Genomic DNA, 72,089 nt, shown 5'->3' with positions numbered 1-72,089 from the left:
GGAAATTACAGAATCACACTCGATAATATAAGCATATACCTTCGACTCTCGCCGAAGCTATTTCATATTCGTTAACAACAGCATCACGGGCTTCATCAAGAAAGTCATACTCATCTGACAACTTCTTATAATCCGCTTGAAGGGTTGAAAGGCGTACTGACTCGCATCTAATTCTACCTGTTTCATTGAATCCAAGTGACGAAGATGGTTGACCTCATTGTTTAAACCTCCAGACCCTTGTTGAGCCGATACATATTTACTTCAAGATTTCTCTCAGACTCAGCTTGGCGTACCACATCAGCCCTAGACGCAGCTAAAGCTTTGCTAAGAGCACCAGCCTCAGCCCTAGCGTCATCTCTCTCCCTAGCAAGACGCTGAATGTAATCTTAACATCAGAAGACTGAGAAGAACGAGCTTGACGCAATTCTTCTTCCAAGAGATTGATTTTAGCTTCTAAAGATGAGACCTGTTCTCGGGATTCACGAAGATTATCACGCGTCCACAACAACGTTCCATTAAACAAACGACGATCATTGTTATATTTGTTCTGCATATCAATCATTTGGACTCGTCTGCCCCGCCACTCCTCTGCCAGAGCATTATGTTCATCGGCACGAGCATTCCACTTATCAGCCTCGCTCTTTATCTTCTCTACCAACTCTGCGATGCGAGATTTCTGACGTTGCCGCTCTTTCCGAAGCCATACTAACTCAGGAACTCCACCCACTGAAGATAGGGTGGGGAGGGAGACTCAGACAGAACACTAATTACAGTAAAGGACAACAGCAAGGAAGAGAAAACAGATAATCAAACCTGTAACAGCCGAAGAATTCTTCTTGGCCTCTCCAACTCACTACGAGCCATAGCAAGTCCAAGCGAAGCTTCTCCTCCTCCTTGCCTTGTTGCTCCTTAGCCTTGAGGAGACTCTTCAACTCACCTATCTCCCTATCCCTATCAAGATACAGTCTCAGCCGCGTAAGCTCCTCTTCCCGAAGACGAAGCTTAGCCTCCAACTTAAGGGATTTGGCCTTAAAAAACTGGTACAACATGTGGTTGCAATGCTCACTCCTCATCATCTGCGAATCAGAAATTAGAACACCCACTCTAAAATTGCTAAAATTGATACAAGGCGAAATGATAAGAGAACTCACTTCTAACATCCGTGTTGGGGAAATCCATACTGATACCCATCAGCCAAGCCATCATATCAGCAACAGTCGAGGGAGCGTCGACACTAGAGCAGCCTCCAAGGCCCGAAGATTCTTATCCCACGCTTCTGCAACCTGGTCCTCGGGAGACAATTGCATCATCTTACGGGTATAGGCATCAGATTTCTTCTCACCCTCCACCACAGGAGCTGGATTGGGTACGAACATCAAATTCTTCTTTTTAAACCAAGCTAAGATGGCATCATCACCCTCAAGGATCAATGACTGAGGAAAATCATCTCCAGAAGACCCAACCGAGGCCTTACCCATGTCCGTGAATTAGCACCCGAAGAGTTCGAGGCTACTCCCACGCATCCAAATCTGGAAGGTCTCTAGCACCGCTCCCCTCTGGAACATCACTAGCATCACGACTCCCTTGCCTTTCCATCCGCCTTGCTAGAGTTACCAAGCACATCCCAATCATCGTTTGGGGAAAGCAGGTTGAACTCAGAAGCCAGGCCCAGGGCAGCGTTTATATCAAAACTATCCCCGCAGAATAAATCCGACCAAAGGAAAACTCCTGAGACATAGCGGAATTTCACCACCAACACCCTGATCACCAAGGCATGTTATCATCACCAGCATCACTGCAACCCGCGGATTAGCTTCGGCACCAGCATCATGACAACCTGCGGGATTAATTTCACCACCAATACCGCTGCCACCAGCGGTAGTATTCCCTTCAACAAATTCTTCATCATCATGACCTGGAGGGGATGTATCAGTACGCTCTTCCTATCAGACATATCTTCATCCTCTCCAAGCTCAGTCACAGGACTGTTAACTTCTTCATGAACCTCCGCCTCCTCGATTGTTGCGGTGGTGGACTGCTTGGGATTTATCCTCCTCTTCTTCGTCGCCTAAAAAGACAAGGCACATAGAATAAAAATCCCTGACTTTGAAAAGAATTAAAACTGCCTCAACTAAAGAAGACAAGGCATATGGAAATCTTACCTTGACAACCGCAGCATTCTTCGTCTGAAGATCAGCATCGGAACTCTCTTCGTCATCTCCATCAACAACATCGAGGGCATATTGGAAATTCATGCCCTCAAAATTCAAATGCCAAGGACGGAAATTCCCATAACGAGCAGGAGGAGCCTCACGTATCTGGCTATCTGCGGTAGGACGCCATCCTTGCGGACCTGGAACCCACCCCCAAGCCCAGGGACCAACAACCTCAATAACAGTCGCGTGCCATTCATAGTCATGATCACGCTTGATCCGCTCACGAGTAGGAAACACCAGTTTGTTAGTAGAATTCTCTGTACCCGGGACGTACTTCACCTTAGCACCACTTACTTCACTCAGAAGGCGGATCTCACCACGAGGAGCGGCAATATTACGAAGACTCACACTCCACGGTTTACGATTCCTACTGTTAACATAGTCACCAAAGACTTGTTAAAATTCTCAGGCGTATACCACTCCCTTTCCTCAGGATTGGGAACATAAAGGTCATCATTGTCTCTCCTTTGCTCCGAAGATAACACTCCCTCAGTGCACGAAGATAATTCCCATGAAGTTGGGAAATAGAGCGACAGTGTGTTCTTCGAAGAGCCCTCTCGACCAGCCAGCACATCATAATAAAAAGAATCCCCAGACTTGTACAAAGGCAACATAAGACCCGCTTCAAAGGCCCCCACCGTGGTCAGCAGATGAAATTCATCAAACTTATACGTCGATATCATCTCATAAGTAATATCATCATCAGCAGCGTAAAAACGAACATCGAATAGCTGAAGACCATGCTTTTCCTTAAAACCTCCAGATCAATATGTTTGAAGGTCACTTTCTTCTCCCCAACAGCGACGCTACGTATTTCCTGAGAAATATCTTCCTCCTCCACGGGATCAGGCGCAGAACCTTCGAAGGGTTTCTATCGGAAGCTTTCTCTTAGGATGAACCTTAGATGCATCAGTCTTCGAAACCACTTCTTTCGAAGACCTCCCCTTGGGTTGAGACACTGGAGGGGGAGGTAGAGGATGTTGCTGAGACGCGGAAGGAGGCGCCACTGACCGAAGAGGGGACATCCCGCGTTCTCTTGGATCATCACGCGGATTAACTAAGGGACGAGAAATAGCATACCGGGAACCAGGAGCCTCTTTTGGCCGGTCCCCCTTCTGCGTATTCCCTCTCTGCGACTCACCCTCTTAGAAGATGTCCTCTGACCAGAAGACGAAACCCTATGAACCGGGCATCACCTTGGGAAGACTTAGACGAACCTCCACCAGGCGGAGAAACATCAGGATCTCTACGCGGAGGAGATCTACGCGGACTCGGCGGTGGAGTTTGATAAGAAACCCGCGGACGGTCAGCCATGTCTGCGTAGTACACAAACAAGTTTCAGATTTCCGCGGAGACAAAACGAAAATCAAAAAACCCAATTTCATCCAGTTCTTCATAATCATGAACCAGATGGAAAATAAGAACAAACCCTAAATAAAAGGGGAAATAACAAATAGGGGCAAGCATACGAAGGAAGAAATCATTACTGTTTGTAATAACGAACAGGGGCAATCATACACACATCTATATATATGTTCTTCATCACAAACACATATAGCAACACAGCAAAAACGAATATATTTTTCATCAAAGATAATCAAACAGTAAAACCTTACCTATAAACAAAAAATCAAGCAGAAAGCCTCGACGAACAGCAGCAGCAGCAGAAAGCCTCGACGAACAACAACGGCAGTAGAAAGCTTCGAGGAACAACAACAGCAGCAGCAGAAAGCTTTGAGGAACAACAAACAGCAGCAGCAGAAAGCTTTGAGGAACAACAGTAGCAGCAGCAACAATTAATAACAAGGATACAAAAGAAGAAAACAAAAAATAAAAGCTCTGAGAAAAGAGAAGGAATGAAATTTATGATTAGAGAATTTTCACATTACTTCTCATATATATATGCAAAGAGAAATAAAACCGCCCCACTACCCAAGAAGAAGTTATTGCAAATAGTGGGGAATGTGTCCTAAAATATAGGAAAATAATAAAGAGAAGATGAAGAGAGTAACACGTTTTTTCTTCCCACTTCGACTAACCGCCCAGTAGGAGGAAAAGGGGCAAATTGTAGGTACACATTTCATCTTCCGCCACGTGTCCACAAAGACACACGTGGAGGACATGCGACCAAGAGCATCAAGATATGATATCACACGTGGACAGCCAAGAGTCACTTTATCCTATTCCCAGAAATATCTAAGATCTACGGCTGAGGATAGTCCGACTGACGCAGACAAGACAGGGGCAGAGGACAGCTGTCTACCGCGGACAGACATCTCAACTACCCGCATTAAATACCCTCAAACAGCATATGTGTGAGTCAGCCTGTGTAGGAAGCGCAGATAGCACTGCGTATTCAAACGGAACACGCAGATAAAGCCGAGAACACGAAGACTTCTGCGTAAGCGGCACAAGACACAAGAGGATAAGGTTATAACGGGCTTAAGAAGTGGACTCCACGTAACCTCCCTATAAATATCCCTCTCTCCCAAGTGAAGAGGGGGATCCGAAAACATTGAGAGGAGAGTAGGAGAGAGACAGATAGATAGAGAAAGTGTAAGTGAAGTTCCTCTTGCTACGCAGGCTTATGTTGATCTCAAAGTCATTCGACTATTTCTGTAACCATCATACATCTAATGAAAAACCCAAACTCGCAGACAGAGATCTGAGTGATGAATCATATAAGTTAATCGTTTCATCTATATTCATGCATTTATACTTTACATGTTCGATTCGATATTTATGGTACATCATGTTCGTATGTTTTATACTTCATCCATTATTTATCTTATTATGCGAGCTAAGAACAATGATTTTAGTTGATGAGACGAGGAAGAGTATTAGGACTCTGAGTCAAGGATTCGACATAACTAATTCATCCCCCTCAGGCGCAGCTTATTTACTATATTTTCATGAGTCTGCGCGCATTATTTGTGAACACTCAGATGACAATGATCTTTGTGTTCACAAATACGAAAAGAGACATGGATCTCTACCTGAAATGGTTCATCGGAGGCTTTACGTTTACTGGAAGGAAGCGGTTTCAACCTGGGGGTGATTCTGCAAAATTTCGGAAGAAAGCTTGCCACGTAATACTGTTGCAACTGCCTACACGAATTGGTGAAGATGAAGAAGCTCATTGGGCCAGAATTCTTCATATTTAGGGGTTACCATTGGTCTTCTACTGAAGAGCAAGAATGGAAGTATTTTTTGTTTCGTGTGAGCATTCGTATCCAATACAGGTTTTAAGAATCTATAGAGGGTTTTGGTGGACGACGAGAAGGGATCCCATGATCGAAACCCATCTGTCAAGCATCCTTATCAATATTATAATATTCCACGTTGAAGGATCCAGTTAAGAGAAAGATGGACTTACCTACCTTGTCCGCGATCGACAACTGTGGTGAAAGTGGTCTTGTTGATTGGAACAAGACAGGAAGGAGAAAATCTCCCTTTTATACCTGATAGTCCAAGTCCTTGGAGGAAAAGGACTTTCCTCTTTGTTTGCACGCACGGACCTGAAGATACCCGATCAAGCTTAATGCCCTAGCCGATCGTGCCTCATTCCTTACATGTGACCAACCGGCGTAAATGTGCTAGAAGGGTAATTTCCACTTGCCTCTGGATCAGCGCTTCATTGGTCATGGCCCAAGCCGAGTGCTCTCTCCCCAATAACATCTGTGTATTTTATATGAATTTTATTTTCGTCTGTCGCCATCTACTGCTTAACCCGCAACAATGTCACTTTTACGTGTTAAGCATAAAAATTAATGTTGTTGTTTTTTTAGCTTAGGGCGAAAACCGTAAAATTAGTATTAATGCTCCGGTATTCAAGTTATGTGCTTTAATGTATCTTCATTCCGTTAGGAATTTAAGAGATATATCAGAAACCTGGGGAAAGTCTTTGTCTCTCTTCTTATATACATGTAGTTATGTTTATGAGCTTCGCCCGGCTGAACTCAAAATATATGTATATGTATAACAGTATTCATTGCATAATGCAGTACCCACATATGTAAAATTATCAAAACATTATTGGTGCATGTTGCAATAATCCCAAGCGTTTTAATATTTTATCATGGAAACTCAAGCTCCTAGATGAATTGCTTACTAGTATAGAGCCAATTGAATATTTATTTAATGTTATGTTCTTAGCTGAACTCTTAATACTAACTTGACATTCATGTTCATTTTTAGGTGAGTAACATGGATTCATGTCTAAATTAAGATATGCATGAAAGGCACCACAAGTCGTGCCAGAAAGAACTTCAAAAAATTAATTTTTGTGTTAACGTACAAAACTCACCTAAATTGATTAATTTTGTGTCAATTCACAAAATTCAATTTCGAAACCTAATTTTGTGTCAACTCACAAAAAATTAGATTTTTTTGCCCTAAAATGGAGCATGCATGATATCTTGATCCCTATTGGTCGAGACTAAACCTAGGAAAGTTAGGAATTGGCCCATCATTGAGTCGGTAGGAGTAAAATCCTAACAGAAGTTGGAAAAAATAAATAAAGAGGAAATCGTGACTGATTAGGTCGGTCACGGAAGAAGCACGACCGTGCCACTTGGTTGGTCGGTTTGCCCAAGTTCGCGCCTCCCATGGCCGACCGACCTTGCTCCATGTTGGCCTCCTTGCGCCCCTCTTTCCTATCGGCCAATCACATCTCTTTTAGCTTACAAGCTCCGCTTTAAATTGTTAGCCAAAGTAGGCTGGCCGAGCTCCTTATTTTCTTAAGGAATAAATATTGGCCGCCTAAGTCAGTCGCAAACTGATCACGATCACACAACTTGGCTGACTCGATTAACTAACCTAAACCCTTACATGCTCAGTAAATAAGGTGTTGTTGTGATGACCGATCACCCACCTGTTATCTCGACCAATAAGATTGCTCTTATCCTACCTACTCTGGTCCAAACCATCGGCCAAAGAAAGCTAGTCTAGCTGCTTCTTTATATAAATAATTTAATCTTGGGCATCCAAGTCGGTCGTTGAATGATCACGACCACATAACTTGGTCGGTCGATTTAACAAGCTTGGTCCTTCCTGGCATAACCGAGGAAGATCCATGGTGACTACCTGTCTCCCTTCCACTACTTCATTCAATCAGAGCACTTCTAGCCTACATGCTCCGATCTAAATCTTCGACCAAAGTAGGATATTCAAGATACTTATAAGAGTCTTAATTATGTTAACGTCGACCCATAACTGCCACAATTCATCTCAGCCGTCCAATTTGGATATTTGTTTTGGTTGGCCTAGATCCAATCTTAGGTGACCAATGAGGTACCGCGATTACCATCTTCCATCCTTCTTCTTAATGGACCAATCACGTCTTTCGTAGCCTACGTGTGCATCCACCAATGGACGGCCAAAGAAGGGTGGTCATGCCATTTTATTAAACTATGAAATATGCGAGTTATTCAGACCGGTTGTACACAACGATGATTTTCATGCATCGAATATTTTGATCTGCTTGCTTGAAAACGATGCTTCACATGCATCACTAACAAACGATATTTTTAGGGCATCGATTACATAATTTAATTATTTAACCTAAAGCACCATATGCTATTTTTTGAGCACTACTCCCGGCAAGTCCCATTCTTACAACTTTACTTGCCACTTATGACCACCTACTGCCTAGGTTGCGCGTGATTGGTCGAAACATTTATCTACATGTAGGTTTTGCACACAAGACCCACAATAAATTTTAGTTGCCGGAATGGTCACGTATTCATTCTTCCACTCTTCATGACCACTTCTTACATGTCATGATGATGGTGGGCACACTCATCAAATACCACGCTTCGCATTATTAGTCGTGATACGACTCGCTCCATATCATGTGGACTTTACCATACAGGTAGGCATAGTTTTGCAAGTAGGATTCAACCTTATAGGCATGCCTTAGTCATGCAAATCACGACTAAGAGACACTCTCTACCAAAAATACTCAAGACATCAAACATGTCATAATTGGAGGATGTTCATCAGGGTATTGGTCTGGCGGTTTACAACATACGCGTGCAACACACCTATTACGAGAAAGTGTCAGGAAAGGCGGACAATTGAAAAAGGTAGAGGAGTAGTGGATGTAAAACCGGTTAGTCTTCCCTTTACAATAGGGACATGGTTCTCATCACTTTCAGACGATCTCCACTTCTTCACTACTTAACTACCTCAACTTCCTACGAGTTCAGGGTGTTCATTATGACTTACTATAAAATAGATTTTCCATCTATTAAATCGAACTAACATAAGTATCCAGAGAATACAGAGAACATACCGCTTACATCTACGAGCAAGTTCCATTTTCTGATAGATGGTCATAAACAACCACAAATTAAGAATTCATCATTCTGATCTCAACGCCTTCTCTGCTTTCCTCCCTAAGATCAACCCTTCTCCTTCATTTTGTGACCGAAGCAAGATTGGGACGGCCATTTATTGGTTTAGGCCTGAATCGTACATATTGATCTCTCGAATCTAAAGTACTCATGTGCAGTATATTTTTTTAGGGTCTAGACTCGTTTCTCATCAACCTACCCAATTTTACTCTTTTCTCCAGAATAATTTTTTACCCTACTACAATTCTATAACCATGGTCTCGCAAAGGTTATCATCAAAGGTTACAGATGGTGCCTAAGGCATGGTTGTACGTACAAACCTACCTTTAACTGCTTCGGGAATATGCAATATTACACGTATTTTCACTTATTCGTTTTATACCCACTATTGGTCAACCATTCTTTGCGTACCAGTTGGTAACTGGATATAAGCCTGACATTTTGTTTTCTTATGCATTTTTGGTTGCACTATATGATGGGTCATTAAAATGATTAAGTAACTACGTAGGACAAGAATTTCCAGTAAATATCCGCAGTTTTAAACCTTTTGACATGCGATCTCTCAGCCGCTGATTTGCGGATAGTCACTCTAATGGGATAATCTTCCATTGTTAAGGGGATACAGGAAAAATTATTTTCTGAGGGAACGATAGGGAATGTCGTGGTGTGATCCCATTTTGTCTCATATAAACTCCTATACTCCAAAAATGGAAATGTGAAGTGAAAAAGGATTATCGATTTTCGGAATGTACACTGATATCGCTAAACTGACGAGATCATATATACCAACTGCAAATGTGCATGTATGATTAAAATTCCTTAGTAAATGATATGCACCATAAACTAAGGTATTACAACTATACCTGGTGAAAGTGTGGTTGGGGCCATGGATCCATAAAGGAAGATGGATAGACCACTAGGTTCGATCAATGCTCACTTTGAAAGGAAATAGGTGAGTTAGGCACAACCTAGTTATATCCTTTGAAATTATCTCATAACATTGTATCTAAATATGTCCATGAATCAAACGGGATGACACTCTGAAGTTTTAAATGATTCTAGAGAACAATGAAATCCTGAAGGATTATGAGAATGCACATGAGTCAATGGAAGGATCATGCATGCACAATGATAATATAATCCATAAATAGTTGCTCCAGAAGTAGAGCACAATGAGATCGAACCATGCTTTATTTTGATTAATTTCAAATAAAGAGCTTATTTGGCCTACGCAATCCAGGTAGAACTTGATTCTTTGGAAAATATACAGGTGTTTGGTGTGTTAGTGATAATTAACTAAGTCGAAAACACTGGGGGTACCAAAATACGCCACCAACTTTTTCGTAGGCAATCTGTATGGACAAACTCAACACAGCTTCAAGAGTTAAATCTCAATCAAGGAAAGTGTCTGGAGTTATCTCTCTCCCTCTCTCTCTCTCTCTTGCAATTAGAATGTTTACAGAATTGAATCCGTGAACCTAATCAAACAGAGAGTTCTTGGATGGTACCAAAGACCAATATCCAAGCATCAATCAATTCAAACAAACTAGGTCGGTCGTATCTAATACGATCAACGCACAACTTGTGATATTTCAATTATAAAGATAAACAATATAATGCGGGAAAATAAATAACACAGACACACCAGAAATTTGGTTAACGAGGAAACCATAAATGCAGAAAAAACTCGGGACCTAGTCCAGATTGAACACCATATTATCATAAGCCGCTACAGACACTATACTACTACTAATTAACTTCAGTATGGAATATTGTTGAGCCCGAACTCAGTCTCCCACTGATTCAGGTGCAGTCGCGCTCCTTACGCCTCTTGAATCCCATCAGGAATCCGCGCAATTGATTCCCTTAGATGGCGTCACACCAACTAAGAGTTGCTTCAACTCAATTGAAAACTTTAAACCAAATCTGCCTCCCACATATTAAGCTTATTTAAGTGATTCCTTATTTACGATCGAAACGGATGATCAAATCAGACGTAGGATCAAGGTGATGAAAATCGATAGCAATTTGACAGAAGTCTAGCTATCCTCAAAATCCGTACTTATGCAACCTGAAGTGCAGCCTAGATCATTATTCACCTCACAAGTATAAAACTTGTGTAATCACAAAGTTGAGACTAGAAGAACTTTGTGATTTCTATCTATCTTGTTCAAGTGATAAATCTACAATCGAACAAGATCAGGATACTCGAGTTATCAAGATAAAAGATAACTGGACCTGGACCTGGATTCACAAATCCCAATGAAGACTTTGATATCCCCTAAACCCTAAAAGGGTTTATGGAGAGGATGACTCTAGTTACAACTATGACACACCAAAAAGTAGTATCGGGACTCAAAGATCCCAGTTTCCAAGAGTTCCCATTATATAGATATTCAAAGCATATGTTGCTTTAGGTTTAAGCTAAGATAACTTTGGAACCAAGCACACAATATTCATCGTTAGATGAAAGCTTTGAATCTGATTCACATAAACAAGATATACACTCTGGTTGTTAGGTAAACCGTAACCGAACCGTGTACAAAGACTATGTTCAACATGGTTACCCGAAACTAGCCGGTTTGAACCTAAAAGCTTAACACTCATTTTTATGAACACAAAGACATTAATCTTAAGTTACAAATCATGTGATCAAATGAGTATAGTGGTTTTAGAGAATTGATCAAATGCAAATTATCTCGTAGAAATAATTTAACCGCAATTGAATCATAATCGACATAGTTTGTAAATGCACAAAGTACAAATACTTGAGTCGTTCGTGAATCGCCTGAGTCATGGTACGCGGACTGGTTTGCAAACTTATGAGCAAAACCAATTCCGGAGTTGACAGAACTTTTTCAGTTCACGTACCGGTTTGCAAACTTTGGTGCAACACTAAGTTCCGGAGTTGACAGAACTTTTTCAGTTCACATACCGGTTTGCAAACCTTAAGACTTTACCGGTTCCGGAGTCCAAGAATCTTTTCATTTTGTGTACCGGTTTGGGTATTAAATTGGTTCAAGAACATAGAACTGTATTGGTTCACATACCGGTTTGGTAATTAAAACCTCGATTTCCTTACCACAGTTCCAAAATGGTTTGTATACGAGTATATATACCCATCTGGATCACGAAACAAACAGATTATCCCATGATGTACATACGAATATGTGTATCACACAAATATGTAAGTCGATATATAGCTACTCCGATACGTTTACGAATACATGTAGGATGGCTTTAGATGTATAATAGTTATCTCAATTTGTGAGACTGATACCATTATCTTGTATTCTAAATATAATAGTTCTATATTTCTCTAAATCAATTTGAAACATTCCCGAATAACATCAATGATACATATCACTATTCCATGTTATTTTCGAATGATAAACTTGAATCATGATTTTGGTTCCGAACAATAAATTGTTCTCCACCGAAACTCATCAAGTATGGACAAATGCTCATTAAGGTTAGTCATTATATTTCCAAAAATCGTAAACTAAATTAGTTCTCGACTCGAAATTCTTGTCTATGCAAGCTAGATTAATTAGTTATGCGAAAAACGTCTCAAAGATAAAATAGTGAATTAAACTTGAGAAATAGGTGGTTCAGTCTTCACCTACCTTTTGTTAATGAATTTTTCCAAAAGCTTCGGTTGATCTTCGCCTTCAAACGGTAGAACGCAAATGATGACTGGTTCGTTTCTCAACTACATATATCCTAGACCGAGACTTTACTAATTGTAGACTAGAAATCAAGATATATTTTTGACAACTAAAAAACAAGCTTGAGATAACAACACTTGTGAGTTTGAACATCATAATGTTCTGTTAGTTAGTTTGCTTGGTAGTTTCAAGAGAACTTGAAACGCAGTAGATGTGGCTATATCTCTGGAAATTTAGACTCAAAGATATTTTCAAAACTGCATGATAACCTGTTGATTCCCAAGTCAAATGTCTTTAAACCATGGATTGTGTTTGCAGTTACACTGAAACACTCACTTATTGATTGAAAAAATCAGGCGGATATGGTATACCCGTCTAAGTTTTAACTGGGAAAGGATAAACAAGTAAGGTTTTGTTCCTTAGAAAAAAGTTTGTGATTCAGAATTGTAGCTATCTATGTCATGGTATGGACATGATGAGTACTCTTGATGGAATAAGATATCTTACAAGCTACTTGAAATCCTGGGAATCTTGGGAAAGTTCAATCTTATAAATGTTCTGAACTAGAAGACCGATCTTGTGGTATATTATTCCACCAGTTTGCATATGTCCATTGTCGGGAAATTTAACAAGGACATGCATCCTGCTATCACTCCCATGATTAGTAGAGTTTCAATGTACATGAATGACCATTTCGTCTAAAGGAATATGACGAAGATGTGTTGGGAGATGAAATTCCTCTATCTTAGTGCAATAGACGCATTATTGTACTTAGATATTGTACGCTCGACAAAATACAACATCCTCATTTGAACTTATTAGCTAGATATGGCTCAGCGCCAACGTAGTGTCATTGAAATGATATATGGAATATAACCATATACCTAAAGGAAACTTTTAAAATATGTTAGTTTATCCCTACAAATACGTGAAAAGGTTTGCTAAAGAAACCGCAACCCGAACAGTTGTTGATTATGAGAGAAAAATAAGCTACATTCCATGGAAGTAATCATAGGGAGATGTGGTAGAATTATTTACTAAACATTACATAAATTCACTTTCGCAAAACACATGACTAAAGGAAACATGGGGATATGACGACATTAGGGGGAGGATCCAAGGACATGATGTCGACATAACTTACTTCGAAATGTAAAGGTTTGTTTTACTCTTTTTCCCTTCGATCGAGATAAATTTTTCTTATAGGGTTTTTGTTACTCGACAAGGTTTTTGGCGAGACAACGTTAAACAACACCAGGTATATGTTGAACGATAAAGACCGCACGCATTGATATTACTGAAAATATCTAAATCAAAGAAGTGATATGCGAAAACCTGTTAAGCGTTATAATACAATCAACAACAACAACAATGTCTTCAAGACATTTCAAGTCAGCTAAGTAAAGTCCGATGAAAATGTGGTAGACTTATTAACTAAGTCCAAATGTGAAAAGTACAAGACGAAGGAAATTGTCCGAACTCTGTTGATTGCGCATGACTAAAGAAATTTCCGAGTCCCATGAATGCATAAGACTAAAGAAATCGTCTGGCATCAGGGGGGGATCTAAAGGTGTGTTGAACTCTTTTTTCCTCGCCGAGATTACTTTTTCCCATAGGATTTTGTTACTCGGAAATGTTTTTAATGAGACAACAACAAACACCTGGAATCTGATTTTCCAAGGTTATTTTTTTTCCCACGAGGTTTTTCTGAGTTGTGAAGCAACAAGAGAAGTGAAATTCAACGAAGTAACTATACGTGGACTTATCGCGTTGTACACTTTTCCCTTAGTCAAGGTTTTGTGATCCCACTGGGTTTTTCCTTGTCAAGGTTTTGATGAGGCAACATATACGAGTCCAACTCTATTCTAAGTTCACTTAATATTGTAGTACTCTTTTCCCCTAGCTCAAGTTTTTCCCCTCTGGGTTTTCTTGACAAGGTTTTAACGAGGAAATTAACTTAGACTCAGTGGTCTTTGAAAAGATTATGGTTTTCTTGAAAAGGTTTCAACACACTAGTTAGTTCGTTTCAAACTCTGACTATTACCAAGTACACCTTGTTGAAATAATCTTTTAATCGTTATTGTTTGGGTAAGATTAGACAAGATTTGTATGCATAGGTTGATATATCGATAAGATTATGGTGTACTTTGTACCCTCGTCATTTCAGTGTTACCCATTGTTCTCGAAGAATCTTCGGCGATGAAGTGCAACTTTACAACAAGATATGCAACATGTAGGAGATTGTTATTTTGTGTTGTAGGATGCCTCCAATATAGAATAATTGGTGCAGGCTAGGTTGTTTTAGATGTAAGCAATGAAATTCTTTCAACCTAAACAATTCTTAATAACATGAAGTTAAGTTCTTTCCTTTAATACATAAAGTTTGTTTCTTTGTTTAGAACTTAACTGGCGGTGAGGTTTTTTCCATATATTGTGATATTGAAACATTTTAGTGTCAAGTAATTTCCATAAGCAAGTTACTTCCCATTGATTAAATTATGAGTCAAACCTCCAGTCATGTTTTACCCTTTAGCCTGGAAAGGAAGAAATGGGAATATGCAATTATGTATTTCATGGTTTTCTGACCAGTGAAGCCAAAAAAAAATGAGCACTTGTTGCCCATTCTTGCATAATACAACAAATTGAAGAGTGGTTATTTCGTATTGTAACTTTTTTACTATAAAAATCTAGGAATATTATACATGTACATATATATCTTATTAATCAAAATATTTACAAAAGAGTGTTGCTTACGTATTAATCTACCACTTATTCTTTAAAATATCTGACAAAAATATTTACCATTTCTAATCCTTTATCATTGCAAATTATATCGTATTTATTAATATTTCAATATGAAAGTATACATGTTTTTGCCTTGTCATTTACTTAATCTTTGATTATATTTGTCCAGATCCTTCTTTTTCTTTATTTTTGTTAATGAATAATCTGTCAAAGACATTTATCTAATTCGACTCATCGAAAAATGTTGAATATTATACTTGAAGCAAATGGTTGAGAAGTAAACAAACTACTAAACACACTACCTAAAATAACAACCGAATTTTAGCAACCTGAAACTTTCTTACATAAAACTTCACTCTTATGCTCAGATACTGAACCACACGATGTGTAGGTACTGTTTAATAGATTTTCATCATAGTGAACTCTAACCGCTGCAATAAATAATCAGCAGCATAACGTGTGTATATATATATATATTGTCTGTCATCCACCCTACCTATCAGGAAAAATATTATCTTCTAGGCTTAAAAGATATACGAATTAAAACCAACATATCGAGTATGGCATGCAGTCCCAGACGTTCTTAGTAGTGGTGAACATGGAATGCAGTAAAAGAACCAAAAACATACAATCACGAGGTGAAAAAATATATTCTTCACACATGAGCATTCAAATTACTAATGATCAATGTAAATGAACAATAAATCAATATTTAATATGTTAAACATTAATTTTTCTTGTCAAAAAGTCTATATAAGTAAAAATAGTTGTTACGGTTTTTAGTATTTTAATGATATAATATAATACAGTACTTTTGATTCTCCTTGAAACAAAATTTTCAACAATATAATACATTTCAAGATTAACGTTATTAAAGAGGGAATATGTACTCCTATATTAAAAGTTTTAAATTCTTCTTTACAAATTAAAATTCTTGTAGTTAGTAGTTACCTACATTTTAAAATATCTAAATCGACCTTCAATTTAAAATTTGCGAAATCCCAAAACTATATATGTATTTATGGATGTTGGCATTTTCAAATGTATGAAAAATGTTATATTATACTATAAATTTTGGTTTATACATGCGAAATTTATGGTATATATATATTTTTAATTGCATATAAATATTTACGAATGAGTAGCTTTTTTCATATGGAATATATTTGTTAGTAATATTTTATAAACACCAGTTTAAAATGCTAATTATTTTCTCTAAAGACTAAAAAACGAAAAATTTGAGACATTTTTTAATTAGATATGGAATAATACATAAGTGTATAGCATAAGTCTTATATGTTATATGTTGTTTTGGTTCCTTCGGCGTCTAAGAACAGAAGATACAGGTGGTGGAACATATTCTCCTTGAGATACTGGAGAAAGTGGAATGGTAATCATGTCCTCCCAGTCATCCATGACAGATTTCTCGGTGAATCAAGTATTCTGATCCTCATCAGATAATCGACCAAATTCATCGATCAAAGGGAGCCGTTTGAACAAAAGTGAACTTTGATGGGTAATCCATAATTGGTCGACCATCGTTGATTCTTTGGTTACCTCTATGGTTTCTCCGGATTGCCTCATCTGAACTACATTGACTTGGACACCACACCCTGCTTCTCTGATGGAAGCATAAACAACGGCTTCTTCTACAATTCCAACGGTATTTTGGATAGTCATTTCAGCTCTATATGCCCTCTTCATAACTATTTCTGCATGAAGTCAGCCAGATCCTCCTGTGAATTACAGGTCTTCACCCTTGAAATCCCTGAATTTAGTTCCCTAAAAATATCGAAACAGTGATTCTAACATTTAATAACTCAAATACAGCTCACTGAACACATCAAAACAGCGATTGCACAAAATGTCTGCAAGAGAAACATAAAAATAAAGTACTTACATTAAAATATAGTTTTTCAATTGTAGGTTGGTTGTTTACGAACCTACCAACTACAAACGAAAAAAAATTCTTACTTGAAGGACCACCCTTCAAGATTGTTAAAAGCTCATCAAGAGTAAGAGTATCAGTTTCATCTGCTGTTGAATTCCAGAGATATGTATTATACCTTTCAAAGTGATCTAAATCTTCATAGTACGCCAAGTTAAAATTTCCAAATTCTATAATTTTGTTGATATCAAATTTATTTCTCAGTCGACCACTCATTGATGCACCTTTCATTGATATAATTCCATCTGAAACAACCACAACATAATCATCTCCCTTGGAAGCAAGATTAACAGTGCCATGTTCAGCAATCGGCATTGGATCTGGGACCTTAGATACCTATTTCAGAAAACTTTAGTTTTAATTTTTGAGAAAAAGAGATAGAGTGCAAAAACAGTGAAGGATTACTATAGGTACACATAGACATAAATATTTTCTTTTATTTTACTCAATAAGAAATTCCAACCCTAAGTTCTCCATACATATGTTTTTTTTAGGCGTATCGTTGTAACACAGCTTGAAAAGGAATAATTGGCTATTAACTTTATTTAGATGAGGAAAAGTCAACTTGCATCTGCATGGTGATCGAACAAAACTTCCACATCATCAATCTGGCCAACAAGAGCAGCATATGATGGGGGTGTGCCAGATTTAGTCGCAACTTTAATTTTAATATCTTTTGAAAGTAACGATGTATGTATCTTTCTATCTCCTGCAGATAAAGTAGCAAATGAAATAATCATCTAATTGTATTTTCAAAATCCAAATGCAAGAAAAAATTTATAGAAGAGACATGCCACGTCTTAATGCTATTTTCAGATAAAGAAGTAGCAACATGGAAGAAGTACATTGTTATAGTTAGACCAGCACCAAGGTGAAGTATTTTACTAGATCTCAAGCTTCACTATTAGAGATTCCCAACACATTCGCATTCGAGTATACATCTTACTATTTTAAAGTAAATATACATGGCGTAAGTGTTTGCTTCTATGTGGCAAGAGGTACCGTATGCCTTAATCTTCCAATACTCCTGAAAACTCCAAACAACATAAAAAAATTTATACGAACTTATGGAGCTCAAAAAGTTTATGAGAAAGTTCATCTAAGCCTTAACCAGTCATGCATGCAGAATAAAGTTTCACGACAAAGTATTATTTGCAAGGAAATCTAAATTCCAACGATCTGGATAAGATAATGCACATCTATCAGAAAAGATCACAAACAAAAGTTTACATGCAGTAACTTCTAAAGGAAATGCACAATTCTAACATAAAATTTTGTTTAATAGGGAAAATTAAGAAAGGAATTTCTTCCTATCGGGAAAAAATCATTCTGATATTTTACTTGTGTGCCAATCATAAACCAGTCACTAGGGGTTATCTAAAAGAATGATTTGCTTGGGGTTGGTCGTAAGTTGGACAATTCAAATATCACATGTTCTTGAAAATAAAACTGATGGAACTCTTGGAATCAAATATGCAACAAGGGAACGTTTTAGTGGATACACTCATACACATAGGTGGCATAATATTAGAATGCTATATAAACTAAGGTTACAAACACTAATAAGTTAAATTAAATTAAATTACTAAGATATGGGTAGCAGGGAAAGTTTGATATGTTAAGTTAATAAGCTAGAGAAGGGATTTCCTTGCTTGCTAATCTTCATATATTTTCAGAAACATAATTAAAAGAAAGAGTAAAAAATCATAAATGAGCTTACTCTTAAAATGATCTAAATCCCCTGCGTATGCGCAATTTAGAAGATCAAAATAAGATGATCTTGGGCCTGTAAAAAGAGTCGAAATCAAACTAAAAAAAAGTACATGGACAACTCAAGGGTTTTGAAGAAGAAGAGTACATAGTACATACATGGAGCAATCTTATCAATATCATCTTTATCCAGACAAACATCCATATGTTCTCGTGGGGCTGCAAAATCAGAAAACGAGAATGTAGAATCCAAAAGAAGATGCAAAATCAGAAGTAGGTAACCAACTAGGGTTTTACAGAGAAAGAAAACGAACCTTGATTGCTCTCCATTTTAGGGTTTCAGGAGTAGAGATTGATGTACAAGTGAAGAGTGGAACTTAAAAAGAGTGAAGAGAGATTTTAACTTCTTTTTTTTAATAAAAAGAGAGATTTTAATTATAATGTGTTGGTAAAAGTGGAGGCCTGGTCTTAGCTTGGAAACAGGAAATGGATCTTAATGTTATCTCTTCCGATTCTAGGGGCATCTATGTTACCACCAATGACATAATACACTCCAAACCTTGTCATATACACTTCATATATGGTGAACCAAACCAGACCCTTAGGATGCTTTTTGGGCTAGTCAGGGTAACCTTCCCTCTATCTGTAGTGGAGAGCCAGATTTCTTTGTATGAGACTTTAATGCTTTGTTAGGTCATGATGACAAAATGGGCGGCTTAGACCTTGATGATAATGATTTCCTAAATCTTAAAACTTTTTGTGAAAATTTTGATTTGCATGATCCTGGTTTTTCTGGTACTAGATTTACTTGGTCTAACATGCAGAGTGATACTGATTTGATCTTCGAAAGACTTGATAGATTCCTAATAAATCAAGATACTGAATTTGTATTCCCTAAGATTTGTGTTAATAATCTCCCTAGAGATTCCTCAGACCACTACCCCATGTATGTAGGCTTCAATTTTGAAGGAGATTGTATGCCTAGACCTTTTCACTTCATGGCCATGTGGATAACATATGCTACATGTACAAACATTATAGCAAACTCCTGGTCCATTCATGTGGAAGGTTGTCCTTCCTTCAAACTTAAGGCTAAAACTTAGATTCAGTGGTCTCTGAAGATCGCACTACATGTAAAGCACAAAACGTGAAACACTAAATGTGAAGAACTGCAACAAGGTTTTGTCCCTCTGAGTTTTACTAGCAAAGTTCTAATGGAGCAATTGACTGAGACACAATAGTCATCACTGAGAGAACTACATTTAAAGACCTACATTTGAAGCACTGTATGTGAAGCACTGCATACGAAGTTCTGTTGGACCGCACGGGGGGGGGGGGGGGGGGGGGTGTTGTAGGGCCTACGGCCCATGGATGTGCGTCCCAACTAGATACCTAGGGTTTTCTCTTTACATGTATATTAAAGATATGATTTCCATGTAACCTGATTATTCAATTGAATAGAAATCCATCTCCTTCTCTACCTCTTTGTTTTCTTCTCTACGATTCCACTACAACAATTCAGAAATATTGGCGTCGGGTAACCGCCACCAAAAATAATCGTTGACGGCAAAAATTATGCCACCAAGAAGAGTCTCTGCCGCGTAGCTAACCCTCCGCTATTAAGCGGTTTTCTGTCACTAACCCTCCTCTATTAAGCGGTTTTCTTCCGTATCCAAGAATCCCACTAGGGTATCAACCAGGCCTTCGGACTGGTCTCAACCTCTCGTACGCCTTCGGCGTGTTGGTGTATTAATTTTAGACGTGTTTTGACCAACTCCGGATTGGTGCAAGCATTGGGGATATTCTTATGCTGGGAGTTTGTTTTTTCACGAAATATTAACGTAACAAACTAATAAAATCATCCAATCTAAAGAAATATTAAAAATTACATGTTCCATACAATCTAGAAAATTAAAAGAAGCATCAAATTCTACAATAATACTTCAGGATACATTATATTTGTTGTTACCGGATCTAAAGACACATTTGATTCATTTGCAACAATAAAGTAATTCTCCTTACAGCAGTACACCGGGACAATGCGACATATAGATGATCATGGCTAAATATTGGAGTACGTAAATCAATTCCGACATACTTTACCGATTGTCCCTGTGATTTGTTAATAGTCATCGCATATACAACGCGTATGGGAAATTGACGTCTTTCCATTTGTATGTTTAGCTCTGGAGATGAAGGTTGTGTTGCTTATGGGAAATTGACGTCTTTCCATTTGTATGTTTAGCTCTGAAGCTGAAGGTTGAAAAGTTATTCTGAGGATGAATACTACTTCACCAGCTTTTTCTTTGGTTGTGATTTTAGCTTCAATCGCGTGTCGTCCGCACCTCGTCACCACCAGTCTTATACCATTACAAAGGCCTTCTTTCGGTGCCAGATTTCTCGGCAACATAATGGGACATCCAACTTTAAGGTTTATATTAAATGGATGTGATCCTGGTGGACTCAAATTGTTGAGAAATTCAGTTGTAAAATATGAATCCCTTCCATGATCATCCCGAATCATTTTGTCGGCAGCAAAATACGTGTAAGTCTCCCCATGTAATCTTTATAATGCGTCCATATTAATGTTATGGACGTCTTCATTACGTGGAGATAAAATGATCCTCTCAGTTAAGTATTCGGGTGACATTGGTTTATCCATTCCCAACAGCGGATACACTGAAGATATTAGCCCATGCATGTTTTGACATCGACCCATTGTCGATGGAAGATTAACAACCTCTTCTGGGTTCGTTCCAATCTACACGTCAATTAATCAGATTTAAAATAGCTATGTCTACGATAAATATAGTTTTATTCAATGAAATTTCATTGCCTCAAGCAAGTAGTCAGCAAACTCCAAATTTCCGGTTCCTGCCTCAATCGCATATTTTGTTTAATGCCAAGACAATAATGTAATCCAAAGCATGAACCTCTTATAGATGCTCCAACAGTTTGTTCTCGACTTGCATTCGAGACCACCGGTAGAGTCTGTCTAAAGTCTCCACCCAAGACGACTGTTACACCTCCAAAGTGTCTGTCATCACTGCGAATATCTCGTAGTAGGCGATCAACCGCTTCCACACAAAATCTATGTTGCATTGAAACTTCATCCCATATGATAAATCTGACTTCTTTAAGCAACTGGACATAATCCGAGTCTTTACTAATACTAATACTGTTATCATCTTTGACTTCAAATGGAATCTTAAAACTGGAATGTGCTGTTCGACCTCCATCAAGAAGTAATGAAGCGATATACCAGATAAAGCAACAATTAAGACTATTTTTCCATCTCTACGAAAGCTTCTTGCTATTGTGTTGTACAAAAAAGTTTTTCCAGTCCCTTGTTTGGCCGCGCTGAATCCTTCTGGCTTCCGTCATGCAAATCATTTTGTCTCCTGGATGATCTTGTAGATAATGTGCAACAACTTTACTTTGGTAAACATAGAGTTTTGATGTGCTAATTTTCATTAATACAACATCAAACATAAAACTCTAGCTTAAACAGAGATGACCCCGTAAAACTTAAATTGTTGAGCTGATTCAGAGCGGTAAAATTGGGATGAAGTAGTATAGGATTAAAAAAAAAGAAGGAAATCTATATGTAGCTTAGCTGATTCAGACAACACAAACTGGGATGAATTAAAGTTTGTATTTTCTATGTTATCAATGTAGTCGCCAGAAGATTACCAAGGAATTACAAATATTCTATGGTTATTTGAGCGAAGTATTTCTCTATGGTTATGAAGAGAAGCATAGGTTTCAAAGAAATTTCCATTAGACTTCAAATGGATCCTATTTAGTAGTTCCTTTTGGAACGTGAACATTAACAACGATCTCTTATAGGAATTGTTTTCAAAAGTCCGTCTTTATCCAAGAGAGTTTACTCAATAGAAACTCCACTAATGTTCCATAAAAGAAAAATAAAATAAAATAAGATAAGGACATAATTTGAGAAAAAAGAATACAGTGGTGTCTTAGTTGCAGGGAACTTCATGATTTCGCTGTGCTTTTGGCTTGAATTATGCAACCTTCGATGCATTCATTGTACTTCGAGAGATTAAAATCTAAGTAGATCGATATTTGTTAAAAGTTTATAATTTGATTTTTTTTTTTGCCGAACTCCTTACTTATAAGCTCACTTGTAATATACGATGGATGTTTTGATTTGGTGTACGATGAATTATGTTTGCAAAGAAAAATGAAGACAAAAACATTAGATGCCCGTCGCCTAATATGGCAGTAGGATGTCACATTCTAAGAACATACAATTGATTCTGTTAAAACTATTAAGAGTTAGACCGAGAAAAAAAAAATAGAGTTCACAATATTCATAGTAAAACAAAGTATTCACCTATCCCTCCCAACTCCAAAAACACCACATTTTGGAGTCCACAAAAGCTTTAGGAATACAATCAACTGAACGTATGAACACAGAAAAACGTTTTACTTAAATTACATACAGGCCACAACACCCAAAAACTAACTATGATTATGGATTTTGTAGAAAATCTCTAATAACTTCGTTGCACTTGTAGGCGAACACACCATATACATGTCTTTTCAGACCATTTTTACGTCTACAAACCAATTCCACTTGCACCTGCACGAAGAAGATCAAATTACCAGTAATTGGAAATGAAAGAAAAACAACAAAACGAAAATGAAGTAAGAAATTTTTAGTTCACCCTCGATCAATTCCATTCACCATTATCTTTGCATATCTCGTAACCATCACCATCGACCATTGTTTTTTGCGTCTCCCTTAAGCAACAACAACAGTAGAAGACATGTGAAAAAGAAGATGATACATATTCATAGGATAGGCATATACAACGAAGATACATAATATAGGAAAGAAAATATTCTTGATGCTGAAGTCTAGCATTTAATTTCATAGTCCGGACTTCGGTTTCATATTTAATTTCATTTCCACGAACAAACAATGATAAAGAAGGATCATTGATGTATGGTTGGACTAACCTACGTGTCTCTCATTTCCCGGAATTGTCAGAAAGGTCTCAAATCTCTATTCCATTCAAAGATCCATGGCTGGTCGCATCTGCCGCATTATACTTTCAAATGTGTCTGAGACAAATTTGATCTGGCGTCGTCCCCTTCATATAATTCTCCCAAGTCTCTAGGTGGTTCACGTAGTAACGGTTGACGAACTGGATTCTGAAGACAGCATGTCCCAAATTTCAGGATTCTTAGAGACGTACTTGTTTATATTCTTCCGGTGAAACTGACCAATTGCAGTTCCTACTAACGTGGGATAACTGATCCTAACACGGTTATTTTGAGTTGGTTTGGGAGCAAAATCAAACTTAAAATGGAAACTAAATCCACACAGGATGGTGGATAAGTCTATACCTATGGAACGGACGGAGTAGACCTTCCCTTTGTTCGACCACGAAATCAAGACCACTCTTTGTGTTTTCATGACTCCATCCCGGCCACTCTTTGTCTCCCCAAAAAAGACAACTGTGTCATAGTTGATTGATTAATTGATTTGCAAAGTCATGTTTTTTTTCTTGGAAAAAGAGGTTTCCTTCATAACTTTATATTAGATAGTTATGTAATCTCCGCAAAGGGAGTTTCGATAAACAGTTACAGATTCATTCCAAGTTTGAATGTTTAGAGCATCCACAGTGGGCGAGTATAACCAAATTTATGGGATGAGATCCTAACATAGTGGGACGGAGTAAAGATCAAATTTGGACCAAAGATCAAATTCCAGACCAAATATGGTCGCGACCAAATCCCAAATTCTGATATAGTCGGGCGTAAACTTAAAGTACGTTTGATGCTGGGCGTAACATAAATTTACGCTTGTTAACGGGCGTAAACCAAATTTACGTATGTTGGTGGGGCGGAATTTAAATTTACGTTTGTTGCGGGCGTAACATAAATTTACGCCTGATGAGACGGACAGAAGAATTCCGCACGTTGCCAGGCGGACACCAAATTTCCGCCTGTCTGGGGCGGACACCAGATTTCCGCCTGTCTGGGGCGGACACGAAATTTCCGCCTGTCTGGGGCGGACACCAAAATTCCGCCCCTCCCAAACAGACTTTTTTTTTACGCCTGAGAAAAATTATGAAACATGAAATGAAATTTTCGAACGTTAGAATGATAAATTTTTCGAACGTTGGCGTTGGATTGCGTAGCAGATTTTTGACCGTTGGTAAGATATTTATATCTTTCGAACGTTTGAAATTGAATGTTAATAACGGGTTTATTTTATACCTATATATACCAGATGAATTCCTTTCACATTTTCATATCATTCATTTGTATTCGGCAAGAAAAAAATAGTATCAGGAAGAAAAAATAGTTTTCCATATTTCAAATCATTTTGAAAATTTTCATCGAATCGTTTTTAATATCAACACCACGAATAGCAAGAGGTCCAAATTTTACGACAATCGAAGATGTCACGATGTGTAAAATTCATTTATCAATATCTCAAGATCCCGGCGTTGGAGCCGATCAATCAGAGATTGCGTTGTGGACTCGTATCAAGGATGATATTGAAGCTCATTTACCGGATAAACCAGAGCGGTCTTGGAGTTCCTGGCAAAAACGATTTCAGGGAATAAGTAAAGAAGTGGCGTTGTTTTCGGCAAAACAGGCGGAAGTGGAAGGTGAATATCATACGGGATGGGGTCCGGAAATGACCGTGAGTATTCTCTCTGTTTTGAAACAATTATTTTCTAATATTGAGATGCCCATGAACCTAATTGTTTTTAAAAACATTAACAGCTCGAAGAAGTAAACAAACGGTTTAAGGAATGCAATCATGGAAGAAAATTTAGGCACGAAGAGTGCTACCCAATTGTCATAGAAAATATAAAATATAATCGTCGATCGACTTTTGTTTTTGATACGACGCACGATTTGGATAGTAGCGTGAATACCGAGGAAGATGGCACTCAAGTCGAGTCCGGTAACGACACAGATAAAGGAGACATAGAGAATACATACCTTCGTCAGATGGGAAAAAAAGCAGCTAAACGATTGAAGAAAACCGGGCGAGAGAAATCCAACAGCCAAGAGGAATTGATGGGAATAATTATTACACAGCAAGAAAATTTCAATTCTCATTACCGGGAACAATCAAGATTCAAGATGGAACAAAAAAAGGCCGAGTTTGCACAAAAACAAGCTGAGCATGCGGCTAAAATAGCCAAGGAGGTCGCAGACGATGAATTTCGCATCATGATGATGGATCTTTCCAAATTGGATCATGTACAAAAGGAGTACTTCGAACTTCGAAAGGCTTTAATAGTACGGGACAAAAGGAGCCAATTATAATCGTCAAAACGGGATAGTTCGAACCTTAAGTATTAAGTCTAATAATAAGTGATAATAGTTTTAGTAGTTTATTTACGTTTTAATATGTATTAATTTTGTCATTAGTCGTATTATTATGTAATATTTGGGATTTAATTTTATCTTCATTTAATTTAATCAACTTTAACTTATTTTGTAACATCTTACTTTAATTTACCAAGTGATGAGTATATGAAATAGAGTTAATACATTTCTTCGAAATTATTCGTTAAAATAAAATCACATAATTTTTTCATATGGGAAACAACATTTAATTTCAATATTTTTCCTCGTCTCCAACCTTTTAATTCCCATATTCTGCCCATATATGTTCGATTAAGTCATCGCGCAAGCGAATATGCCTATCTTTGCTGCGCATATGACGTCGGCGTTGCTCAGCTCTAATTTGGGAAAACTCCTCACTGTTGCCTCTTAATATATTAACCGGTGTCGGGTTGCTACGATGATCATAAACATGTGGCCATTCACCGGGTAGACGCTCATCCTCGACTATCATATTATGTAAGATAATACACGTTTTCATGATATAGGCAAGCACATCTGGATTCCACATTCTAGCAGGTTGTTTGATGATTCCAAACTGTTGTTGAAGTACACCAAATCCCCGCTCTACGTCTTTTCTTGCACCCTCTTGCATCGCTGAAAATATCTCTTTTTTCCTACCAAGCGGATGTTTAAACGCCATAATAATAGTAGCAATTTCTGGATATATTCCATCACCTAGATAATACGGCATGTCATAAGAATGACCGTTTACCACATAGTTCACCGGTGGTGCTTTTCCCGTGACCAGACTTCGAAAAACATATGAACGGTTCATCACATTAATATCGTTGTTAGAGCCTGGCATACCAAAAAATGCATGCCAAAACCATAGATCATACGACACCACCGCCTCCAACACGATACTTTCGCTCCCTTTATACGCGGTGTAAGCCCCTGATTCGGCAGACGGACATTTATCCCATTTCCAATGCATGCAATCTAGGCTACCTATCATCCCTGGAAATCCTCTATCTTTGTTTTGGTTGAGCAACAACTCAACATCACCAGCCGTAGGTTCACGCAAATATTCTTTCCCATACACATTGACAATCGACTTGCAGAACCTCCGAGTTGCTTCCAACACCGTGGTTTCGCCTATGCGTAAGTACTCGTCTATTGCATCTGCCGCACATCCATAAGCTAACATTCGCACCGCTGCAGTTACTTTTTGATGAGGGTTTAATCCTAAAACTCCACACGCATCGGGCCTTTGCACAAAATATCTGTCTTCGGCTGTAACACCTTCCACTATTCTGTTAAACAATTGTCGACGCATCCTGAATCTTCTGCGAAAAACATTAGGTGGTTGGTTTGGATACGGAGAAAAATAGTCGTTCCACAGAAGTTCAGCACCAGTCTCACGATCTCTTGGTATTTTGATACGAGTTTGAGGCCATTTAGAATTGGTAACAAGGACTCCCATACTAACGGCCATGTTATTTTGCATAATTGCTATTGAATCATCATCCGAGGAATAAAACTACTATTAGAAGAAGAAGAAGAAGATGAAACAGAAGAACAATAGTGAGCGGTATTCTCATATGCTTCCATATTCTATGCGAATCAGAATAAGTGTGTGATTGTAAAAAGAGGTGTGTTGGTATTTATAGAGTGAGTGACGGAGATCACATGCTTCCATTTTGTAACATCTTACTTTAATAAATAAAATAACATAAAGTATTTGACAAATTTTGTAAACTGTTTGTCAGTGAGGTGTTTGTCGTATTGAAATGACTAGTCGGTGAAATTTGATAAAGTATTGAACTGACTACTCGCTGAAATTTGATTGCCTATTGAAATGACTACTCGCTGAAATTTGATTGCCTATTGAAATGACTACTCGTTGAAATGACTACTCGCTGAAATTTGATTGCCTATTGAAATGACTACTCGCTGAAATTTGATTGCCTATTGAAATGACTACTCACGGACTACACATAACAAAGATAAATAACATAATAAATGTCTAGTATGACTACACATAACAAAGATAAATAACATAATAAATTCAAAGCTAAACCATATAAATAGTCATCACCGGCTAAACATTTCCCGTATCCGGAGGTGCCGATCGCGGTGGGATAAAAGCCGTTCTCGGAATGGGCCTGACCGAGGACGTTGAAGATGATCCTTGACTCATAGAACTCCACACTTGTGGGGGCAATGTGGGGGAAAAGGCGCCGAATCCAATGGAAGGTTGGATGGTGTGTGGCGTTCGGAAAAGAGACAGTTGATACTCCAATTCCGTGATCTTATTATTCTGGTTTCCTATAAGTTCATCTTTCGCTAATAGACACTCCATCCTATCTTTCGTTTCTCGTAATGTAAAATCTCGAAATTGTTTAGTAAAATCAGCATATTCTTGGAATAATGCATAACTATCGCCCTGTCATGAAAAAATGAGATAGATGAGATTTTTTTTTTTTTTTGAAATAAGCAATGTAAAGTTGAACGAACACTTACGGGCGATAATTGTTGTTGCGGTGGAATAAGAACATGTTCATCTGGTTTTCCAAGTTCGGTAGAATAGAAGTCACCGCTGTACCCAAATGTTTGGACCTCCCAATCAGGATGTGTCACATATTTTCTGAAATTAGTAACCTTTTTCCAATACTCTAAATATACTTCATACTGCACAACTTGCACCACCTCGGTTGCATCAACAAAACCGTCCGCTAGCAGGAGTTTTGCTTGGTCATCACCCAAATGCCCAATAATTACATGTAGTCTCATGGGAACAGCAAACGAGGGATGGTTTTGCCTCCAACATCTTTCTCCTAAATAAACATTATGCTGTATAACCAAAAAGGAATATAATTGTAGTGAGTACGTTATTAATTAGATAAATAACGAAAAATAAAAAACTATGTTATTGACGATTAATATTAATGATATAATATAAAAAATCATGTCTAACTCACAACGCCATTCCAAGAAAATATCCATCTCGAGTCCGACAGCTTCCTAGCAGACTTTCCCATCTCAGAACTGAGGACGTCGGTGTATGATTCCCATGGGTGCCATGTCACTTGGTCAATCGTCAGCTGATTCAGTAAAATCCTACAACGAATAATATCATTCTGACACCTCCTTCCATTCCATCTGGAAATTACAGGCCATTTCTGTTCATTACCGTTCATTGAGATGTCTGGTCGACATATGCCTAGGTATTCATACCCCCAAAACTAGTCCATAAAATTAATGAATCAAATTAATATATCCAAGGAAATAAACTTAAATGAAAATATACTTTACGTTGAAAATTAAAATAAAATCGATTACCAAAATACCTCTAATATTTGGAAGGGCCCGCTTAGTGCCTTCTGTTGTTTCCTACAAGCTTGTCGGAGACCTGCATACAATCTCGAAAAGGCACTACCGCCCCAGTCAAGGTCTTGTATTTTATCAATTTCTTCGAAAGCAGCTAACCATCCAGCATCAATATAGTTCTTTGCATTAGGAAAGAAAAATTGACCCAAAACATACATAAAAAAGGCAATTGCTATTCTATGGGCGAGGAGAGAATCTTCATTAGCCGCCACCAACTTATCTTCTTTGAAGTATGAGCTTAAATATGTAATTGTAATTGAGTTTGATATCCACGACGCGCCTCTTGTTCCCTGTGTGATATCCGGAAAAATCTTCTCACGGACATAGTCAAATTGGTATAGGCTCGAATCATACGGAACTACATAACCATCACCGATACTCAGTCCAGTTAACATGACCCAATCTAATGGCGTGAACCCCATCTCACCAAATGGAAAATGGAACGTGTTGGTTGTATCCCAAAACCTCTCAACAATATAATCAACAACGGCATGTTGGGTAACGTTACACTCTATGTTCAACAATTTTTCCCACCCCGCTTTTTCAATCAAATATTTAACTCTAGGACAATGTATTGAAATAAATTTATAATAATGAATTACCGATGCCAGACATCCACGATGTTTAAACTTAAATGTTGGTGCGTCTGAAAATGTAATGTCTTCAGTAGCGTGCGGCTTATCATCTTCCACTATAGGAAACCTCCCTAACCCGGGGACGTCGACCTCCTCAATTTGACCGGTAGAGATTAAGTTGTAATCAGCTTCGGTAGATTTTTGTCTCTTGTTGGTCTTTTGGCGACCACTAAACCTCGATATAAACTTGTTCATTCTACGCACAAACATGTAAATACAATTTCATAATTAAAAGACCAATCCACGAACCATAATAGACATAAATTTAACCGAACAAAATTTCAACATCATAAAATTCCATAAACATAAATTTAACCAAAAAAATAATTATCCAATTAACTATAAAAATTTATAATTAACAAAAAATTCAATTAAAATACGAAACTAAATTAACAAAAAGATAAATTAAATTAAATCACGTAACTAAATTAACAAAAATAATTATCCAATTAACTATATTTATAACTATTTATAATTAACAAAAAAATAAATTAAATTACGAAATTAAATTAACAAAAAAAATATTAAATTAAATCACGTAACTAAATTAACAAAAAATAATTATCCAATTATTAATATTTATAACTATTAAATAAAACAAAAAATTAAATTAAATTACGATTAACCCAATTTTAATAAGATTTGATTAACCCAATATGAATATCCAATTAGTAATAAAGTCTGATTCAATTTTCAACGTAAAAACCCTAAATAAATTCGAACAAAAAATACATACCTGCGCATATTATTACACAAATTGAAATAAATTCGAACAAAAAATACAATACATGATATTATTATTACACAAATTGAATAAAGAAAGTAGAAAATACATACCTTATAATGGAGTTTTTAGGGTTTTTGTGGAGTTTTTAGGGTATCTGTACGGTTGGTAGATGGGAATGGAGAAGAAGTATGAACTGAAGAGGAGCCGTGAAGCAAACAAGAATATGAACTGTGTAAGAATATGAACTGTGGAAGAAAATGAACTGAGAAGAAGAAGCCTCGTGTAGAAGAGATGGGTTGTGGTTGGGAAGGAGAGGCGGTATTGGTGGAAGGTGCGGTTCATTAAGATTACGCCCGATTTGATCGGACGGACAGGAGAGTACGCCATAACCCTAAACCCTAATGAAACGGAAATTTTGGTTACGCCCGTCTCAGGCGTAATAATTTTTTACGCCTAACAAATTCATCACGCGGACAGAAGAAGTCCGTCCGTACAACTCATCACGCGGACACAAAAATTCCGCCCGTCTGATCTCACACGTGTTGTGTGACCGTGTTTAACTCGGACGGAATTTAGATTTACGTTTCTTCGAGCGGTCATTTGGAATCCGTCTGATCAACGGGCGGAATTTAAGATTCCGCCCCTTGCCAAACGTAATTTTTATTTACGCTTGATAACAAACGTGATTTATATTTACGCCCGTTTGAAACGTAATTTATAATTCCGCCCAGAAATGAAACGTAACTAATACTTCCGCCCGTCTTCATGCGTAAAACTGTTTTACGCGACCAAATTTGGTCTTCTCCCCATAACGTCACAATACAGATTAAACTCATATTTAGTCTTTTTTTTTAGTCTTTGATCTTTGAGTTTAGTCGTACCATTGCAGACGTTCTTAGAGTCATCGGCCAAAATCCTTTAACGGACACCTTTTTTTCTCTCTCCTTCTGAAACAGTGCTTCTTTGAAAAGAAAAAAAAACCCCAAAAGTTTTTCTACTCTTCCATCATGGAAGAGTAATCCCTAGGCAAACCTTTGGGTGATTAGTGGGTCACGAGCTATGAGGAGCGGATTTGAAGGTTTGATTAACATAGATGTGATGCATTTTTAGGTTTTCTCTAAATTAATTCTACCTTGTTTGGATTTTGGTTGAATCTCACTTCTCCTTTCTAGGTTGTTGCGGGTATCGTTGTGTTAAATACAAGAACAACAAGGGAAATGAGTTTCTTTCTTTCAAATCTCTTTTTGTTCCGATCTGTTTTTGAATTGCTTTGATGTTTTGTTCTCTCAAATTTCTTGTCGCCCTCTTAGGTTGTTGGTTGGTATCGTTGTTCTAGATACATCAACAATGGGGGTTTTGAAGTTTGCATCTTTCGTTATCCTGATATCCTCTAGTTTGCAATTTTATTTGGTGTGTCCCGGAACTAGATCGTTTAATAATGGTTGGGTCTGTGGATTTGTGATTCGCCCATCCGTTTGTATTTTCCAGTATTCCTTTGTTGTTTGGTTTGGTTAAGCCTTTGTCTTATCTCATTAGTCTTCTGTTATTGTCCATCTATTGCTTAATCTTGGATTTTGATCCAAGTGAATGATTCTTAGTAAATTTGTTGTACCCCAACGACGATTGGGTTTGTGATCTTGTGCTTGACAGTTCAATTATCTTGTCTTTGCTTCCATATGTTGAATTGGTTAGGTTTATTGCCCATATTAGTAGTGTCTTTAAACTGTTTGATGATAGTCCCGAACTAGAAGTTGTTGCTGTTTGACCTGCATCCCAATGATTAATTGGGTTCTCCTATTTTTCCGATATTCCTTGTTGGCTGTCCCTTGCCTTTTAGGAATTCGATCTTCAAATTTAAAAACCAATATAAATCCTTTTTTGACTCATTTTTCTTACCTCTGTGTTGTCGAGTTCTAGGGCCTTTGTTCTTTAAAAATTATTAATCGGAAACCTGGAGAGGTTGGTAATCTTCAGTATTTTTAGTTTTAATAAACTCAGTTCAAGTGTATGTACACTCGTTCAATTTTTAAAAGAAAAATCTTTAAAACTGTTTAATTCCTTTTGGTGTGTTTTATGAAACAAGAGTATGTGCTCTTGTTTAAAAGAAGAAACCATGTCTAGGATGGTTATGGGGCTTGAGGAGACCTCAGAAGGATGGTTTGGTAACCTATAAATGGTGATCCTTGGCTCTCTCCCTGTAGGCTCGTTTTTTTTTTCTTTTTTTGGTTGTTTGTTTAATTTAGATATGGTTGGATTATATGTCAAAAGAGTTGAGGGAGGCTAAATAGGGATTTTAGGTGTTTAAAGGTTACATGGATGATTATTTAAAAGTTAGTGGAGTGTATTTGGTCATCTTAGCTCCGTTAATTGTTGGTGTTATTGGTTCATAACTTAACATCTTTGTTTTAGGCTACTGTAAATGTAAGTGTATTCCCTTCTAAATTCTTATGCTTTTAGTTTCAAATGCAATTTTGTCTTTTCGCTTGTTTGATCTTTTGTTAAAAGTCTATAATGATTAGTTTATTTTTATTTTGAGGAAAAATTAGTTGAATAATTTCATCACATTCTTGGCTGCCATAAACCTCACATCTAAACCTCCGCTCCTTTGACCCGATAAAACCCAAAGGTAAGCCGATCTCTTTCTTTGATTTCAATCCTTCTAGTATATATTCTTGTTTTTAATCTCTTCACTTCGTGAAATCCTAGTTCTCCTCTTAGATTTCTATTCTTGTTTTTAATCTCCTCACTTCGTGAAATCCTAGTTCTCCTCTTAGATTTCTTATTCGGTTTGTGGAGTTATTAAGAAATCTGGACCTTGTCTTTGGCCTCCTACTTAGTAAGTACTCAAGTTATCATTTTTCTGTCTTCATTAAAGGTACTGCTGATTTCACCTTTCCTTCCTTTGTTTCTTTTAGAAGAAACTCCAGGTATTCCTCTACGGCCTCTCTTTCTGAGCACTTAGAAATTACAGTCTACTATTTCCTGCTTTATTTTTCTCCTTCCTATGCACCTTATACATCTCGCATACTTCTGTGGACTGAGATAGTATCTAGACTCAGGTTTTGTGATCACATTCTGTGACTTAATTATGTGGAATACCTTTGTTGCTGTTCTGTTGCTGTTATGTTTCTTTTGGCCATGAAAATTCTAGTATGGAACACACAAGGGTGTGGTCAGAAAAAAATCCAACAACATTTACATTCTTTACTTGCTTTAGAAAAGCCTGACATTCTTTTTTTATCTGAAACCAAGTCTCAGAGGAGCTTGATGAAAAAAATCCTTAATCATTTCCTAAACACTCACATTGTAGACCCAGATGAAGTAGCGGCAATTGCTTGGGTATATGGTTTTCACTTTGAAGTGGTTCAATGGAACCTTAACACGATCAATATCATTGTTAAAAATAATTTCAATTATAAAGAATGACTCTTAACTTGTTTTTATGGTGCACCTAAACATGATAATAAGTTAGAAATTATGAGTTACTTAGAGCGTCCACAGTGGGCGATTAAACCCAAATATTTGGTCTTTTGAACAGACGTAGTGGAACGTACTATCGATCAAATTTTAATCGACGACTAAAACCCAGAGTATATTTGGTCTGGGACCAAGACTAAACCCAAATATAGTCGAGCGTTGGTATAGTCCACGCCCCACCACCAGGCGGACGTATAGTCCACGCCCCACACCAGGCGGACGTATAGTCCACGCCCCACACCAGGCGTTGGTATAGTCTACGCTCCACATGGGGCGTACGCAAAGTCTACGCCCCATTTTTTTTTTTTTAATTTTGTATGGGGCGGGCATTATACCCCGCCCCATTCTTTACAAATTCAAATTGCATGGGGCGGGCTTAATACCTCCGCCCCATTTTTTCTATTTCTTTTTTATTATTTTTTTTTTGAATCTTTCTTATCCGGGGGAACGTATAGTCCCCGTCCCACACCAGGCATTGGTATAGTCCACGCCCCACACCAGGCGAACGTATAATGTACGTCTGACCAAATTTAGTCTTTCCACCGTAGCGTCACACACCAGACTAAACCCAAAATTTGGTCTTTTTTTTCCTCTTTGGTCTTTGGTTATACTCGCACCACTGTAGTTGCTCTTAGAAGACATAGCACAAAGAGTAAACCTGAACTCAATGCCATGGCTAGTAATAGGTGACCTAAATGTAATCTTCAACAGTGGAGAAAAACAAGGAGGTCTCCCTTTTGATAGGAAAAAGGTAGAACCTATACTCAATCTAATTCAGAGAACAGGGTTAGAAGATCTAGGATACAATGGGAATACCTTCACTTGGAGTAACAAAAGAGAAGGAACAACCAATATTAAGCAAAGGCTAGATTGAGGCTTGGCAAATGCAGAATGGAATGATGAATTTCAACATGCATCTTTACAAAACTTAGTTGATATTGGCTCAGATCATGGGCCAATCTGCCTCACTTTGAACCCTTCTCAGGCATCCTTAGTAACTACTTTTAAATTCTACGACACCTGGCTTAAAGAAGCATCATGTATAGAGAAGGAACTAAGGATGCCTGAGAAGAAAGATATCTTTGGGAAACTTTTAGCTAACAAATTAAAGAAGTCTTTAGAGAACATCGTATCTCCTCTTCAATCGACTTTTCTTTCTTCTAGACAAATTTCAGACAACATCATTGTTGCACATGAAATTGTCCATTCTATGAAAAAAAGTAAAAAGAAAGTAGGTAACATAGGACTGAAGATAGACATGTCCAAAGCGTTTGACAGGGTCAATTGGAACTTTCTTATAAAAACTATGAGAACTTTCGGTTACTCTGAGGATTGGTGCAATTTAATCTACCAATGCATATCAACAACATCAATAGATGTCCTTCTTAATGGCAACCCTTGTGCTGAGTTTAAACCAACTAGGGGATTAAGACAAGGGGACCCTCTGTCCCCTTACCTTTTCATTTTTTAATGGAAGTGTTTTCCAGGCTCTTGACATTCTTAGAAACTCAAAAGAAAGTTCATGGTATCAAACTAACACCTAAAGCCACTCCCATTTCGCATCTTTTCTTTGTTGATGACCTATTATTATTTACAAAAGCAGACCTCGATAGTTGTAATAACCTGCTGATGGCTATACAATTGTTCAGTAAGGCTTCGGGTCAAGTGATTAATTTCACTAAATCTGGTCTCTTTTTCAGTAAGAAAGTTCATAATAAACATCAGGGAATCATTTGTAGACTAATGAAAATAAAGAAAATCAATATAAAAGACACTCATTTAGGAATGCCTTTATTCATTGACAAATCAAAACTAAAAGCTTTTGATACTATCATAAAAAAAATGGAATAAAGAATAAATATTTGGCTAGGTAAAATTCTCTCTCAACCTAGTAAAATAGTTCTAAACAAATCTTTGCTATCTAGTATGCCCATCTTTAGTATGGGATGTTTTTTCAAAAAAGATTATCAAAAGGATTAATGATACTCAGAGGGACTTCTGGTGGGGGAAACACACCAATTCAAAAGGGATCTACATAAAAGCTTTTGATTTCCTTTGCAAGCCTATAGATCAGGGAGGACTAGGTTTTAAGGAAGCAAACAAAATTAATCAAGCAATGATAAGTAGAATAGCATGGGGACTTGTAAGTCATCCAAATGACTTATGGGCTCAGATCCTTAAAGGAAAGTACTTCAAAAAAACCGGTGCACTTCTATCCAAAAAGAAATCAAACTCCTCTTGGATTTGGAATTGTATTTTACAAGGCATAGCCCACATAAAGAAATACAACATTTAGGAGGTAGAAGATGGCTCTGCCATCAACATTTGGGAAGATAGATGGCTTCCAACTAGAAATGAAACTCTGGGAACTACTGTCCAAGAGACAAACACACACATAACACTTGTGTCTGAGCTTATAAACCCAGACACAAAAAAGTGGAACATTCAGCTACTTCACTCTTTATTTGATAACTCTATAGTTCAAGAAATTCTAAACATAAATCTGTTCACCACCTCTTCTGGCCAACTGAGAAAAGACAAGTTACGATGGACATTAACCAGAAATGGGAAATTTTCTGTCAAGTCTTTATATGCCAAACTCATAAACCCATCCTTAGTGGTCTCTCAGGAATCTAAGAAATTCTGGAAAGGGTTATGGAGCATGGATACATCTCAGATAATCAAGCTTTTTATTTGGAAATGTCTGCAAGATGCATTGCCAACTAAAACCAAGATGAAATCAACTATAGATGAAGACAATATTTGTGTCTTCTGTCAAACAGCAAAGAAGTCCACCTATCATCTATTTTTCGAATGTGCATATGCAACTGCTATTTGGAATTTACCTCCAATGCAATCTCAGGGAGTTCCTCTTAACTCCAATCCTGCTAATACTTCTGCAAATAGTTCTGCTCATAAATCCTTCTTATATCAGTATAATGAATGGAAAACATGGAACATACACTCTATTTCCATGGCCTTGGCAGCAACCAAGTGCTGGTTTATATGGAAAGAGAGGTGCCTCAGAATTTTTGAAAATAAAAAAAGAACCCCAGAACAATTAGCTACAGATATAACTAGACATTTTGCTTATTGGCATCCTGATTGCAGAAATCAGAACAAAACAATCAGCAGTATAGTAAAACTCACAAAGATAATATGGTCTCTACCTGCTATTAATACCTATAAAATAAACTGTGATGCCTCTTGGATATCCGAATTAGCTAACTCTGGTTTTGGTTTCATCTTGCGCAACTGGACAGGGACATTCAAAGCAGCAGCAATGGGATGCAGCAGGACCTTCTCATCAGAAGAGGCAGAAGCTGTAGCTCTCCTCAATGCAACTCAATGGGCAGTCACAAACAACATACAACAATTGGTGATTGAAAGAGACAACCAGGCAACAATCAAGTATCTTCAAGGGAGAGAATCAACAGTCCAATGGCAATGTATAGCCATCTTAGATGAAGTTAAATTATTAGCTAAGAATTTAGTCTCTTTTCTAGGTTTTCAGTGTGTAGATAGGAGAGCTAACAAGGTGGCAGACTTGTTAGCAAAGAAGTGAAGAAGTTCTGATAATACAACTTCCTGGAATGAAGAATCTCCTAACTTTTTAATTCCTTCAATTGCTTTTGACATTGTCAAAGCATATGAATCCTGTAACTTAAACAACTTTCTCCCTGTAACTGCTATTGCTGATGTTAATCTTAGAAATTCAGCCATTGGAAGAGTCATTCCTCATGAAATGGTCTCTGAAGAGCCTGAATCCGCAGATTAACGGATGCCTTTCAATATAAGTTATTTTCAAAAAAAAGAGTTTGAATGTTTAGATAATTAATAAAGCACCTAGTCTAAAGTATTTGCAAAGTCATGTGGATTGTCAAAATTAGTCTTATTGGCAAGTCCCATAAGACTTGTCTAAATTACTGAATTGGGTCTTTAGAACACTTAATTTAATCCAGTTATTCTGGTCCGTCCAGCAGGGGAAGAGATAAGAACTAGTACCAAGAATAAGTATCTGTTTCTTAGGAACATGTGGCAGCAGTCCATAGACATAGAAGTACACGAGATCTCCTCCTTTTCATAACTTCAGTCTCACTCACATTAAAGAAACAAAAATAAACAACAAATACCAGATTACCTCGTTTTTCTGCTGCTTCTCCTCTGCAACTCCGAAAAAATTTAACACCCATGGCTAGTGCCGTAAGATTAGACAATGTATTATTCACTAAACTATCATTTTCATCATCTTCATCAAAAGTAAAATCTTCTTTAAATCCTTTGAAATCAAAATCATCTTCTTATAATTTTGGAAGTAACAGAAGAACATTGTTGTCCTCCTCCTCATCGTCTTCCTCGTCAATTTTTGTTGTTCAGGCTTCTTCTTCGTCCTCTTCTTCAACCACTGTTGTTGATCCTCAAGGAATCAAGGTTTTACTCAAAGTTGTGTTTTATTTTTATTTTTATTTTTTTTTGGTTGTGTGTTTACTCTGACATTTTGATTTTTGGTGGTGATTAGATCGATTCAGTTCCTACGAAACCAATTGAAGGACAAAAGACTGGAACTAGCGGTTTGCGTAAAAAGGTTTTCTTCTTGTTGTTGTGATTTTGTTATGTTGCATTGATTTCACTATAAATGTGACTTTGAGTACTGATTGGAGTGAATGTATGTTATTTTTTAGGTTAAGGTTTTCATGCAAGAGAATTATTTAGCTAATTGGATCCAGGTAATTGAGTTTTTGTTGTGGTTTTTCTTCTTCCAATGGTGTATCTTTTGATTTTGGTTTGCTAGAATTTGCATGATGTGAGAGTGAGAAGCGTTCTATTTGGTCAGGCTCATTGTAACGATTTGGTTAGGTTGCGATAACGAAATGGCTTTGGAATGTTGTAACATTTTACAGCCATTTAATCAAATGAAAATGAAAATTGATGTGTTATCATGCCAATATTGGCTGGATACTATGCACAGACATGAATTTATGTTTCCATGAATGTTTTGTATTGTGATCTTGTGTTTTTTTTGGAAATGTAGGCATTGTTTAATTCTTTGCCGCCAGAGGATTTCAAGAACGGGGTGCTGGTGTTAGGAGGTGATGGTAGATACTTCAATAAAGAGGCCGCACAGGTGTGCATAAATTCATCAGTATTTCTTTTCCTTCATTTATTATTATGTTATCTTTCTTGTCTGAGAATTAATGATGGTTCAAAACAATGCAGATAATTATCAAAATTGCTGCAGGGAATGGTGCTGGAAAAATTCTAGTCGGCAGGTGTGTAGTTCATCTAATGCTGACTGTTCAATGGAAGAAGAAATGTGGTTGCAAAATTTTTGTTATACTTATTGCCAGAATTAGTGTTTTAACAGTTTATCTAGAGGACACAGTATAGTTTAACTTTCAAGAGAAGGCGATAAGGATATCAGATTGCAACTTACAAACAACATTTCGATGCAGTAACGAGTCTTTTGTGAATTTAGATACAGATGATATAACATGAGCAGATCTTATAACGTACCTTAAAACTTGCAAAGCCCCCATTCTGCGTAACCTACTGGCGTTTTTCTGTGAGACCCGGCGATTTTTTACTCAAAAGTCTATTATCAAGTAGGTAGCTAATTAGGGAGCATGTGTGATGTCTGGATGCCATATAACACTAGAAAGATGTGAAGTACAGCAACTCCATAACCAATTTCATTGCAATTTATGTTTTCCCGTTGTTTGTTCGTCTTTTGTCTGTTTCGTCTCAGTTTGCGCTTTGCAGTTATGTGATAGTTGATGAAATCTTACAATGGATAATTAACATCAAATATCATTGTGGCAGGGATGGCATTTTATCAACACCAGCTGTTTCAGCCGTTATACGCAAGCAGAAGGCAAGATAAGCTTTTCAATTGTCTATACTTCATCATCTCTCCTTTTGTGGCTAAAATCTCATCTGCTACTTGTATCTCTGTGACAGGCCAATGGTGGTTTTATAATGAGCGCTAGCCATAATCCTGGTGGACCTGAATATGATTGGGGTATCAAGGTGACTGAATGTGATATCAGTCTTTCAGATTTAGAAAAGTAGATATGTGGTACAGTTGCGGCCTCGAATATAGATGCGTACACAAGACCAAATTAAAAAAAATTACCTTGCAGACAGAAGTTTGGTGTCTGGGGTAGTGCTTTTTTGGAGCCTGTAATAGTCTCGGGGGCTCCAGCTCCATCTACCCAATGAGACTTCCCATGGATTTGTGGAATCCCCTAGGAGTTCCTCTTTTAAAATCCCTTGAGGTTGTATAACTAAGTGCTATTGTTTCATTTCTGCTTTACAGTTCAACTACAGCAGTGGTCAACCTGCTCCTGAATCAATCACTGACAAAATCTATGGGAATACTCTTTCTGTATGTATCTATACATCTTTGACTTGTTGATCATTCTCTCTCTTTTGTTGTTTTGATTTGTTTGTAGATAGTTCCATTGACTTCAGCTTCTAGTTGAAACATATTCTTATTATCACATCTCATTTTACACATAAAGCGGCCTATTGTGCACGCATGTGATCGTCTTCTGTTGTTTTTCTGGCATAAGCAAGACTCTAGAGCACTATAAAGCTTACCTAGAGTCATAATTTTTTTGGGAGATTCTGGGTGTCATGAGGGATTTTGAGATATTATACTACAGGTCAGATTGAAGAGCGTACTTAGTTCAGCATATAATGTGTCAGTTTGCCAACCTCAGTGAAAGAGCTGATCTTAGGAGTCAGGAATTGTTCAGGTAGATTTCCCTGGGCTTGGGAATTTGTTGGGAGTGGTTTCATCAATGAATTGAACCACGTGTCCTTGCTGTCTTTGCAATTTCTGTTCTTTTGATGGAGGCAACCTTATAATTTAAATGGCACATATACAAACCCCTAAAAGTTACCAATAATGGCATGAGCAAGCAACACCAGTTGTCTTGTTGGTGATGAAAAGCAATTGATTTCAAATGCTGAATATCATATGCACAGATTTCTGAAATCAAGACGGCAGCCATTCCTGATGTTGATCTGTCTCGTCTCGGAGCTACAGAATATGGGAGCTTCAGCGTTGAAGTGATAGACCCTGTTGCGGACTATCTGGAGCTAATGAAGGTAGCTTATTTTAAAAGAAACTTTGGATGGTGTTTACCATTTTGGTCAACTGATTGCTGATTCGGCGTTTACTATATGCAGGATGTATTTGATTTCCCGCTCATTAAAAGCCTTTTATCCCGGTCAGATTTCAGGTATGCAATATTTATCCAATAGTTGTTAACCATGTAGTAGGATTTGTGGTGGTGGTTGTCATTATAAATCCAGAAATCTTAGTTATAGACAGCAATTTTCCTTTATCTCTCCTCTGCTTCCTTTCTAGTTTCTATATTTATGGGAAAAGGAGAGGTTTTCTATTTTAGAGCTCAACGGTTCAAATCATGTTACTTTTTATGTGCCTTTTCAAACTTAGTGATTACATTATATCACCTACTATATGAAACTAATAGTACTCCATTTACTTGACAAATAGTACTATGTATTCCCATGGAAGTTCTTGTGAAGACGGCAATAATGCTCTCAATTCTTGTCATCTGAACCCCATAGAGGAGTTTGTGATGGCAATTTTACTTAGTAAAGTGTTTTAGGAATTTCTAACTAATAGTTAGTAGTTAGCCCTCTTGATATGCTACATTCTCCCAGAAATACCGGAATGTGATTCTAATGTTGCCTCTATTTGCAATTACAAACTCACTTCTGAAACAGTTTTATTCTTCTTAATATTTCTGCTCCAGTATATCTTTCTGCTCTCACAGTCTTACTTCAAGTCTAGTTCCTCAACTATTAGCTTGAGTTAGCACTAAGACATCTCTGTGTTGCATTTTTTTTTTTTTGTTTTCTTTTTGCATCGTACCTTCCTGGTTTGTTAGTAATCAACTGCGCAACCTTTCAGGTTTATATTTGATGCCATGCATGCAGTCACAGGAGCTTATGCAAAGCCCATTTTCGTGGATACACTAGGAGCCAATCCAGTATGTTCTGGATCACCAATTGTCTGTAACACATATATTCAAATTATTGATGAAGTTGTTGATGATAGCTGTTAAGTGCATTCTGTAGGATTCCATTATTAATGGGGTGCCACTAGAAGATTTTGGGCATGGTCACCCTGACCCTAATCTCACGTAAGAAAATGAAACTGTCATAAATTAATTTTTCTAATAATTTGTATACTTATATAGTTTGATTTAGCCATTTACTTGAAACAGGTATGCCAAGGAGTTGGTTGATATTATGTATGGGGAGAATGCTCCAGACGTCGGTGCAGCAAGTGATGGTTAGGCCCATTATCATGCACGTTTACTTATGTTGGTTACTTGCACTGCCAGATTCAGCAATCTTGTACTTCAGAATGTGTCCAAATGTTTCTTCTTATTTGCATTTTTAAATTTCCAAACCATACTAGAGTGGATCTGAATGAGTTAGAACAGAATTTAGTTCTTGGCCATCGGAATGCATGTTCAATGAAACGTCAGCTTATATTGTGGTGTTTGGGTAGGCTGGTGTTTTAAACTCAACATAACGACTCATTTAAGTTCTACAGACTCCCTGATTAATTGGAATTTTATAGCAATCACTCATTGATAAGTTTTAAATCTCATTACTCGAATACTTGTCTGCTAAAATTTTTTCAGTGTCTCCTGTGTGTCTCCTTCTTTCATCAGTGGTAGCACCATCTCCCTGCTGGAGCCTTTTCCATCATATTGTTTGCATATGCCTCTAGAATCAATAAGTCAATTCTTTAATCGGAAGATTCAACTTTACTGAGCACCAACCAATTTTTCTCTGTTTTTAAGGTGATGGTGATCGTAACATGGTTCTAGGCAGTGGTTTCTTTGTTACTCCTTCAGATTCGGTTGCCATCATTGCAGCCAATGCGCAGGCTGCTATTCCTTATTTTAAGAGTGGCCCTAAGGTAGTATAATTGTGCACCTATTCCTTCTATATTTTGGTTTTGACGAAATGAATATGTATCTGTGCATCTTTTTCTATAGGGTCTAGCTCGATCTATGCCTACAAGTGGTGCACTTGATCGTGTGGCAGAGAAACTGAAACTGCCATTTTTTGAGGTGTGATAACATAGGACCCAACTTGCCATATAAAGTACTTGACCGATTTCGTGCTTGCATTTCATCTTTGACGAGCCTTGCTGGATTCAGGTACCTACTGGTTGGAAATTCTTTGGGAATCTTATGGATGCTGGCAAGTTGTCAATTTGTGGAGAAGAAAGTTTTGGAACAGGTTCTGACCACATCCGTGAGAAGGACGGAATATGGTAAAACATTACTTCATATACGTAACTCATGAAATTAATTGAAGAAAAATCAAACTTATGCTCTCTAAGGTTTCTGTTTGCTTTGATTGCCAGGTCAGTATCAACTTATCTTTTCTAGTTTCCAAACCTTGACTTAGGTCGTCAAACATTTTGCAGGGCTGTGTTAGCTTGGCTGTCAATTATCGCTTACAGGAACAAGGACAAGAAGGCTGGGGAGAAACTGGTGTCTGTTGCTGATGTTGTTACAGAATACTGGGCAACATATGGAAGAAATTTCTTTTCTAGATACGACTACGAAGTAAGTAGCATCACTATCATGTTAATTTTGATCCAAAAAAATCGCTTATCGTAGTTCATGGCTTAAGGTGTATTTAAGACTTTTATGTTTATTTGATTAATGTATTGTGTAGGAGTGTGAATCTGAAGGAGCAAATAAAATGGTGGGTTATCTTAGAGATTTGATTTCGAAAAGTAAATCTGGTGACAAATATGGTAAGAGTACTGTCCTAAACTTTAATGTATTGTATATTTTCACCATCTTAGTATCCTAATTGAATTTATATCCAATATTAGGGATCTACACTCTCCAGTTTGCGGATGACTTTACCTACACCGATCCTGTAAGTCATTTTATCAGCCAAAGATTTGCTTCTTTTACTCTTTTTGGTTCTGCAGATGTTGAGAACCTTTACTAAACAATGAGTCACTCATATTTTTTATAATTCCGCAGGTGGATGGTAGTGTAGCATCCAAACAGGGAGTTCGATTTGTTTTTACTGATGGATCGAGAATTATCTTCCGTTTATCGGTAAGTCGCTGGATCGTCTAAATAAATTTCTGCCTTTTAAGATTAGAAACTCAATGAACTTAATTTGCAGGGAACTGGTTCTGCTGGGGCAACCGTTCGAATTTACATCGAACAATTTGAGCCAGATGTTTCTAAACATGACGTGGATGCACAAATTGCACTGAAACCATTGATAGGTTAATTGCTCTTCCGTTCTTCCAAGTACCTTGTTTTTTTGATAAATTTTTGTCCCGAGTACCTTTTATTTTGATAAATTGCTCTTCCAAGTATCTAATATAATCATGGGCGAAGTGATTCTCAGCTTCCCAACACTGATTTTTTTTTTTCTTTTATAGATTTGGCGTTATCGGTTTCGAAGTTGAAGGAGTTTACAGGAAGAGAAAAGCCAACAGTCATCACTTAGAAGAGGGTCCTTCGATTATTTTTATTTATTTATTGATAATAATGATTACACTACTAAGCAACCGTAGAAACAAGGTTCAGATTACAGATTCTGGCGATTCAGTACCCCTTTTTCTATCAGGTCAAATTTCCTGGGTAATTCTCGACTAGTCTAGCAAAATTATCTGCATACTTGTTACATTTCCTACTAATAGAAATGAAATTTAGTTGGAACCAAGTTTTTAAGGCTCAACATGATAAACTCACTACCCTTTTTGAAGTTTGAGAATCTGTAGCCAGAGTGCCAGACAGTCCATTAAAGACTTGTCATTGAATTCTCGGTTGATTTTTGAGATCTTCCAAGGCTATCTTTTTGTTGTAAGGAAGCAAGTTAGGCAATCATTGCATTGCAATGCAACTGCAACCTACTCAAGGAAGACATGTTGAAGGTTGATGGCCCAAACTCTTGTGGGTTCACAGCACCACCAAACTATTATAGTGTAATATCTTCTGACTAGCAATCGGAAAAAATAAAAAATAAATAAAAGAATAAGTTATTCTCTGATTTTGCTACAGCTCAAATCAGAAAAGCCTCAGGAAGAGACAAATGGTGTCTACGCCACAATGTAGTGCATATTCGTTTTCTGGTCATTGCTCTTACGGGCTTGCCAATCTCGATGACGTAAACTGCGAAAAGTAAGAAAAAACAAAATACAATAAGGGCATAACTATTGGCAAGATCATAAAGGAAGAAAAATGGACTTGTAAGAAATAACTTACTATTTGCCCATCCACCAGTGCAACTATCATGTAAACTGGCATAAACAAGCGCTCTCTCAACCAACCGAATGGCCTCATCTAAGCTCATGTCCATGTGCACGTTTCCATTTGACAAGATCTGTTCCGCAAAATGCTCGCCAGTTCCCGAGCAAACTCACAACTAGCAACAGACATAACAGGCACAGTTCTCAAAACAAACAACAAACAACAAAAAAAACTAAACCTATAACATGAAAAATGGATTTCATGCAAAGAACAAGCTGAGGATAACCAATCACTACAGACATGCTTAAGACTTTATAATGAAATGCAGAATGAAAGGAACGCTGGATTGCTAAACAGCAAGAGTTAAAGTGACGAGCATCATGAACCTATCCTACAAAGTATAGCACACAAACAAAATATTGCTGAGCTTCATATGTGAGCTGATATTTGAAAACACTAGGCACCATCATAATAGCATTAAGGCTAGAATCCATCATTTATGTGAGAATAATAACATTAGAATTGATAATCAGAACCAAAACAGTAATAATAATAATACTCGGAGTATATAGACAAAAAAGACAGATTCATACCTCTAACTGGTCGAAGGCGCCAAGAATAATTCCAGACGCCTCATCGTGGCACGACTTTAGTTCTTATATCAAGAAATCAGCTAGTTCACTAACCGTAGGTCTTTTAGCTTTCTCGTTCTTAACATATCTAAAACGCCTCTTCAACACGCCAACTGTGTTACTCAAAGTCTTCCAAGACCCACATATTCCAACACACATGTCGTCGAGACCATGAACCTTATCAGCTTTCAAGTTTAAGCCTCTAGAGTTATTTTTTGTAGTAAGTTTCCCATCAGCAGCTACTATGATGAATCTATTCGTTTTTAAGGCAATTGATGTTCCATGGTATCGAGACTCTTCATCACTAATGAAACCTGAGCTCTCATCAACTCCCGCAAGAAATTTTTTAACTTCTACCTGGAGGGCAGGAGTCAATGAACCTTGTTCACGGAGATTATGAATCAACTGTAATTCTTCAAACTTCTGTGGGACTTGAAGGGTTACTTTAGTGTCAGCACCAAGCCTGCACTCAGAATAACAGAAGTTAGCTATGTTTACTAACAAAAATATCAAAGAAAATGCACAGTACTATTATGGTCTACCATAATCAGTGTATTTGTCAAAGAAGCATGACTACCTCAAGCCAAATAAGTAAATGCAAAGTCATAACCAAATCCAAACAACTATTTGTGCCATACTTGCTAAGAACACTTAGTAGTTATGTGGGATAAACCATTATAGTTTGAATCATAATAGCACCATCAACTGTCATTCCAGGGATATGGAGACTTGCTTTACCTCCGGGAAAAAAACATAGACACTACCAATATGCAGATACTTTTCTTTGAGAAACCTTATGAAAATACAAACTGTACAACCTCAATCCTCTTTCGAATTCGATTAAGCAGACCACTTTACATATGGCACAAAATGTTAGATGTGGAACTATGCAAAACCAAGGGCCTTATGCTATAGTGAGTAATATTGTAAAATGTGACTGAGATAACAGGGGAAAAAAAAAAGGACCTGCTCAAGTACTCATCCGTGGCTTTATCTAACCAATCATATTCCTTTCCATTAAGATATCCGTGTACTTCCATCGGCAGGTTAGCTAACTTTGGGTTTAGGGCCTCTGACAATTTTGTTCCAAACTGCTTTTGCATGAAAGTGGATCAGACAATGAGAATATATGAAGTTATGATATAAAGAAAGATTACCAGAGCTTACTTCTTCATCAGATAGCTGCGATAATTTGCACGCTAAGACTTTGGGTGGATGAATTTGATTGTCAGTTGTTGCACCATACCACTGACTATCATCCTCCAGTAATAGACCCAACTCCCTGAGGAAACATTCCCAGTCTTCAGGGCTGCCATGAATTCAAAGAGCATCATAAATGCATCCATATCCATATAGAACCATCAAAAAGTAACATGACATAATTTCTGTTTACGCAAATGAATGACATGCACAAATATGTATGGATGAATCTTGTATTTGATTGGAAAACGTAGCCTCTCTTCCTACAAAAAGATAGTTACCATGTCTCTGACTTTTGTCTCAAGAACTCCATGGCAGCAGCATAATCACATAAACGAGCAAGAAGCATATCCCCCTGTCAAGTTAAGGTTGAACAGAAGCAACACGGAACTTATTATAGGTACAAATTCCATCCCGAAGCAAATATTGATCTACACTACAGCTCTATGATATACATTGATACAACACACCAGATTGAAGTTCTATTATGAAATTTAAGATGACAACCTTCCTCTGAACCTTTACACCATATACTTGGGCCCAAACATGGCCGAAAACAAGAAACATAACTTTGTCTGTTTTCATATTCATACATTCATAATCTATATGTCTGGTTCGATAAACCCTACGTCTGCTTCCATGTATAAAGACAGGGAAAAACTTAGCAAGCTTAGAACGACATCTTACCTTAAGCAAAAAAAAAAAAAAAAATTAAAAATGAGAAAAGTTGAACTAGCATTCATAAATACTATTTATTTGTACGCAATAGCAACCCATCGAACTTGACCAACTTCAAATTTTAGTAAAAAGAAGAGGACTTGTGACAATACCTTTAAATGTAGCTAGCCTACCAACTTCACATATTAGAAGTGTCGTACCCAACATGGATAGGACTTCACGAGCATGATCGTATTTACCCTGTTGTTTCCCTACAGAAACGTATACTAAAAGGGCTGCAAAATAGTTAAACAGATATTAGCATAGGCTGTCGAATAAATAAAAGGAATAGAAGAAGTGCAGACCTTCTGGTTCATCCAAGTTATGGGTGGTCGCATGCTTCTTGACCAAGTGAGAAACCACCTACACCCAAATACGCAAAATGAAATGGTCATGTTTAATAGAAAATCTCTACTTGAATGCTGGAAACAGTCTGTATTCATTCATAAAACCAACAAAATATGGTCGGGTTCAATAGCAAACCTGTAGTTGAATGCTGAAAACAGCCCACATCAGAAACTTGTCTTCTCGAGAAAGCTTGTACATTTTTAGGCAGATCTGTCTCAAACAAACAGATGACCAGAATTTATGAACACAGAAACCAATAACATGGTTCTTGCTTTTCTTAAAATACAAAAAAAGGAAAATACTTGAGGTTATTGAACATCGTCTCACCATAAGTTGATTTACAAACAAAGATTCTCGGACATAACATTGGAAAAGTCCCATCATCAACCCCAAATCATGGGGAACTTCCGCACAAGCATATTCGTAGAAAGTGATTGCTAAATCGTCTGGAAGGTGTATCAAAAGAAGATGAAGAAATTAAATACAACAATGCAGTACAACTACTTAGACAAAATGAGCTAAAAGAATTTCTAGACTTCTAGTATACCTAAGAGTGTTAAACCTAATATTGATCTGTGCCAAGCATCAGTCACATCAAAAGACCTAGTACCTAGATCGGCATATGAAAGGATTATTACTCAAAATTACTTACAATTACGATTCCGTTCCAGATGAAAAATTGGAATTGGTTTGGGGTTCTAATCCTACTGGAAAAACTATAGTCAGTTTAGGATTATATACCCAGTTGGAATACTAAAGTTCAATCTTGCTCGGGATGACTCATGTAATACAGTTTCTAGTCTACAAATAAATACATATATAATATGTTTTACCCTCTAAGCGATAACAACTGGAGACGCAGTTAAGTTTTTCTAAACAAAATTTGGTTTAGAAAATTTGGAGGAGATACGCGAGGATGTTACTTCGATTGGTGTAACAATTTTATAGGCATATACACCCGAACAAACATTTTAGTGCTACAAGTTACTTACTGCGTTCCGGAAGTTGGCAAATGGTCTGGAAATTGTTTAATACATCGGGAAGAACCGATTTATCAGTGAAAATTTTCTCCTTAGCATCTAAGCAAATAGATAGTGCTTTAGTATCACCCAATGTTGCGTGCACAAGAGCCTTGAGTACCTAATTAATAGAGAACGGATACGAGGATTAGGAATAAGTATAACATCAGAATAAAAAAACATTGAAGACACTTAGAACTTCACATGTATTGAAGAGAAATTGAAACGCCCAGAAATATGTATAACATACAAAACAGGATACAACATAGATATATTTTCTGTGCATCAAAAAAAAATCCAAATGATGATAATAATACACGAGCATGTAATCTGATTGGAATAACAAAAAAACGAAGTCTCATAAAGGGGTATACTAACTGAAATTAGATTTCCATGTAATGTGGTTCCTGAATAAATCATTAAGCAAACAAAAAATATCTACAGAAAGCTAACACATACCAAGACAAGTGCAGAGGATGGATATTCAGATTCTAGCTCCTTGAGGAACTTTAGAGCTCCAATGAACTGGCGAGAATCCATCAAATCCTTCGCTTCTTGAATACTGTTCTCTAGCATAGAACTCGCCATTTCCAGCTTTCACCTGAAGTTAGTGGACAAGCGTATTACATGAATGCGTTAGAAAAGGGCAAATGACTGGTTTCTTTTTATTTTTTATCTTTTTAACAGGATATTTTTTGAGACTCCATCTCCATGTGGTCATCCAGTAGAATTCCAGAAGTGAAATACAGATGACTTCATGTATCAAGCACGAGTAGATCTGATGCAATGTATAAATCCTTGTTCGATATATTCATCTAGTGTCTGCAAAGTTCAACATTACTAAAAGTGGAAAAAATGGCTAATTATCCAAGATATGATGCATTCGAGCCAATAAGCAGAATAATTGGCTACCGGTCCAAGATAGGATGCATTCAAGCCAATACGCAAGACAAATTGGCTAATCCCCTGAAGATTCTTTCTATCAAAAAGAAAATAAACAACCCTAAAGATTCAGGGTAAGGAAACATATCCAGAAATACTCATTTACAATGGTATTGAGCTAAATCATACCCTAGGAAACAATTTTGTGTCAGTTCAATAGCCAACCCATAGGAATCGCATCAGCCAAATCAGGATAAATACAGATGCAAAATAAGGATTCAAATTATCAATTCATGCCCTAATTCCCTTAATTCAGTTTTCTGGTAATTTGAAGCTGTTGGGAATTGATCTACAAAAAAATTTCACCAAAAACCCCACATTCAAGCATTGGTGTTTAAGTAATCAAAGAGGGTTAGAGGATATGTACCTTCTTATGAATCCAAGCGAAGCAAACTTCACAATCGAATTTCTTTGCTTGAAGTTTTTGTCTTCACACCCCAAACACCTTGGGGTTTTAGAAGTGCTCTGAGCTTAAGTAGTTGTCTTTCTTCTCGTCGGGCCAGTGTTTTAAAAAGGAAACCTTATATAGGGGCTGTTAGAAACGCTAGAGGATTCCGACTAACTAAGGCGGGTTCCTATCGGGCTGGCTAACCCACTAATATGCCATGCCAGCTGGCCTGGCAAAGTGGTCGCATCACTTGGCAAAACAGATAAGCGATCGAGTCTTAATCGGACGGTAGAGACTACACCGTTGACGATCGAGTCTCAATCTTTCGGTGGGTTTTGAACCTCCAACAGGTCATTCTCTATCGCTATAAAAATGTGAATTTCAAACACAAAACTTACACCAAAATTTTTACCCAAATTTTTTCTATTTTTTCTTTCAAAATAATTCAAATGGCAAAATTTGAAACCCAACTTGATTTTTTGGGAATGGTGCTTGAAGCCGTTGTTACTAAGATATGTGAAGGTTATAAAGAAATGGGTAAAAAACCAACGAAGTCTACAGGTTTTGGATGTTAACCAAATCAAACCTCCAACTAAGAAAAGGCAAAGAAAAATTCAAGGCAGGGAAAATTTGAAGGCAAAGAAGAAGATAAACAAAGGAAACTCTGTTCTTGAGCGCATTGATTGGAAGTTTGGTGAAATGAAGAAGATATACAAGTAAAGAACATTGTCCCTGATTTTTATTTTTAAAGTCCTTATTGTAAGTTATGAATGTCTACTCACTAATGTAAATTAAAATTCGAAAATTATATTAAGAAACTTAATGAAAGATACAGTAGTTTATATCTTAATAATATCTTAAAATTAAACTTAACTTAATTGAGATTTCTCATAATAAATTTAAATATTGATTAAATGCAACATACAATTGTTAATCTAGCTGCATCCTATTTGGGCGACACTCTCAAGATTTGATAACAACTATCAAATTGGAAATCTTTTCTCATTCATTCTGTTGTGCCATTCAGCCCGCACATTTGCTCCACATCAAATTCGTTTTGACCATTTATTCGGTTTCGATTGCCTTGAATAGGCGCAACAACAAACAAGTTTACATCCATATTGATTAATCGGAAGCGATGACACAAATAATTTGCATCTCGATTATTGAGGTTCAATGTTTCTTCTTGAAATCTCTTAAATATGTTTTGTCATACAATATGTTGTTGTTGTTGTACACTGTTGATAAGATTTTGAGTAAATGCAAATGCATTAATCTTAAGCTAAGCTAGATTTGCGACTGCGAACTGACATATTGAATTTGTGGAGTGAAAGAATGAAGATAGAAGAAATGGTGTGAGTTGAAATGAAATTAAAATTTGGAATTTATAGGATGATGAACTGAGGATCGTTGGATGGGATACACTGGGAGGTCGAGTCTACACCGCTAGCGAGAGACTGTTGAGCGTTCGGTGTAGTAACAACAGAGCAGTCGAGTTGGCCTGGCTAATTTTCCACTTAGCCAGGTCATTTTATTGTTTTGTCAGCTCCACAGTAGGTGCAAAACTGGGAAACTTGTCAGTTTGCAACTGTTGATGGTGGTTTTTTGACAAGAGAAAAACTTGTAAAAATCACCTCTGAACCTACATCAGAGACATATCTATAATTATATATGTACCAGGGCTTCATCCAACTGAACTCTCAGTATTCTATATATGTTTACAAATATGTATAAATTCCTGATCCGACATCAGAATTATAGATTCGTACTTCTACATTATATTCCACAAGAGAATTGAGAATGCGTATTCATCTAATGGCTATACTGGACTTAAATATGCCTGCAAGATTTTAGAGCTTCACTCGGCTGAACTCTCATTATTTTATGCACGACCATACAAATTGTCATGTATTAATCAGTATATACTGATGGTACAATTTATAAATATTCATAATAAGCTACTACGCTATTATGAATTACCAGAAGCATAATATTTGAAATATTACTTCGAGTCGCAGAACTTCAACGGTTGAATTCCTCGAATATGTTCTGTATGCTACAAACGAAGTGCCAGCGCCAACATGGCCGCACTCCATATCGACGATAATCTGGTTGGGTCTCAAAACCTAGCCACGACCACCAATTTCCTATCTATCCAACTAGATAGCCAGGTCGTGACCACCAATTCCCTAGCTTAGCCAACTAGCTAGACAGGCCACGAATTCCTTATCTGTCATCCTGGCCATGCATTTGGCCACGACTATCTTTTCTCTCGGCTTAACCTAGCCATCAGGCCACGACCTCCTTGTCTTCACGCCTATCCTATTTGTGGACACGGCCACCTTTCCTTCCGTTCTAGCCATGTCTCGGCCTAGACTATCCATCAGGCCACGACCTCCTAATCTCTTGGCATGGCCAAGCTAGTGGCCACGGCCTCCCTATCTACTAGCTTGGCCTATCTAGTGGCCACGACCACCTTGTCCCTAGCCTAGCTGGCCAAGGCCTCCTAGTCTCTTGGCCTTTACAAGCTAGTAGTCACGACCTCCCTATCTCTAGGAATGTCCTAGCCAGTGAACACAACCTCCTTGTCTCGTCCTAGCCACGACCAAGACACGACCACATTGTCTCCTAGCCACGACTGTGACATGGCCACCTAGTCTGTCCTGTCCTAGATAGTAGTCACAACCTCCTTGCCTCTCGGCATAGCTTAGCCATATGGCCATGACTACGTTGCTCCAAGCCTAGCACCCATGTCCATGCCGACTCGGATGGCTATCGACTAGGTCGCGCCCCGCGTCACGGCTTAGCTAGATATTAACTTGGTGCACTATGCTATCTACGTGTATTATTATGGCTAGCTGATTATAATGCCATCTTATGGCAAACTCACTATTAGTCACACATAACCAACCGAGTTGTCTCTTTAAGCTATGCCACTTCGACAGATTCTTGCTAGCATAAGCTATTACTTAGTCAAGTATATTGTGTCAACCTGGACAAGACTAGAGACAATCCATGACTCTACTAATTCCTACGAGAAATTAAAACATGTAACATGGGGGAATTATTCATGGGTATTAGTCTGGTGGTTTACAGCAACATGCGGCGTGGAAACACCCCATGATAAGGAAGTAACAAGTAGTGGCGACAATTAAGAGCGGTTAAAGGAGTGATGGAGATATGGCTTACAGGGTTCTGGAAACTTTCCTAACATAATGGGAATAATTTTACTATTACCTCCACTATATCCATCTCCCCATATCTTCACAACTTCCACTACTTATGACTTATGAGGAAACAGTGAGTGTTCCCTACGAATATAAATAGGCGCCTCTGCCTGTTTAAAAGGATAGAACAAGCTTATCATTCCCAAGTTCTTCTTCTTCCATAGTTCAATAACCTCACACCCAATTCCATCACCACTGATTTCCTCAACTTTCTTTGCTTTCCCTCCCCTAAGATCAACCCATTTCCCCTCTTTGTAACCGAAGCAAAACGTGAAAGTCCAACTTCTTGGTTTAGGCTCGTTTTGTACGATTTTGATTTTCAAACCTAAAGAAAGTACTTTGACAATATATTGTTTTACTTAGGAGCGATTTTTGGGTATTAACAATTGATGACCACAGCCGGAGATCAAACTTTCGGTCACAAAATCATTTTTTCAACCATTTGAAAAAGAAGGGTAGATCTTAGAACCGATTCAATCATTAAACTCAATTTAGGTCCAACAACCAATTTCAATTACGGTGTTCCGCTCGTTAAGAATCTTCACAAAATGCTTTTTCAAGCAATGCTACTGGAAATGCCTTGGATAGTCGAGCACCAGTAAATCTCCCAAATGAAAGGACCAAAAAGCCTCGAGGAGACACAATAAGACGTGACTACTACTTAGAAGGGCACAACGGCTTCTCTCGAGATCTGGATGGAGCAACCACATCGGCAGCACCATAAGTGTTATATGGAGGAAGCCGGAAAAGCCTTAAAGTTATTACTAATATTAATGCCGCCAAGGTCCACACCCAGAGAGATAAAGGGAAGATCCGCATAGTCGTTGTTCTAGTATGGAGATAGTCGACAACAAATATCAACACCATCGGAGTCCTAGAAAGGCACCTGCAGAGATCACGAAACCAATGGTCTATCTTTATTCCACCATCGCTACCATTTTATGGTCGAGAGTATCCGATATCACTTCATCTGCAAAACATGTAGATCCAGACCATGGCGTAATTTCGGGAATTCGTACATCTGCAATAACAAAGGAGGCTTGATGCATCTTCATTGAAATCATCATTAAGGGGTTCTCCTATTATGCCAACCCAAGCTAGAGCAAGCCCGGGACATCTTCAGATCTATTGCAGGAGCCGACACGTCAAGAAAGCAGCCTCAAGAATATAACGATTCTCGTGTCATCATGCCAGGAAAGAATCCGCAGCCGAGATAACCTCAAGCAGAGGAGATCTGAGAAGTTGATGCACCAAAAGGACCCACGTCTCCCATATTTCCTCTGCCTAGAGAAAAGGGTAATGCTGAAGAACATATCTCCCATCTTTGGAATACTTAGGAGGAATACGAGTATCACCAGATGTTATGGCTCGAAGAGTTCTCCAAATCTCCTACCAGAAGAGCCTACACCGGGTACAACAACAACGCACCGAAAAACACCTCCGATCGGTTCCAGATGGTGATGATCCCTACCATAAATATCTCTTCATTCCCGAGCCGATCACTCTCAAGACTTGGACAGGATGTTCCAGCAAAATAACATGCATCTTGATGACTACGTCAAGAGATCCAGAATTGAAGCCCTCGATTTCCAAGTCTACTGTTGGTGCTAATACATCAAGAGATAACTCACAAAGAGAGACACCACATCAGAAACGTCACCCACAGTAATCTCCAAGACTCCCTCCTTAGGTCCTTTTCCATTTGGATCGTACCCCCGATGAAAAATCATTAAGGCGTCATAATTAGCGGGGAAAAAAATGTTTCAAGCATGGGGATTGAAGTACAAACCATAGAATTCATAAAACATGTCCATTAGAAACCTAAAGATTCATTAAAAAGTGTTTGAGGACATGGCATGTAGTTTAGAAAGGTTACAGATCGTTTTGCAAAAACTCCGTCAGAAACGCTTTTACACTGACCTCTGGAAGAACTGAAACTGGCTCTAATTTGTGAAGAATATGAGGGTGATCTATATACCAAACGATTTGTATGGAATTCTGCTACAACATACTAAAAGGGAACGTTAATCTGATGAATGAGCTATAAACGGAAGCTGAAACTCTCGACTACGTGACAGTTGAAAACCTACAGAATTCTTCCTGGGAAGTTCTGAATTCTCGGTGTCAGGTCCTTTTTACCCACCAAACGGACTCTGAATCAAGAAATTATTTTTTCATAAGTTATATCTTCCTCTTAGCTGAAGAATGAAAGATCAACTACCTTATTACAACATCAGATGAATATTTTGCGGCCGTTTTTTCAAGAAGACACAAATATGAAATTTTCATCAAGTCAATACACCAAGGTCGCACTTACGATCAGGAAAGCAACAATAGGCGAGCTTCCGCACGTAGGGAATCATGGATGAGCTACATCACCGAAAATAAAAGAGGGGAAAGAATAGAAGGATAAATAAACTCACGTATGTGAGTTATATGACAAGGAAGAAACTCATCCTTTGGGACATAACGGCCGATCAAACCCTTTTTATGTTCGTGATCGTGGATAACATCACCACCTATGCTCGCTTAAAGCTCGTGGACGTTGCTACCACCACTTATACCTTTCCCGCTCATCCAAGATTCATGGCCGTAGCCACCTATGCTCACCTAAATCTCGTGGACATGGCTACCACCACTTATGCCTCTCCCGCTCATCCAAGATTCGTGGTCGTGGTTACTAAAGCCCATGGCCACCATCACCACTTATGCTCTTCCAAGGTTCGTGACCGTAGATACCACGCCTTTCTCTGCCAGGTCCATTCCCGTAGATACCACACCTCTCGCTGTCAAGTCCGTGGCCGTATCCATCCAAGGTTCATAGTTGTGTCCACTTCTCGTTCTTTCCTACCGAAGCTCGTAGTCGTGGAAACTTATTACTCGCACACGTGGCTGGCCAACTTTTTTCTTCCACGGACGTCCATGCAGTTCCAGCCAACCAGTTATGTTCCTACGACAATGCAGTCTCTTATGATCACAACTGCTTCCAAGATCCCCAAACGTCTAGTCGCTTGTTGATACCATCCAGAGCCTCAACATGGCAACAAACACTACATACAAAAGTAATCTGTACTTTTCCATATTCTATTTTCTCATGAAAGAAGTAACAGAGATATCGGGAGTACGGATGCAAGATGGTGGAATCTTTATCATGGTCAACGTCCACCGACCATACAAGATAGAACCATGTAAACCACACTCGGGTACTGAGGCTTTATATGGGATTCATTCACTGTCAAGAACCTTCTGCTCAGAAGAGACGGTCAACCAAAAATTCATAACCTTGACAAGGTCATCGACTCTTCAAAGATATAGTGTAAGGATATCATCACCTCTATCTGGAAGGCGCTTGAAATACTTTACAAGGACGAGACGCATCCCAATCCTACCTAGAGAACACAACTTCAACAACTAAAGAGAAGTGTGACTGTAGACTGCTCACCGCAGCCCATCCCCAACAGCAATCAGAGATTCATGATATAACTCTTGAGACGTTGGTGAAGAATTTTTCTTGAATACATTTGGGGAGCCACGCTAGCAACATGACCCTCTCAACTGTACTTCTTTGTTCTCTAGAAGACTTCATCCATATGATGTTCCAAGCATCCAAGCATCGCATCCAGAAGACTACAACAAGCTCGTGCATCTAAGAATCATGAAAAAGATACGGCTTTATTCACTCAATGTTGAGTTCGGAAAGCATCCAAGTTGCAGCTCGACACCCCAGACGCTAACATGGGCTTCAACATTATTTAAGTTATTTTGCAAGCTTTAAAACGACAAAAAACAACAACAAAGGTAGACTTAAACCTTCCTGAATTCCCTTTGTAGATCAAGTCATAGAGGCATGGATTAATGGTGATACAATCAAAGTAAGATGCACTTGGGGACTGAAGGCTCCTTCAGTTTTAGAAGTTTACATGCCATCACCTCCTTCAACCAGAAGATCTGACCAAAACCGGTATTAGCAACAATATAGTCCGCTCATACCATCATAACGAGCGAAATCCGATGTAAGTACTGAAGAAAGAGAAGCATCATCAAAGAAACATTTCTACATCAGAACCCCATATATCTTGTGACATCATAGAGTCCTCTCATTATTGAAGCAAGCTCTGGAAAACGGTACCCGTGGTCATGATAATCATTTCAGCTATCACGGTTAACAAGGCATCCACAAACATCTCCAGCATATAATGAACATTCAACGTGCTTGACCACAGATTCATGCTTACCTTCTCAACATCTGGAATATGGGTTTATAAGATGTTGTCGGGAGTTCACAGTCTTCACCAGAAACATGGTTATGATAAGTTAACATCATGCCAGAGTCAAGAGTTTTCTAAGATTTATAAGAAATCTCTGAGCCGTGAGGCCTTCACCGTTTGTTATGAGGTGATCATCAACTCCTCATGATCGCTTCCTCTATTTCCAGTCTTGCTACAACGGGCCATGACTTCAGGATTCATCTATAGAAGTTCATCACAGGTCTATTGATGCCTTGCTGACACTATTACTAGTGCCTTCCACTATATAATCAAATCATTAGCATCGGAGTCTATTACTTGCTCACAAAAGAGTTCAATCCCAAATCCCAAGTCTGTGCCAAGGACATTTCCTGGAGGACATAAAAATAAGTAACTACTCTTCGATTGAGTCTTAAATTATTTAGTGTCATTATCACCATCTAGTGCTTATCACGAAATATTATTGTTCCGTGCTAAGCAGGGGACTTAATGTTGTTGGTGGTTTATTTGTCAAGGGAAAAACTTGTAAAAATTTCCTTTGAACCTACATCAGAGACATATATAATTTCACCCAGCTGAACTCTCAGTATTCTATATATGTTTATAAATATGTATTAATTCCTGACCCGACATCAGAATTATAGATTCGTACTTCAATATTATATTCTGCAAGAACATTGAGAATGCATATCCATCTAATGGCTATACTGGCCTTAAATATGCCTGCAATATTTTAGAACTTCACTCGGCTAAACTCTCATTATTTTATGCACGGCCATACAAATTGTCATGTATTAATCAGTATATATTGATGGTACAATTTATAAATATTCATAATAAGCTAATACGCTATTCTGAATTACCAGAAGCGTAATATTTGGAATATTACTTCGAGTCGCAGAACTTCCACGGTTGAATTCGTCGAATATGTTATGTATGCTACAAACGAAGTGCCAGCGTCAATATGGCCGCACTCTATATACATGATAATCTGGTTGGGTCTCATAACCTAGCCATGACCATCAATTTCCTATCTAGCAAACTAGATATCCAGGTCGTGGCCACTAATTCCCTAGGTAGCAACTATCTATCCACGCCACGGCTTCCTTCTCTGTCATCCTGTCCATGCCTTTGGCCACGATTATTTTTTATCTCGGCTTAACCTAGCCATCAGTCCACGACCTCCTTGTCTTCAGGCCTATCATGTTCATGGACACAACCACCTTTCCTTCCGACCTAGCCATGTCTCGGCCTAGACTAGACATCAGGCCACGGCCTCCTAATCTTATATCTTGTCCAAGTCAGTGGCCATGGATTCCCTATCTTCTATCTTGGCATATCTAGTGGCCACGACCACCTTTCCCCTAGCATAGATATCCACGGCCTCATAGTCTCTTATCCTAGACAAGTAGTCACAGCCTCCCTATCTCTCGGCCTGGCCTAGCCAGTGACCACGACCTCCTTGTCTTGGCCTATCCACGGCCAAGACACATCCACCTTGTCTCCGAGCCACGACCGTGCCATGGCCACCTAGTCTGGCCTGTCCTAGCTAGTAGTCACGACCTAGACTAGCCATATTTCCACGGCTATGTTCTCCAAGCCTAGCACCCATGTCCATGCCGACTCAGCTGGCTATCGACTAGGTCGTGCCCCGTGTCACGACTTAGCTAGCTATTAACTTCGTGCACTATGCTATCTATGTGTATTGTTATGGCTAGCTGATTATAATGCCATCTTGTGGAAAACTCATTATTAGTCACACATAACCTTGGGGCCGAGTTGTCTCTTCAAGCTATGCCACTTCGACAGAGTCTGGCTAGCTTAGGCTATTACTCAGTCAAGTATATCATGGCAACCTGTACAAGACTAGAGACATTCCATGACTCTACTAATTCCTACATGAAATAAAAACATGTTACATGGGGGTATTATTCATGGGTATTGGTCTGGTGGTTTACAGCAACATGCGGCATGGCAACACCCCATGATAAGGAAGTAACAAGTATCGGTGACAGTTAAGAGCGGTTAAAGGATTGATGGAGTAAAAGCTTACGTGGTTCTGGAAACTTCCCTAACATAATGGGCATAACTTTACCATTACCTCCAGTATCTCCATCTCCCCATATCTTCACAACTTCCATTACTTATGAGGAAACAGTGAGTGTTCCCTATGACTATAAATAGGCGCCTCTGTCTATTCAGAAGGATAGAACGAGATTATAATTCCCAAGTTCTTCTTCTTCCATAGTTCAATAACCTCACACCCAATTCCATCACCGCTGATTTCCTCATCTTTCTTTGCTTTCCCTCCCCTAAGATCAACCCATTTTCTCTCTTTGTAACCGACGCAAAACGTGAACGGCCAACTTTTTGGCTTAGGCTCGTTTTGTACGATTTTTTATTTTCGATCCTAAAGAAAGTACTTTGATAGTACATTGTTTTACCTAGGAGAGATTTTTGGATATTAACAACAACCTCCATAAGAACCGCCTAACAAGTTAATTAAGGGGCCTCTTAAAGCAATAATAAATGTGTAGGTTACCCTCCATCAAATAAAAACCTGATACCTAACTAAAACCAAACATAATTATATTTGAAAATCAATTCAACTTTTTCTCCTCTTCTTTTTCATCTCCTCAACCATCGAAAAATATCCATGTAGATGACAAAATATAGCATTTTTTAAGTACTACCAACTGTAGGGTCATAAGAGCTGAGTTATGAGACAGAACGCAGGTCCCAATCTGGCAAATGACTCTCTTATACGTTTGAAGAGCTGAAGGTCACTAAGTTTCCACATTCGACCTGAAGACAATGATAAAGTCAAAGTCACGTGCACGACCTGAGTTATGGAGCCCATAGCGAAGACTAAACCAAGAAACCAGTTGTAAGTAAATACCAAGAGCTCGAGACCTAGAGCATGGATTATAACAAGAGAGGAGAATTACACCCGGGACTTGGAAAGGAAGTAAAGTATGAGTGGATTGTGATGTCATGTTCAGCTAGATTAAGGTGATTCCTCTCCTACGTGATAACTATGCTAGTATAAATAGCCAAAGTGAGGCAAATCTTGTTAACCAAGTATAATGAACACAACTTATTCTAATAAATAAAGTTACACTTTTTAGTGATGAACGTAGGTCCCAATATGGTAAACGACTCTCTAGTACGTTCGAAGAAATGAAGGTTTACTAAGTTTCCACATTTGACCTGAAGACAATGATAAAGTCAAAGTCACGTGCACGACCTGACTTATGGAGCCCATAACGAAGACTAGACCAAGAAAGCAGTGGAAAGTGAATACCAAGAGCTCGAGACCTGGAGAATGGATTACAATAAGAGAGGATAATTACACCCAGGACTTGGCAAGGAAGTAAAGTCTGAGTGGATCATGACGTCATATTCATCTAGATTAAGGCGATTCCTCTTTAGAGATGCTTCTTACGTGATAACTATGCTAGTATAAATAGCCAGAGAAAGGCAAATCTTGTTAACCAAGTACAATTAACACAACTTACTTAAATCAATAAAGTTACACTTTTGAGTGGTTTTCTCACTTCCATTATCTTTTTGTACTTTTTATGTTAGAGCATTGCTAGGTCGAACTCACCAGTGTTGCTATTTCAAGCTTGTTGTCAAATTTAGTTTTCAAGACTATATCGTGATTTCTAGTCTACATTTAGTCAGTCTCGGATTATGATAGAAGTGCATAGTTAAGATTCTGATATCATTGCGTTCTACCGTTTGAAGGAAAAGATCAACATGAGCTTTGGAGAACTTCAACATCAAAAGGTAAGTGAAGAATGAACTACCTATATCTCAAGTTTTCACCATTTATATCTTTGAGACATTATCGCATGAATAAACTAGACAACACATGCATAATAGAAATTTCGAGTTAAGTTTATCTTGAATATCTTCTCGGAATATGACATTAAGCTTAAGAACATTTGTTCATACTTGATGAATTTGATTTAGAACAATTTATTGTTTATAACCTAATTATGATTCAAGATTATCATTCGAAATTAACCTGGGACAGTGATATGTGTCATTGATGTTATTTGGGAATGTTTCAAATTGATTTTGAGAGAAATATAGGACTATTGTTAGTCTGGATACAGGACAGTATACTTACCAATCCACATACTGGGAGAACTTTTATAAGTCCAGAGCCGCAGTACATGTACCGAGTACACGTACCGACATAGATATAGTTCGGAAGCAAGTTTGTGGTACACATACTCGGTATTCATATCATAAAAATTTTGTTGCTCGTGAACCATGAATGGTACGCATACCCAGTATGCATACCATAAAGGAACTGTTGGTTTTGAAACCGGAGTGGTTTCCATACCCGGTACGCAAACCTTAAAAGCTTCGTGAGTTCCCGAACTCATTTTTGTCTTAAGGGTACACATACCCGGTACATGTACCATGACAAAAATAGTCACGAACAAGGTAGAGTACACGAACCTGGTACACGTACTTACCCTTTCAAATATTTTCAGATGCATCAAAATTATTTATGCGAGATAATCGGCATTTGAATAACTCTCTAAAAACACTATCCATACATTTTTTATTATATGTGTGATTCAAGAAAAGTCTTAAAGTGTTATATGAAAATGGTTGAGCTTATTGTTCAATTGGCTAGTTTCGTCTAACCTTCATGAACATGTCATTGTACACAATTCGGTTATGGTCCATCTGACTGTTAATCTTAAGTCAAGTTTAACTGTGATTATTAACTGCTTGGTTCCAAAACTAACTTATCTTAAAGTTAAAGCAACCTTGACCTTGAAATATATAAAAGGAAAACCTCAAACAACTGGGATATTTGAATTCCTGACACTATTCTTGTCTGTCTTAGTTGTAAACTAGAGTTGTCCTCTCCTTCAAACCCTTTTAGGATTTAGCGACAAAAAAGACTTCATTTGGGGATTTGTGAAGCCAAGTCCATCTATTATTATCTTGATAGTTTGTGTATCCTGATCTTATTTTGATTGTTGAGATGCTCACTCAAACAAGATAGATATAAATCACAAAGTTCTCTTCGTCTCAGACTTTGTGATTCCACTGGTTTAATACTTGTGAGGTGAATAATAATCTAGGCTGCTTTTCGGGAAGCATAAGTCTGGATTTTGAGGTTTGCTAGACTTTGTTGTTTGTTGCAATCAATTTCCTACCTCGCTTTGATCTTTGATCAGAACATAAATCACACATATATGCTTATCTATGGGAGGAAGATCGGTTTAAAGTATTCAATTGAGTTGAATCAACTCTTAGGTTGTAAAAGACGTCAGCTAAGGGAATGCGTAGAGTCCTGCTGGGATTCAAGAGGCGTAAGGAGCGCGACTTTAATTCAATCTCAACTACATTCCAGCCGAAGTTATTTGTAGTAGGCTAGAGTCTGTAGTGGCTTAATACAGTTTGGTGTTCAAGTCTGGACTAGGTCCCGGGGTTTTCTGGTGTCTATGTTATTTCTTTTCCGTATTAAATTGGTTATCTTTATAATTGAAATATCACAAGTTGTACGTAAATCATTCAAAGTGATACATCTATCCTTGTTTGTTGGATACGACTTGATTGATTCCTGATTATTGATTTTTGAGATCGTCCAAGTACTCTCACTCATAAATCAGGTTCACAGACTAGTCTCTATAAACCTTATGATTATGGAAGAAAGAGATATAACTCTGAATATTATTCATTGATTGAGATTCATTAAGTTGAACTCTCGGAATTGTATTTAGGTTTTTTCCATACAGGTTGCCTAAGAAAAAGTTGGTGGTGTATTTTTGGTACCCCCACATTTTCTGTTTACTATAACCGATTTAGAAGATAATAATCAAACCCTAACTGGTATTGATCGAGATAATCACCAACTAAGGATTGAAGTTGATCATAATTATGATACAACAATCAAATCACCAACAAACATCACTATGTAGGTACGTATACGAATCCTTTCTCCCAGGGCGCGAAATACGTATCTTCATTGGCGCTGGAAATAGGCTAATATATCTTAATTATGTTTAATCATCTAAATCTCTTTATCGGTCATAACTTTTATGCATAAATCATAATTTTGATGCATAATAAACCTAAAATTGGGGGGAAATTGATTTCCCTGAAGAATATGAATCTCTACATGATTTCTTGATATGGAAAGATTAAATCTAAGTTATAATGTGCATAAAATGCATTAATCTTCATCGTTCCCGTAATTTCTAATATAAATCATAAGAAATAGAACCATTTTTATCAGAATCAGAGCATGATTTACATAAATTATTTATTATCTCTTATTTTGATCAAAAATGTTGAATCGCTAATTAGATCTGATCTAGGTCATGCTTGATCAGTATATTGCAATTATTTTAATCTCATTTATGTGTAAAATCGCATAATACAAAATCTATCATCTTTGTGTTAACGCATAATAGGTATAAATCATATAAATCTATCTTCATCTTATCAATTGAATCTCATATATATATGTGTCGACAACATGATCTAGACTTATCGTCTCTGAATCGAATCATAATAGTTATAAATCACATGATTATCTCATAATCTTGATCTCATTCATGCATAAATATTCATATGATCTAGCTTACCAACATTATTTTCTAAAATAATGCGATCTCATTGTATCTTGAAAAGCTCTTGTCATATATTTAAAGAATAATCGATATTCTGAATCTCTTATCTAGATCTACAATCTGCCAGTCGATCTTGAACATTTCAAGACTAAAAATAAAATCATGTTGAAAACAAGACCGACTTAGCCTTTTTACACGAAAATTCATATAAAAAAATCAACTGATCTCGTCATGTTTAGCCTTATCTCAAGGAAAACAATATCTCTGAGTAATAAAATCACATATTTTATTTCAAATATGAAAAACATCTTTTGATTTATTCTTTGAAGTTGAATTATTGATGTTCATATGATTCAATTTATTGTTTCACGTCGTCATAATGAAATTTAGCTCGAACTATCAAATCAGTATATTTGACTAACTGCATCTTAAGGAATATTACTGATTTATATATACAAAAATACCTGATGTCGAAAAAGATTCACAGGATGTCAGATCTGAACTCTCACTTGTTGATTTTCATCTTGTATAGTACAAGTAAATATTGAATTCAACTCCGAGAAGAGTGTTACCTCCTCGACCAGGTATAACATCACCAATGAGAACGACTATATTAGAGCATTGCTCAGTCGAACTCACAAGTGTTGCTATCTTGTTGTCAAATTTAGTTGTTCAAAACTATATATTGATTTCTAGTCTACATATAGTCATGTCTCGGATTAGGATACAAGTGTGTAGTTGTGTACTAGACATCACTGCGTTCTACCATTTGAAGGCGAAGATCTACCGAAGATTTTGAAGAACTTCTTCAACAAAATGTAAGTGAAGACTGAACCACCTATTAATTACTCAATTTTTTACCTTTCTATCTATGAGACAATGTCGGGTGACTAAATTAGACAGTACATGCATAACAGAAATTTCAAGTCAATTTTATCTTGATTACGTTCTCGAAATATGACTAAGCTTAAAAACATTTGTTCATACTTGATGAATTTGGTTAAGAACAATTTATTTTTTATGACCTAAATTATAATTCAAGATTTAATCATTTGAAAATAGCCTGGAACAGTGATATGTGTCATTGATGTTATTCGGGAATGTTTCAAATTGATTATTAGAGAGATATAAAACTACTCTAAATATGGATACATGTTGGTATACATACTAGTTCATAATGCGAGAACTGTTATAATTCCATAACCGCAGTACATGTACCCAGGTAGCTATAGTTCAACAATTACTTTTTGGTACGCATACCCGGTATGCATACCATAAAAAGTCTGTTGACTCGTGAACCAGGAAAGGTACGCTGATAAGTGTCTAAAATACATCTTTTGAATATCAGTTACCTACACTTTTCTTAACTATTTCTCTTTTATTTTTGTATATTACGCTTGTTTTGGATTTTATAGATACTTTGGAGTCATACGACAAGAAAGAAGAGAAAAACAGGCTCATTTGGTTGCTTAGGTACTTTAGGCAACGACGAACTCAAAGCGTAGCAAGAGACAAGTCTGAAAACAAGAATTACTGAAGCGCTTGAGAATTTTGATCAGGGCTGCTAGTATTTTACAATCAAGAGTTACTAAAGGAAACCAGACTATTCACTCGGGGGCACCTTCTCCCTTATATATCATAAATCTTAGGCAGAGATTTCTCATGACCAATTTCTTACCGTGTTTAGTTTACACAGCCGCGCTAAATGCCAAGCCTTGACTCCGGAAAGTTCAAGTCAGATGGGTTGTGCTTGATGGGTTCTATGTGACATTTCACAGGCTGAGACAAGGAAGAAACATGTACATATTGGCAAGAGATTTGAAGTCAGTTTGATGTCAAGAGTTTACAGCCGTGAATTTCTACTATGATCTTTGAGTAATGAATGGAGGAGAAATTGCAGGCGTTCTTTGAGATCTATAACGATTAGGATGGGTTTCTGTTCAGCACCATTTTGGACAGAGTTTGATCTTGGAAAAACAGGTATAAAAGATGTTGTCTGCCAGCCATTTGAGAGATGAATGTGGAAGACTGGAGGAAGTATTTGAGTTCTTAAATGAATGGGTTTGTGTATGGAATTGAATTTTACATGGAAAGAGTTGATTTGTTTAGACTTCAAGGTGAAGCTAGTGCATAGTCCACATCAGTTTGCAAGACACACACCAGATATTTGAGAAAAAGCCTGAATAGCTTGATTTGCAACCAGGTTACAACATCGGCTAATCCATGGGTCTGTTAGGTTTATGTCCAAAATATTAAATGAAGTTCTTGAACTCCAGAAGAACCATAACAAGGGAGTGATACGAATTTGGGGGGGGGGGGGGTGGGGGGGGTGGGGGGTGGGGGGGGGGGGGTGTTGCTGAGATACAGAAGGAAGATGGTTTATTGCTGTCCTTCGAGCCATAGGTTCGCTGGTTTTGTTCCAAGGGTTAGAACATGGATTTAAGTTAAGAACTTGGGTCATGGGATGAAGAAGATGGGGTTTGTTTTGTGACGAAAAGTAGAGACATAAACAGAGTTTGGGTTAAGTTTGATAGAGTCCTTGCCGAGAAGTTGGGTCTAAAATTGAAGTTTATTTCCGCTAAACTGATGAGATGAACGGAGTAGATTGAAGACCGGTTTTAGAGGATGAGATGATTTAGGAAATTGGGTTTACGTAGAAAAATAGAGAATATATCTTTTGTGAGATTGACACCTCATCAAAATTGGCGTCGCTGACAGGGAGCAGTCGATAGTTTGAGTTGTTATTTAATTTTCTGATTTTGCATTTAGTTTTGATTCTTTTCTTTTACTAATTTATCATTTTAGAATCTTATTTTTCAGGTACTATCAGTATTTTGCGTGTGCATAGCTGGTTAGTGGTACTAATCACTTATCTAGCGCAAGAGGTAAGTTCTATAAACTAGTTGTGTGCATAATTTTTCAAGATGTTTCCTTTTGGGAACAAAATATATTTTTCACAAGACAGTGCATTTTATGGTGAGCAATTTAATTCTCATTTTTATAACTTCCATCCATAAGTGGGGTATGATCGAAACTAGTCTTTTGGTTATAATCACCCTACAAGACCTTTTGATAATTCTCATACATACCAACAACCTTATAGAGGGTATGTCGGTGAACCATCACGAGGATGGGAGGACAGTTGTACTTTTAATCAGTTTAATTTTAGACATGTGTTGATGCTCGATCAAATTCTCTATGAGATAAAGGAAGTAGAACAACTTGGTAGACAACCACCCGGACCTTGTTTCAATAAGTCTAGCCCAACTCCTGATCGTATTTATGACTATTCACCTATTCAAAAGAATGAGACTTAGGCCAGAAACTATGAAAGTGGTGTCTGTCCAAGTTTGGAGGGGTAATCTTCAAATCAGAAATTTGATATAGTTTTGTTGAATCTTCTATTCCCGTGATGCAACAGATGCTTCAAACAACAAAATAATTTTGTGAATTTCAGCTGAGTTACAATGAATCACTCCAAGAACTTCAACGGAATATAGACAACATCATAATTGGCATAAATCGAATTCATGAAGAGCGGAACAAGAAAGAGGTTCAAACTCATTCAAATACTCCTATGGATTCCATTATGGAGTATGATGAATCCGAAGAAGACACGGATCCTTAAATGTAGATAATGTTGGTATAACTATCTCAACTTTTGATCGTGATAATGATCATTCACCTATTCAAAAGGAAGAAGATGAGACTAGAAACACTACAATTATTGATGGTAAAACTTATGTTGTGTATGAGAGCGACGATGATTATAACTTTTTTGTGAATAACACCCTTAATTCAGATATTGTGAATGCATTGAATGAGAAGTCAACTTATGATGAAGACTGTAAGGATTACAATGACTTACTTGGAGCAGATTTTGATTAGGATGATAAAGATTTGCAAGTTATAGATATAAAAGAAACTGATGAAGAATGGCTAGTAAAGAGTTTGAATAAGAATTGCAATACTTGTGATGTAGGAGAATCGATAGACTTTTTAAGAAGTACCGAGGATCCCGTAATGCGTGAGATTATGTAAGGTTTGTTCGACACTTTACATGAATCTTTATCTAATGATGATCCTCCTAAACTAGAAGTAGCTTCCCAAAGAGTTGTTAATCCATCTTTTAAGAAGGTGCCTCATTTGGGGATGAAATTGAATGTTTCTAAAGTTCTTTCTGAATTCCTTGCTTCTAAGTATCCACCATATATGTATGAATTTAGCGTCGTGCAGGTTTCCACAAGAATTCCTTCCACTTTTGTTTCCTATACATTTCCCGGTGTAGAAAGAACTAAGTGTGGGGGTGATTCCTATGTGATGATAGTTTCACTTTTGTTATTTTGTGCTAATATTATTGTGAAGCTATTGTTATAATTTCAGACTATTTTATGGGTAAACCCCCAAATTTTCAGATTGTTGATATATGGGGAATTTATTTTGAATGTTACTCGTATGCATTAATCAGGTGGACAATTCAAATTCTTACTTCTTTGTCTTTTTCAAGTATTCCTCTTATTATTTTTGCAATGGTTTGAAACATTGAGGACAATGTTTGATTTAAGTGTGGGGGTAGGGTTCCATAAAAAATAAAATTGACGTATGCGAAACTCCAACTTTTAGAGATTTTTGAACAATTTAGGATGATTACTAGTCTTTCTAAGTATATGGAGATTTTTCTTGACGATGGGGTATTTATTAGCTGAGTTGGGATGCCAACTAAATAGTTTGTTTAGTGTTTATCCTCTAATGTTCAAAAGTAGCTATGATCTGGAGTAAGGTTTTATGGGTAAACCTCTTGTAAACCCTCACAAGACTATAACTATTAGGGACACCTAGGGGTTTAAAGGCTTGTTATACATGCTTAGTGTAACCGTATCCTCAACGAACGGAGTTGTTGTATTAGTTTAGTTTAGTTTGCTCGAGGACTAGGAAAGACTAAGCGTGGGGGAATTCGGTAAGTGTCTAAATTACATCTTTTGAATATCCATTACTTACACTTTTCTTAAACATTTCTCTTGTATTTTTATATATTATGTTTGTTTTGCATTTTATAGATATTTTGGAGTCATACAACAAGAAAAGAGAGAAAAACGGGCTCATTTCGTTGCTTGGGTACTCTAGGCAACGACAGACTCAAAACGAAGCAAGAGACAAGTATGAAAAACAAGAATACTGGAGCACCTGAAAATTTTGATCAGGGCTGCCAGTATTTTACAATCAAGAGTTACTAAAGGACACCATAATATTCACTCGGAGGAACCTTCTCCCTTATATATCATAAATCTTAGGACAAGATTTCTCATGACCAGTTTCTTATTCTGTTCAATTTACACAGCCGTGCTAAATGTAAGCCTTGACTCCGGAAAGTTCAGGTGCTCGATGGGTTCTATGGGACATTTTAGTGGCTGAGACAGAGAAGAAACGGGTACGAATTAACAAGAGATTTGAAGTCAGTTTCATGTCGAGAGGTTACAGCCGTGAGTTTCTGCCATAATATTTGAGTAATAAATGAAGGAGAAATTGCAGGCGTTCTTTGAGCCTGTAATAATTAGGATGGGTTTCTGTTCAGCACCATTTTGGACAGAGTTTGAGCTTGGCAAAACCGGTAGAAAATATATTGTCTGCCAGTCATTTGAGAAATGAATGTGGAAGACTGAAGGCAGTATTTGAGTTCTTAAATGAATGGGTTTGTGTATGGAATTGAATTATGCTGGGAATAAGTTGATTTGTGTAGCTTTCAAGGTGCAGCCAGTGCATAGTCCTCATCAGTTTGCAAGACGCACACCTGATGTTTGAGAAAAGGCATGAATAGCTTGATTTGCAACCAGGTTACAACAACGGCTAATCCACGGGTCTGTGAGGTTTATGTACAAAATATTAAATGAAGTTCTTGAACTCCATAAGAACCAGGAGAATGGAATGATACAAATTTTTGGAGTGGTGTTTGTGAACACAAAAATAACGAAGGTATCTTCGTGTCCACAAACAATATTCGCATTACTGATAGAATCAACGAGACAGGTAAAATACATGTAAAGCAACATAAAATCGTATCCTAATAGACTCGGATCCTTCGGGCTCGTCCTTGTCTAGCCATACAGGTATAATTAGGATAAGTCTATAATTCCTAATAATCGAGCACGATGCATGACATGTAAAAAGGAAGATCAAAAGTGCGGAATGTAAATGAGACGGCGATTTACGTGGTTCAGCACTAAGGCCTATGTCTACGGGGGTTGGTGTTTCACTATGTTTTCAAAGGTTACAAAGATAGTCGAATGACTTTGAGTGAGGAACGAAGCTAGGAGGGAAATAATCTCATACTTACTCTTACAGTTTCTCTCTCCTTGACTCTCTCTTACTCTAGCTAAAAAATGGTCGACCCCCTCTCCCTTAGTGGGTTGGGGTATTTATAGACTTCTTATGTAGGTCCCTTTCTTTGAGTACAGCTGTCCTTATCGTCTTGGTTACTGCGTCTGTCCGATGCTATCTTCGTTTTAACCCAGCGTCTTCCAACGACTTTATGAAGAAACGAAGATAGTCCTTCTTATTCTCCATAAGATCTTTGACACGTACCCCATGTCTAAGGTGTTTAATGCAGGTGGTTGGGGAAGTCCGCACACGTCAGACGGCTGTCTGATGCCCCTGTCACATCCTTGTCAGCGAGACTCATCCCAACCCTTGATCTTGGATCTTCCTCGGGATGAAGTAAAGTAAATCTCTTAATCTTCTATGGTGCTTCGCGATAGCTTGCTCTTATGGTGCCCCTTGATTATTCGTCGTTGGATTGGTCTAATGATGAATATATGTAGATGACAGATGCCCCTTGAGTGTTGAGACGTGGCATCATATCTTGATGTCTCAAGGTTGTGTGTCTTCCACGTGGCAGATGATGAATTATGTGTATACAGTGTTGCTGACATACGGAAGGAATAAGGTTTACTGCCGTCGTTCGAGCCATGGGTTCGCTGGTTTGTTCGGAGGGTTAGAACATAGATTTTGAAGTTAAGAACTTGGGTTATGGGCTGAAGAAGATGAGGTATGTTTTGTGCTGAAAAGTAGAGACATAAACAGGATTTCGGTGAAGTTTGATAGAGTCCTTGCGGAGAAGTTGGGTCTAAAATTAAAGGTTATTTTCGCTAAACTGAGGAGATGAAGGGAGTATATTGAAGACGTGTTTTAGAGGCTGAGATGATTTAGGAAATTGGGTTTACGTAGGATGCAAGTTCGCAGCAAGAAAAGAAGATTCATGTTCACTAG

The 72,089-nt window shown here is 37.7% G+C and overlaps 3 protein-coding genes and 1 long non-coding RNA gene across 7 annotated transcripts; 2 read left to right on the top strand and 2 right to left on the bottom strand.

Annotated features, from left to right (window-relative positions):
- Positions 1 to 23,009: 23,009 nt before the first annotated feature.
- LOC113273648 lies at positions 23,010 to 23,829 on the bottom strand. The gene is made up of 3 exons (XR_003322531.1): positions 23,630 to 23,829; positions 23,335 to 23,410; positions 23,010 to 23,249 (listed from the first exon to the last, which is right to left on the bottom strand). It is a non-coding gene; the product is annotated as an uncharacterized LOC113273648 (long non-coding RNA).
- Positions 23,830 to 31,652: 7,823 nt separating this feature from the next.
- LOC113275012 lies at positions 31,653 to 38,030 on the top strand. 3 transcript variants are annotated; one of them, XR_003323378.1, is made up of 2 exons: positions 31,653 to 33,666; positions 37,480 to 38,030. XR_003323378.1 is itself a non-coding variant. In XM_026524440.1 (2 exons), exons 1-2 carry the CDS (start codon positions 31,799 to 31,801, stop codon positions 37,779 to 37,781), a joined length of 321 nt encoding a protein of 106 aa, XP_026380225.1. In that variant the 5' UTR covers positions 31,653 to 31,798; the 3' UTR covers positions 37,782 to 38,030. The 3 variants fall into 3 exon arrangements, 1 of the variants encoding a protein (XP_026380225.1); XR_003323379.1 differs by lacking the exon at positions 37,480 to 38,030 and having other exon boundaries at positions 31,653 to 31,817; positions 31,912 to 32,374; XM_026524440.1 differs by having other exon boundaries at positions 31,653 to 31,817.
- Positions 38,031 to 38,246: 216 nt separating this feature from the next.
- LOC113275010 (phosphoglucomutase, chloroplastic-like) lies at positions 38,247 to 44,971 on the top strand. The gene is made up of 22 exons (XM_026524437.1): positions 38,247 to 38,647; positions 38,736 to 38,801; positions 38,899 to 38,943; positions 39,249 to 39,341; positions 39,434 to 39,486; positions 40,037 to 40,088; positions 40,175 to 40,243; positions 40,533 to 40,601; positions 41,207 to 41,329; positions 41,411 to 41,463; positions 42,162 to 42,240; positions 42,329 to 42,393; positions 42,478 to 42,545; positions 43,066 to 43,184; positions 43,264 to 43,338; positions 43,429 to 43,544; positions 43,701 to 43,842; positions 43,955 to 44,036; positions 44,118 to 44,164; positions 44,275 to 44,352; positions 44,423 to 44,528; positions 44,688 to 44,971. Exons 1-22 carry the CDS (start codon positions 38,408 to 38,410, stop codon positions 44,753 to 44,755), a joined length of 1,908 nt encoding a protein of 635 aa, XP_026380222.1. The 5' UTR covers positions 38,247 to 38,407; the 3' UTR covers positions 44,756 to 44,971.
- Positions 44,877 to 50,835, bottom strand: LOC113275011 (N-terminal acetyltransferase B complex auxiliary subunit NAA25-like). 2 transcript variants are annotated; one of them, XM_026524439.1, is made up of 13 exons: positions 50,724 to 50,835; positions 49,874 to 50,015; positions 49,388 to 49,535; positions 48,723 to 48,841; positions 48,531 to 48,605; positions 48,353 to 48,410; positions 48,161 to 48,283; positions 47,612 to 47,685; positions 47,298 to 47,439; positions 47,097 to 47,221; positions 46,092 to 46,593; positions 45,514 to 45,673; positions 44,877 to 45,420 (listed from the first exon to the last, which is right to left on the bottom strand). In XM_026524439.1, the coding sequence occupies exons 2-8, from the start codon at positions 50,000 to 50,002 to the stop codon at positions 47,657 to 47,659; spliced, it is 681 nt and encodes a 226-aa protein (XP_026380224.1). In that variant the 5' UTR covers positions 50,003 to 50,015; positions 50,724 to 50,835; the 3' UTR covers positions 44,877 to 45,420; positions 45,514 to 45,673; positions 46,092 to 46,593; positions 47,097 to 47,221; positions 47,298 to 47,439; positions 47,612 to 47,656. The 2 variants fall into 2 exon arrangements, with proteins under 2 accessions (XP_026380224.1, XP_026380223.1); XM_026524438.1 differs by lacking the exons at positions 48,161 to 48,283; positions 48,353 to 48,410; positions 48,531 to 48,605; ... (2 more) ...; positions 49,874 to 50,015; positions 50,724 to 50,835 and having other exon boundaries at positions 47,612 to 47,660.
- Between the last annotated feature and the right edge of the window lie 21,254 nt (positions 50,836 to 72,089).

This window comes from Papaver somniferum, chromosome 4, assembly GCF_003573695.1.
Source record: "Papaver somniferum cultivar HN1 chromosome 4, ASM357369v1, whole genome shotgun sequence".
NCBI lineage: Eukaryota > Viridiplantae > Streptophyta > Magnoliopsida > Ranunculales > Papaveraceae > Papaver > Papaver somniferum.
This window is presented reverse-complemented; position numbering and strand designations above follow the sequence as displayed.

Bases quoted from the DNA above. Each gene is read 5' to 3' on its own strand.
- LOC113275011 (XM_026524438.1), bottom strand. From the start codon at position 47,643: ATGGAGTTCTTGAGACAAAAGTCAGAGACATG. The intron at 47,222-47,297 runs GTAAGCTCTGGT...ATGCAAAAGCAG, and splicing joins CGCAGCTATCTGATGAAGAA to TTTGGAACAAAATTGTCAGA. The intron at 46,594-47,096 runs GTCCTTTTTTTT...TTCTGAGTGCAG, and splicing joins ACGGATGAGTACTTGAGCAG to GCTTGGTGCTGACACTAAAG.
- LOC113275010 (XM_026524437.1), top strand. From the start codon at position 38,408: ATGGCTAGTGCCGTAAGATTAGACAATGTATTATTCACTAAACTATCA. The intron at 40,244-40,532 runs GTGACTGAATGT...TCTGCTTTACAG, and splicing joins AATATGATTGGGGTATCAAG to TTCAACTACAGCAGTGGTCA. The intron at 43,545-43,700 runs GTAAAACATTAC...AACATTTTGCAG, and splicing joins CGTGAGAAGGACGGAATATG to GGCTGTGTTAGCTTGGCTGT.